This window comes from Euphorbia lathyris, chromosome 2 (genome assembly GCF_963576675.1).
Source record: "Euphorbia lathyris chromosome 2, ddEupLath1.1, whole genome shotgun sequence".
In the NCBI taxonomy this organism is placed as follows: domain Eukaryota; kingdom Viridiplantae; phylum Streptophyta; class Magnoliopsida; order Malpighiales; family Euphorbiaceae; genus Euphorbia; species Euphorbia lathyris.
The window spans coordinates 14,883,144-14,955,232 of NC_088911.1; the positions used below are offsets into that span (position 1 = coordinate 14,883,144).

At 33.8% G+C, this 72,089-nt stretch overlaps 4 protein-coding genes, 1 non-coding gene and 1 pseudogene across 7 annotated transcripts; 5 read left to right on the forward strand and 1 right to left on the reverse strand.

Annotated features, from left to right (window-relative positions):
- The first annotated feature begins 15,723 nt into the window (after positions 1-15,723).
- Positions 15,724-16,876, forward strand: LOC136220721 (flavonol sulfotransferase-like; annotated as a pseudogene).
- A 9,344-nt stretch (positions 16,877-26,220) lies between these two features.
- Positions 26,221-30,740, forward strand: LOC136216892 (proteasome subunit beta type-1-like). Its single transcript, XM_066003435.1, has 7 exons — positions 26,221-26,376; positions 26,459-26,566; positions 28,043-28,124; positions 29,413-29,542; positions 29,636-29,778; positions 29,887-29,973; positions 30,444-30,740. Exons 1-7 carry the CDS (start codon positions 26,330-26,332, stop codon positions 30,516-30,518), a joined length of 672 nt encoding a protein of 223 aa, XP_065859507.1. The 5' UTR covers positions 26,221-26,329; the 3' UTR covers positions 30,519-30,740.
- A 925-nt stretch (positions 30,741-31,665) lies between these two features.
- Positions 31,666-34,282, reverse strand: LOC136216798 (uncharacterized). Its single transcript, XM_066003355.1, has 7 exons — positions 34,038-34,282; positions 33,898-33,954; positions 33,683-33,808; positions 33,515-33,581; positions 32,737-32,829; positions 32,543-32,656; positions 31,666-32,195 (listed from the first exon to the last, which is right to left on the reverse strand). Exons 1-7 carry the CDS (start codon positions 34,190-34,192, stop codon positions 32,139-32,141), a joined length of 669 nt encoding a protein of 222 aa, XP_065859427.1. The 5' UTR covers positions 34,193-34,282; the 3' UTR covers positions 31,666-32,138.
- Positions 34,283-43,815: 9,533 nt separating this feature from the next.
- On the forward strand, positions 43,816-52,337 carry LOC136216799 (ATP-dependent DNA helicase 2 subunit KU80). Its single transcript, XM_066003356.1, has 12 exons — positions 43,816-43,948; positions 45,769-45,861; positions 46,086-46,137; positions 46,356-46,487; positions 47,035-47,438; positions 48,961-49,247; positions 49,362-49,557; positions 49,674-49,880; positions 50,360-50,527; positions 50,621-50,890; positions 51,796-51,926; positions 52,033-52,337. Exons 1-12 carry the CDS (start codon positions 43,934-43,936, stop codon positions 52,094-52,096), a joined length of 2,019 nt encoding a protein of 672 aa, XP_065859428.1. The 5' UTR covers positions 43,816-43,933; the 3' UTR covers positions 52,097-52,337.
- A 2,153-nt stretch (positions 52,338-54,490) lies between these two features.
- LOC136216800 (glutathione S-transferase 2-like) lies at positions 54,491-58,912 on the forward strand. Of its 3 annotated transcripts, none has more exons than XM_066003358.1 (10): positions 54,491-54,618; positions 54,726-54,819; positions 55,092-55,148; positions 55,295-55,380; positions 55,673-55,744; positions 56,034-56,087; positions 56,846-56,921; positions 57,093-57,154; positions 57,997-58,056; positions 58,511-58,912. In XM_066003358.1, exons 1-10 carry the CDS (start codon positions 54,601-54,603, stop codon positions 58,823-58,825), a joined length of 894 nt encoding a protein of 297 aa, XP_065859430.1. In that variant the 5' UTR covers positions 54,491-54,600; the 3' UTR covers positions 58,826-58,912. The 3 variants fall into 3 exon arrangements, with proteins under 3 accessions (XP_065859430.1, XP_065859429.1, XP_065859431.1); XM_066003357.1 differs by having other exon boundaries at positions 54,513-54,618; positions 54,723-54,819; XM_066003359.1 differs by having other exon boundaries at positions 54,513-54,618; positions 54,723-54,819; positions 58,604-58,912.
- Positions 58,913-60,285: 1,373 nt separating this feature from the next.
- Positions 60,286-60,358, forward strand: TRNAK-CUU (transfer RNA lysine (anticodon CUU)). Its single transcript has one exon. It is a non-coding gene; the product is annotated as a tRNA-Lys (tRNA).
- Positions 60,359-72,089: the final 11,731 nt, after the last annotated feature.

Genomic DNA, 72,089 nt, shown 5'->3' on the forward strand with positions numbered 1-72,089 from the left:
GTCTTTTATTATCGAAGCAATACCTTCCCTGTCACTAACTTCCACTCCAGCGTCGTTTGTCAGTGTTGTTATACGTTTTTTTGCTCTTCTGCTCCGAACACTCGAATGAAAAAAATTAGTGTTCCTATCTCCTGCCGTTAACCAAAAATGTTTCGCTCTCTACTTCCAAAACGTCTCTTCCACCTTCAACCAATGATCTAGATTACGCCGAGCAGCTTCGAATCTTCTTACCGATAACGCATCCTCCTTTGATCTCAGCTGCTGCATTAATTTTTCACATTTTCTGATCTATCCCATAAATCGATCCTTGAACCTCCTGCCCCAGTAATCCATAGATTACGTACATGCTGATAATTAGCTGTTTTGTGTAAATTTATTTAGTAAAAATTAGCTAATTATTAATAATTATTTGTATAAAATGGTAAATAATGACATTGATCATTTATAAGTGTTATTTTTTTCTTTTTTGATTCTAGATTAATGATAATTTAATTCTAGATTTACGATAATTTATTATAATTTTCTTTTCATCTTTCTTACTGGAACTTCTTTACTTACCATTAATGTTTCTTTATTCAATACTCTATTTATTTGAAAACAACAACCAAACTTATCTTAATATATTACAGTTTTATTTTCTCATAGGAACTCACATTATAGAATCCTCTTTCAGTTGAAATCTCTAAAAATCATCTCATCAAGACCATGAAATTGTGTATTCTTTAAAATTTTGGTAATCTGTTCCAACGTCTTTGGATAAATTGTTGTCTTTCTAATATCTGATTTATAAATGTGCCTTCAGTATAGGTTTGTTCATTGCATGCTTAATCTTAATTCAATATCGAATAACATATTTGAATTTTTTTCAAGTAAATTTGATAAATTTCTCAAATCCAGTTCTCTATTTTCGTTTTTCCTCACTCAGCAATCATCCTCGTTAAATAATTCTATCAAACCTTTATCAAGTCATCTTTATACACGTATTTGAAAATTTTTGTATAGCTCTTTTATTATCTATTTTTCGGATGCTGAATGTTTGAAGATAAAGTTACGTATCTGATTATATATCCATTTTTTGTTTTCTAATCTTAATTATTATTTGTTTTTGTATTGAAATCTGCTCATGATTTTAATTTTTTTTATGTTATTGTAATTTTTTTATTTTTTCTAAATTTTAGCATGCTTAACTCTTACAAATGACATTCCATTTATATTTATTGTCTCTTTGCTTTAGAGATTAAAACCAATATAAGGAGGAGAGAATGTATAAAGGTGAGAAAAATGAACAGCCATGAGAAGCACATGTGAAACTATACTGAGAAATGAAAGTTTCCAATCTTTTATGTACTATAAATGAGAAAAACAGATGAGAAAAAGCGGCAAATCATAAAGGATAAATGAATATTTTTTTATATTGTTGGACCTGAATATACGATATGCATCTACATAATATGCACAAATAATTGCATCGGTCACATACTTTTTTTCTAAATTATTGTATTTATTTTATATTTTATTATGTACTTCCTATTTTTAGAACATATAAAAGTGAAACTTACATTTTTATTTTTATTTTGGAAGAAAGATTACATTTTTGTTTTCCTTTCACAAATTTTAATTAGTAGAAATTATCTTTATTTAATGGTAGTCTTTCCAATTAATGAATTTTTTATTGAACTTTTTCATTTAAATGTCATTATGACCAAACTAAATGAAGTATTGGTGAGAAAAGAATAAATATAGTCAATTAGTTATTAATAAATTATAGATACTTTTAAAAACTTATTTGTGCATTATAAATTTGAGTCATAGAAAATTGAAAATAAACTTTCATTCTTAATAATTAGTCATATAAAATTAATAATATAAACAAAATAGTTATTAAACACAACTAAAATTGGATTTTGTTGTTAACAATAAAAACATATAAATTTTTAATATTCTCCCTGCACCATAGTTCCTAAAAAAGTCTTCAAAATCTCTTAGTTTATTATTCTAAAAATATTTATAAATATTAAGTACACCCGTGCAACGTGCGGGTATGCAACTCGTACAAACAATTTTATTGCAATAAATTAGTGTTTAATATGTTATATTCTTAATCACATCCTAAAAAAATGTTATGTATATATGTTATAGTTTATGTATTTATTAATACATATAAAAATATCTTTATCTGTATATCTATATAAAAGCATAATGTCGTACATCTTTCAACATGATGTCAAATCAGCAATTGATTACATGACAAGCCATATGTTTTCCCTATATTTTCACCACAATCAACCTCAATTATTGCATCAAGACTCCTCTAACCCCAACTCCACTCACATCACACTTTACCTCAAAGATTTTATCAAAATCTCGAAACGTAAGTACCGAAGCCATGCTCAACTTCTCTCTAATGAGCACAAAACTTCCCTCTTGTTCATCTTCCTATTTGAACCCTCTTATATTCTTCAAACACTTGGTTACAATGGTGCTGAAATTCTGGATGAACCTCCGATAAAATGTTGCCAACCCATGGAAGCTTCATATGTCTCCCACATTATAAGGCGTTTACCACTTTTGGATAGCCCGAGCCTTCTCTTCATCCACTCACATGCCTTCTCCACTACCATATACATAAGGAGCACCAAACTCTCCATCACGAAGCCACACTTCTTAGTGTTTGTTTGTATAGAGTTGATGCTTCCCCCAACAAGTCAAATACAACCCTCAAGTGCTCAATATGATCCTCTACTGTTTGACTATAAATGAGTATATCATCACAGTAAACAACCATAAACTTACCAATTACTGAGCGCAAAACTTGGTTCATCAACTGTATGAAGGTTCTTAGAGCGTTCATCATCCTGAATGGAATCGCTAACCACTCATACAATCCATATCAAGTCTTGAAGGTCGTCTTCCATTCACCCCTCGTCCTAATCCGATTTGATGGTACCCACTCCACAAATCAATCTTGGAGAACACATTTAAACCACTCAATCGGTGCGACATATCATCAAGTCGAGGGATAGGAAACTTATACCAGATGGTGATCTCATCGATAGCTCAACTATCAACACACATTCTCCACGAGCCATCTTTCTTTGGGGTAAGTAAAGTTGGAACTGCACACGAGCTCATGATCTCTCTCACATAACCCTTCTCCACTAGCTCCTCTACTTTCTCCTTCATAATCTCGCTCTCGTTGGGACTCATCCTATAGTGTGGAAGACTCAGAAAACTAGCTTCCATCACCAAATTAATACGATGTTGTATGTCCTTCAAAGGTGGTAACTGTGTGGAAGCTCTCCGTGAAACAAGTCATGGTACTCGTCAAGCATACAACTTACTTCATTGGGCATTTCCCACTCTTCTTCTCTTTTCACTCCCCCATTTTCCTTCACCACCACTACTTATACAAGTTGGCTCTCTTCACATTCACTAATGAAATACTTATGAGTTGGACACATAATTAGGGCCACCTTCTTCTTCATGCTAGACTCTCTCATTATAGGAGTGAGTATGCATTTCACCCCCTCCTTCACAAACTTTATGTGTTTTACCTTCCTGCATAGGTGGTGTCTTTATCATGCCTCCCTAAAAGTACATGGCATGTAGCCATGCCCACCATGTCACAATACACATCATCCTCATAGTCTACAATGGTAATAAGCACCTTACACCTTTGATTAACCTGAAGATCGCTGACATTATTGATCCACCCCACACTATATGGACTCAGTTGTGATTCCACAGTCAACCCAAACTTCTCCACGGTGGTATGACTGATGTTCTTTTGACTTCCGTTATTTATGATGATGTTACATTCCCCCCTTTCACTAAGCATCAGGTGTAGAATAATTGGTGGCACTGATCTTAATCAACTTGATTGGACATAACTAGCCTCCTCACTACGTGTATAACATGAGTCTCATCAAACCCTTCACCATCTTCATCCTTAATTGGTTCACAACACACCCCCTTATTATCATCATAATCCTCTTCATACCTCTCGACCGTACTAGTGCTTCTCCTCTTAGGGAACTCATTTAAGTGATGCCTCAGTCCATTGCATCTAAAACATTTGAAAGGTGCCGACTTTGCATAGGGGTTGTTGCCTCTAGGAGGCGGTGGTACTCCCCTCAACTGTTGGGTTTTATGTCATATAGACAAATGTTTTAGGATATATAAATACTTGTAAATGAATTGTTCCTTTGATCATTTGTTTTATAATATATAGTATGTTTAACTATATAAAGGCATTCATCTTTTATTAGAACTAATTAAGTTATATAAAAGGAAATTCCAACATTGATTTAAAGTGATTATAAAGTGTTCATACAAGCATGAAGTGAGACTGAACTTTATGATAATCCAATAAACTTAAAACCACTCCAAGTCAAGTAATATGTTTAAGGGGTTAACATAATGCTGTTGAGACTTGCATGTAATAGTGTCTTCTATTGTGAACATAGAGCTGATCTCACAAGCTTCAGATATGGAGATGTCTGGACAATTACATGGATCCGGTAAAGGAGTTCATTAGGATTGAGGACCCGACTTGAGATAATAGGATGGATGGATTTATCCTATGTCACTTGTTCGTCTCATTGGTATTAGTAGGTATAAGTAATCCTCTGACTCAAACAAATATTTAGTGATTCTGGATTATAGAATGTGATGCTTTGAGTCTGTTCAAACACGATCCATAACTGGAGAGTTCCTGGGTTGTGTGCGGGCAGGTGTTGGGTATCACATAAAATAATTACAGGATAATTAATATTAGATTGAGCATTCGTCACTCCTGATAAATGGGAGATATATCCATGACCGCTTGTGGAGAATTAACTTGACATCCTTGCAAGGTGATAGAGTTTAAAGTTGAAATGGAGATTTCACTTAACATATCTATTCAGAGTTAATTCTACCTGGACAAGTAAAACAAATGTCTCATTATATGTAACTTGACATAATCCATCGTTACAGATTCGTTTAAGGATATAGCTGATGAATGATCAAATTATACTGGATCTAATACGGAAAGGTAAACGATGGAATCAACTTGTCTTCTTATCACTCTGGGGGAATGTTTACGGTTCTGCTATTCACAGTCTGTGCACTTATTCCGTTATACAATCGGTTGAATATAATTTGGAAATTAATTTAATGACTGTATACGGCTAGTAGTGGTAAGAACCTAATGGATCATACATGGAACTTAAAACCAGAGGACGAAATGGTAATTATAGAATGGAGCATAAAAAAAATTAAAATTGAAATTAAAATATATCACTTTTATTTTTTGAACCTGAAGTGAAACTTAAATAGATGATGGATTCGCATCCATATAAATAGTGTTCACAAGCCATTCCGGCACAACAGTTGAAAAGAAATCGCTAGCATTGGAACAGGCAAGCCTAGCTACCAAATGAGCCGCACTGTTCGCTAAACGACGAATAAAACCTAATTTAAAAGATGGGATGGATCTTAGAAGGACTCGACAATCTTCTAAAATCATACCAAATTCAGAAATATCCTGCTTGTCAGAATGAATAGCATCTACCACAGCCTTAGCATCAGATTCAAAAATAACAGCTGAAAACCCCATATTAGCAAGCCATAACAAGCTCGTACGGATTGCAAGAGCTTCAATGACCCGTGGCTCCTTGATACTTGGGATAAGACTGCTACTACAAAATAAAAATGCTCCCCTTTCGTCTCTAATAACCGCTCCCATGCCGTTGCTCTTTAATTCTTTGAAGATGGCCCCGTCAATATTGCATTTGACAAAGCCCGGGCTAGGCATGTTCCATCTCTGGATCGTTGTGGCACTGTTGTCTATCACTACGTGGTTATCGCACATCTGATCGCCCTGTGTGTGCGGGAGTAGCTGAACGGTCGTCGGCTGGTCCGCCTACCCGTGCGTTGCTTGCGTCCGTCGGGCTGCCCGAAGTTGACGCCTTTTGTTGATAGGCCTTCCAGTCCTGAACAACCTCCAAACTGATGCGCCAACTCCTGTCTGTCGGCCACCATCTCATGTGCCACAGGACTCTGTTTCTATGGTCCCAAATTGCTTTAAGTGCACAACAGATTCTGACTATTACATCCAGATTTGAGTCGCGCAAGGCTTGAAGAAGCCACTCGTCAAGGTGTCTATTGTCCACTCTCGGCGCAGGAACTCCTGCTACATGCCAAATGTCACCTGCGAAACAACAATCAACAAATAAATGGTTATCCGTCTCCTCTTGCTCCACACATACTGGGCATTCAGTTGAAATGGGAACTCTTCTCTGGGCCAACCGAGCTCTAGTGGGTAAACATTTTGAACACAAATGCCAAATAAACTGTTTAAGCTTAGAGGGAATCATCAACTTCCACAACCTCCTCCAACCTTCCTGGGCTCTGCTAGCTTCTACAAAACCCATACCAGCCAAGTAGCCTGAATGAACATTATAGTGTCCATCCCTTGACCAATGCCAGATTCTCATATCTTCCCCTGCATTGTATGGAAAAATAATATCACTAATGGCCTGCACTTCCACTTCACTAAAACAGTCGTGTAGTCTCTGCATATCCCACCCTCTCCCATTTTCAAGTAACAGGTCAACTACCATCAAATTCTCCATTCCAGGGACCAAAAAGGAATTTATGCAAAAACCCTCTAGATTAGGAACCCATGCATCCTCCCAAACTCTGATTGATCTACCATTTTCCACTCTCCATCTAGTTCCTGTTTTCAATATACTAATGCCTTCCCATATACTTCTCCAAACCATGCTAGGGTTATTGCCTAATTTGGAGAGAAGTAAGTCCTCCCTAGGGTAATATTTAGCTTTGAACATTCGACTTACTAAAGTATTTGGGAATTTTAGTAATTTCCATCCCTGTTTACCTAACATTGCTAGATTAAACATATGTAGATCCTTAAAACCCATCCCACCTGAATCTTTAGGTCTACACAATTTACCCCAATCAAACCAATGAATGTTTCTCCTCCCCTCAGGTTTCATACCCCACCAAAAGGAATTCATTAACTTTTGCAGCTCATCACAGATAGATAAGGGTAAAAGGAACGTACTCATACAAAAGGTTGGCAAGGCTTGAGCCACTGACTTAAGAAGCACCTCTTTCCTAGCCTGGGAAAGGAATTTAAGACCCCACGCTCCAAATTTCTTGCGTAGTCTATCCACCAGAAAAGAGAAAATCCTGCGTTTGGAACGCCCAATGAGTGACGGTAACCCCAGATACCTGCCTCTGTCTAGAGGAGTGCACACACCCAATATCGCTTTGATCTCTGTTCGCATTGGTTCAGATACATTAAGGCTGAAAAAAAACCCTAATTTGCTCAGGTTGACTGCCTGTCCCGATGCCACTTCATATTCTGACAAGATGTCCATGACCTTTCTAGAATCATCAACAGTTGCCCCAAAGAATAAAAAACTGTCATCAGCAAAGAAGAGGTGTGTTACCGCCGGTGCCCTGCTGCAGATCCTACATCCTGAAATAAGCCCTTCTTCTTCAGCTTTTCTAATAAGTTTAGATAAGACTTCAGCACACAGGATAAAAAGATAGGGTGATAGGGGATCCCCTTGTCTTAATCCTCTTCCAGGGACAACTTGATCAGAACACTCCCCATTTACTGCCACCTTGTATTTCACTGTTGTTATGCATAACATCATCTAGCCAATCCAGATTTCATGAAATCCCATTCTGCCCATAACTGCTTTTAGGAATTCCCAATCAACTCTATCATAGGCTTTGCTGATATCAATTTTTAAGGCAACCTGCCCATTCTTCCCTCTATTCAGCCTCTTCATAAAGTGTATACTTTCAAAGGACACCTGAACATTGTCAATTATAGACCTGCCTGGAACAAAAGCAGATTGGGTTTCACCAATAATCTTAGGGAGTACCCTTTTCAGGCGATTTGCTAAGGCCTTGGCAATTATCTTATAGATGACATTGCACAGGGCGATAGGGCGAAAATCCTTCAGCATTCTAGGCTTGTCTACCTTTGGTATCAGAACAATTATGGTGTCGTTTATCCCACTTGGAAATTCCCCCTCTCGAAGCCATTTTGCGCAGGCTGCTCCCACGTCTGCTCCCAATGTGTCCCAAAAGGCTTGATAAAAACCCGGATTTAGCCCATCAGGGCCAGGGGATTTGTTAGGGCTCATAGAAAATAGAGCTTGTTTAAATTCTTCCGGATCGAAAGGAGCAACAAGTGAATCGTTCATGGAGGGATCAATGCACGTGTCCATTACCTGCACAGTGTCAACCCTACTCAAATTCGAAGCAGAGAAAACATCCTGAAAATATCTCTGTGCAAGGCCCATTAATTCAGCTTGATTTTCAATCACTTCCCCATTTTCATCTGTCAAAGAGGCAATTGAATTCTGTTGACGTCTAGTTTTGACACTAGCATGGAAAAACTGTGTATTTCTGTCCCCTTCTGTCAGCCAGAAAACCTTAGCCCTCTGCCTCGAATAACTCTCTTCAGCTTCCAGGGTGTCATTAAGTTTTCTTTTGGCAAGGAAATAAGCGGCAATGGAATCCCTGTTTCTACTACCATGTAATCTTTCCATTTGGATCCTCCATTTCCTAATTTGGCTTTTGAACCGCATATTGAAGCCCTTTCCCCACACTGCCATTTTCTGAACACACTCCTCCAATTTCTCCTGAACTGGTTTGCACCTCTGACTTCTCCAGTGACCTCTAACCAAATTCTTGAACTCCTGTTCTTTAAGCCAAACCTCCTCAAAATGGAATCTCTTTCCTCTTCCTCTACTTCTCTCCCTTTCCAGATGAAGAGACAGCGGAAGGTGGTCTGAATACCCTGTCATGCAAGTTTTGAGGTGGTAATTGTCAAATCGATTCAGCCACTCAGCTGAAGCGAAACCCCTATCCAGTTTTTCTCTAACCCAGAGCTCAGAACCCCTACCTCTTTCCCAAGTATAAGGGTTACCATTCAGATTCAATTCGCTCAAACCACACTCCTCAATCGTTTTGGCAAACTCATGCATTAAGAGGTTAGGGTAAGCCGCTCCACCATCCTTTTCATCAGAGTTCAGAATACAATTAAAATCTCCAATCACAATCCACGGGATAGAAGAATCTCTAGCCAATCTCCTCAATAATTCCCACGACTCTCCATGCCTACTACGATCAGCAAAACCATAAAAACCCACAAATCTCCAATCACCCTGAGACGAATTAGTGATAATTGCCTCAATATGATGATCAGAGAAACTTTTGATCACCACCTGAGTCCCTGCTTTCCATAACAAAGCTAAACCTCCACTACGACCTCTTCTACTGACAGGGAATGCTCCCTCAAACTTCAACTGTTGTTTAATCAAACTTACTCTCTGGTCCTCTACTAGTGTTTCCATCAAAAATACAATATTAGGGCTTTGGGAAGAAACAAGCTCATTCAAGGAGCGAACTGCTCGGTGGTTTCCCAGGCCACGACAGTTCCAACTTAAACAACTCATTCCCCCCGACGGCCCTGTACTTTAGGGCTCGCCAAACCATTTTCTATAGAACTCCCCTTATCCTTTCCAAGAACAGAGACTTCCCCCTCCTGCCTATCCTCTCCTTCCACCTCCCTCCCCTTCCCTTTATCCTCCCTTCTTCTCTTTCTAACATCATTTAGTTCCATCTCAGTGTCTTCCCCCTTATCTCCCTCCTCCTCGCCCCCCATCTCTTTTCCCTCATCATTCGCTATAGGCTTAAAAAAAGGCCCTGTGAATGGACAGATCATGACTTCCCTCTCCTCCTCCCTCACTTGTTTGTTCGCCCCCCTCACTTCCCTCCCTCTCCCCGTATTAGTTATATCACTCATAGCTCCCAACCCTCCTCCCCTACCACCTCCGAACCCCTTTTGGCCCCCTCCCCCATTGCTATCTCTTAACCATTTTGCCCCACTATTGTCTCCACCTCTTCTTACTGGGGCTTTAAGCCATTCCCCCCACTCTCTCTGAATCTCACCCCCCTGCATATTGAAAACTCTCTCACAAAAACGTTCCGTATGACCCAGGCAACCACACACATAGCAAAAAATCCCTAAACGCTCATATTTGAAAGTTGCTAAAGCCCACACATTTCCAGTGCTCCTCAGTTTTTTAAACCTTTTCAACGGACATTCACTGTCTAGACTGACTCTGATACGCATAAACTGTCTATGGATACCAGAATTATTATTTATATCATACTCCTCAAAGGTCCCAAGGAAATTTCCTAGATGTTTGCCAACTAATTCAGACATAGTCCCCACAGGAAGTCCATAAAATTTGCACCCAAATAGAGTAATTCAATAAATTCACCTCATCTATATGAACACCCAAATTCCAGACATTCATAATCAATATATAATTGTCAAACGACCAAGGACCTCCAGCAATCACCCTATCTCTATCCATCGGATGAAAAAATTCAAAAGAGTAAAGGTTAGAGCTTACCTCTTGAATTTCAACCCCTCTCACTGGTCTCCATAGAACCGCCAGCCTGTTTCTCATGCTCAAGAAGTTGAGCGGTCTGTCCGCCACAAACCGTCCTAAGAAACGAAGTCCCTCATCAGTCACCACTTCTGGAGCAGGCGGTGTGAGCAAGTCAAGAAGCCCCCCTCATCTCCTTCAATTCTGAGCCTCTATGATTCCCCTTCCATTTCCGATATCACAACGAACTAGACCTGTCCCAATTGAACACAGTGCAAAGAAACCCCCGAAAGCTTGCTAAATCAGAAACCCCCAAATCGCATCCGAAACCCACAGCCACGGTGCCTAATCCACAGATTCACAACCGCCGCCCCCAGCCCGCAAGAGGACGGCCCCCTCACCTCCGCCGCGCTCTCCCTGCAATTCCTTCTCTCCCACCTGCGGCAAGAACCCCCTGCTCTGATTTAGGTTGAAAACGGAACCCGACCACAAAGCACCAAATAGACGAAAACAAAAAAACAATCAAACTCACTGATCAACAGGGACTACCTTTACCGGCGACGGAAAGGACACTCTCACCGGCAGCGACTCACGGCGACGGCACTGACCGGGTAGCACGGCGTCGACGGTCACGGGTATCGCGTTTTCGAGAGAGACGGGTATCGCAATATTATTCCTAAAATATATCACTTTTATTGTAAAAAGAATAGATAAAATTAACAATAAATTTACGAAATATGAACTGAATTGATATTCTCCCTACTTTATGTGGTAATTTGAATCTTCAATTCGTTAATTAAGGGCTATTTTCTTTTTTCATAAACGTAGGTCATATGCTTTGGAAATAAAAGCTTAATACATTATTGTTTGTCCACGAGCATACAAAAAATTTGATAGTTTTTTTATTCGAAAAAAAAATTGATAGTTTTTGAACTTTTAAAATATTCAATAACTTCATCAATTTGCATATCTAAATAGTGGTTTCGTTTTCAACTTGAATAAAAGTAGAAAAATTATAAAATTGGGTCAAATGGAAGACTTATTTACATATTTAACCTATTTACCCAACATACTACATATTTAGACTATTTTTGTGTGACTTTCCCAAAATACCCCAACCAACCTTTCATCTTCCCCCCTTCCCCTTCCTTGCAAGGTTTGTCTCCCCTTCCGAGACCTTTGATCTTCCTCTCTTCCTTTATATTGCGAAATCTGCACCATTTTCTTCATCACCATGCCTTTCTCTTCTTCCTCTCCTCATCTCTTGATTCTTCATCTTCCTATTGCTAGAAAACTAAGTCATGATTCTTCATCTTCCTGTTTCTTCTCGTTTCTTGGTTTCTTTCTTCTTGTGCAGATCGAAGAAATCGTTATTCGACGTTGTTTTCATTGTTTTTCTGTGTTTACCATATGGTTATTGGCGATTTTAATGGTAAAAGGCGGAAAAAATGTAAGTTTCTACTGTTTTCTCTTCATTTTTCCAGAAAATCACTTCGCGAAATTGGCTTTTGCGAAGGTCTACGAGGAAAAAGAGGCTGAAACGGACGATTTTACTTTGCGAAAACATATTACGCGAAGTAAGAGACGTGTTTTTAAGCAGTATTATCTTCGCATACTTCGCATATTGCGAAATATACGAAGTCAGACGGAATGGATAAAGAAGAAAGACTAAAAAATTTCTAAGTGTTATATATATATTAAGGTTATTTTGGGAAAGTCACATAAAAATAGTTTAAATATGTAGTAGATTGGGTAAATGAGTTAAATATGTAAAAGGGTCTCTCCCATTTGACCTAATTTTTGTAATTTTCCCTAAAAAGTAAGTTACATATAGAAAGTGCGTCGCACACGTCTTAAAAAAGTAAAATGACCAAAATCGAGGTATGAAGTTCTAATATTAGAGAAGATAAATTTTATAATTAAGCAAGTAAGAATTTTCTTTTTAATATTTTTTATCTACTAACATTTTAAGGCGCGTGCAACATATATTCCACACGCTGCTTACTTTTTTTACAAACGAGTGATTAATTGATTATATTAGCAAATTTAGGGAGCCATTAATATATTTTAAACTGTGGAGGCTATTAGAATACTTTAAAAGACTAATTAAGTTTTTTTTTTTTGGACAAGTTGAAGAGGGAATGATGTATTAAACAAAAAATATTTCTTAGAATAATTGCAATACTCTAACTTGAGTGACATAAATGGAAAAAGACATTACTATTTTTTTACTTAATATTAATTTATATTCATAATTGAGTATTTTAGTGTTAATGTTATATATAGGTATACTACTTTTTATTTGATTTTTGAAAATAAAGTATGTATTAAAAATTTTAGGGTAATTAATTTATTAGTCCCTATATTTTGACAAAACACACTGTTTAGTCCCTGTATTTTAAAAAACACATGATATAGTCCCTAACCTTTTTCTCGATGAACTGTTTAGTCCCTAACGTTTTTCTTGGTGAACTGTTTAGTCCTGCCGTTAGACTCTCATGAAGATTTTGTTAGTCAATTTGGATTTGCGTTCTTCTTTTCCTTTATTTTTCTTTCCTTTAAACTTTAATGCATCTGAAATCAACTTTGAGTGTTCTTTTTTTTTATTTTCTTCTTAATCGTTCAAATTCGTAAGCATTGGATCTGTGCTTTTTCTTGTTCTCTATACAAATAGCTTCTTCTTCTAAATTGGATTCATCTTTTAAAGTTTGAAGGTAAATAGTAAAGGGTAATTTAGTCATTTCCGAAGTTATAAATGGTAAAAAATCTAACAAACAGATGGAAGGACTAAACAGTTCACTGAGAAAAAGGTTAGAGACCTTACCATGTGTTTTTAAAAATACAGAGACTAAACAGTGTGTTTTGTCAAAATATAGGGACTAATAAATTAATTACCCAAAATTTTAAAATTCAAAATAAGAAGTTGGAAAGAAGTGGGGGCATGCTTTTTAATAGTGGGGATGGCAGGCAGAGGTCAAAATTGGTATTATTTAATGTTTATAAGCAGGGCGTGATCGAACCAACCTTGTCCTAAAGTAAATCTTTGACTAAGGTATATACATTTATGCTTACTTCTTTATGGGAACATAACCCTCATGCTCTACATATACATTTAATGTCTTTTTTCTAGATAACATTTTGATATTTTTTTTTTGGGTAATATAATTAATTAATTATTATATTTTTAAGGGGCTTTTCAGAAAAGCCTTTTACTAGCATATAGAGGAGTGAATTTGGGCTTTTCATGCCAATTCCTTGAATCGGACCAAACCAAAAAATGGCATCGTAGGAGAGTCTTCGGTTTTCTTGATTGGGAAGACAAACAAGAGCTCAGGAAATAAATTGAGTTCTACAAAAAGTACATCTCCAAAGCTTCAAGTCGAGTTCTGCAAAATCCTTGTGGAAACACTTGAAAATACACAATAATTATTTAGAAGTGTACAACAAAAAAAATTCTACATGAAGTTATTATTATTTCTATAAAAATGATATGAAATAAACATAAATAAAATACTAAAAGGCTATAAATTACGATGATGCCAACATATAAGAAAGTTATATGGTATCAAGATCACAAGTTAAGAGTAACTTGAGATATTTTGTCTTTCCAGACGGAAGTAGTCTCTATATGGTGTAGAATAAAGTTAGATGTTTTGCCACATCTGAACTGAAACTTCCATATGGTGTTATTAAGATTAACATGCTCTTCTTTCAAAAGGAAATGAAGGAACACCATAACACATGATTTTCATACCATGTGTGTTTTGTAACCACAAGATGAAAAAGGCATTGTATATGATGAATGTCAACTCGCATCATAAAATTATGGTTTCTCGAATTTATTCTAACCTCAACACCCTTAAATTAGTTTGGAAGTATGATCTGATTTGTCTTAACTTGGAATGAAAATATGAAGATCGTGAGATAACTAGGATAGTAAAAGAACCTTATCATTTACGCAAATTAAATCATGATGGAAGGAACATAGTAAGAGAGAAACATTTTCATTTTATCATATCTAAGTGTTTTTTATATTTCACAGCCATGACATTTACGCATGTGTGTATTGTATACTTGTGAAAATAGAAAATTTTAATGAGATCAATGTATTACATATGGTTGTGAGACGGAATTTGGGATAAAGTATACCACATGTAACGATACATGTTTAGTCAAAAGGTGATATATTTCCAATGAGTGTGTAGTTATAAATTTGATACATGTCCATCGAGCAACTATATATCTCAAACAAGTGTATAGTGTTAGAGCTCTCGAGTGTATGTTGGTTGTACAAACTATTTGCAAGTAAGAATGAGAAGAGTTAAGGAATGTGTGATGTTACGTGCGAGTAGGAAATGTTGGAAATATTTGATTTGATTCAAATATAATCTGCTCGTAAGGAAAATGGGTCGGATATAGGTTAAATGAGTAATTAGGTTTAAGGCCCAATTAGTGGCTATAAAAAGATAGATACACCCATAACCTAACCTTAATGCATAAGTTCAGAGATAGAGCTCTATAACCTTCTTTTCCCATATACCACGTGCCTCTCTCTCTCTCTCTCTTTCAATAATGCTCTTAGTTCGTGGATCTATTGTCTCTCTCCTTCCAACTAACCTCGGCGTAGTTGATTCCTACCCGTTAATACGAAGATCGTGGTTTCCGTTCTTCTGTTGTTGTTCTGCTTCAATCAACTCATCGGGTTGCTGCGCTACAAGATGTACACAATAACTTGTATTCGTATTCATTTATATATGTGTATAAACCCTTCATGAAAAAATAAATTTCAGGTATCAAAGTGTAAACATGTTAAAGTTTAGATACCAAAAATTATAATTTACATCTAATAAGTAAATAGTAATTTAGTAATTTGAATAGACAGAGGAACTAAACTGTTAAATAGAATAAAAATTAAGAATCTTATAATATATTATTAAAAATACAAGATCAAATAATGTATTAAATAATTAAGAACGTAATGACTAATAAATTATTTATCCAATCTCTTAGAAAAAAAATATAAAGGAAGTTTAATAAAGGTATATATTATTGGTATTCTCAAAATATTTAGGGTACTTTTAATGGGTTGAGAGACATATCAACATGTTTTCCATATTACAAGTCATTTTTGGGGTTAAATCATACTCCTATATAATTAAATGCATTATTAATTTACTAAGTTGAAGGAAATAATTCGACATATCATATCATGATCTTCCAACTTCATCTAATATTCTCTTTAAAAACCAAAATAAAGAAACCACAAGTACAATACTATTTAAGAATTTCACTTACTTTCACATCATTTTCACTTAATTTCACTTACTTCTGCATCATTTTCACTTGTTTTCGCATCATTTTCACTTACTTTCACATCATGGAAACTCCTTCATCGTTGAAAACCAATGGTGCTGAAGATAAAGAAATTGACATCATCTCAACCTTCCCTCAAGAATCAAAGCCATACTGGCGTCCTACTCAAATTCTACACAAATACCAAGGATTCTGGTGCTATACAGATTTTCTAAAAGGAGTATTATTGTTTCAGGAAAACTTCAAACCTCAACCCAATGATATTCTAATTTGCACCATTCCAAAATCAGGCTTTACTTGGCTTAAATCCCTCTGTGTTGCCATTTCAACTATATCATTAAGTTCATCTGAAAATCCTTTACTCACAACAATTCCACATGACATTGTACCTGTTCAGGAACTGCTGTATTCAGTAGGGCACGAAAGGGACACTTGAAACCCTTTGGTTTCATCACATGTTCCTTTCAATTCCTTGCCTAAATCCATCATCCTCAACTCGAACACGAAGATCATCTACGTGTGTCGAAATCCGAAGGATGTTCTTGTTTCATTGTGGCATTTTTCGCGTAATAAGAAAGCTATCACATTCCAGTAAGGGTATGAAAAGTTCTGCAATGGAGTTTCAACTTATGGACCCTATTGGGATCATGTGTTGGGATACTGGAAAGCAAGCTTGGAGTTTCTTGAGAGAGTTTTGTTTTTGAAATATGAAGATATGAAGAATGATACTTGTTTTTATGTGAAGAAAATTGATGATTTCATGGGGTGTGGTTTTTCTGAAGATGAACTAAAACAAGGTGTGCCTGAAAAGATTTCTCAATTTTGTAGTTTTGAGAGTTTGAGTAATTTAGAGGTGAATAATAGTAAAGATACTACTAAATATGTTCCTATTAAGATTGAAAACAATTCGTTTTTTTAGGAAAGGTGAAATTGGTGATTGGAAGAATTATCTAACACTTGAAATGGCAAAAAGGTTAGATCAGATTATTCAAGATAAGTTTAGAGGTTAATTGTCTGAAAAATGCCGACACTTTTCTTTTGATGCTTTATTGCATTGTCTATTTAACAAGAAATGCTACTATAGTCTGAGACCGTAGTAATTCCTTCATTCAGATGATACCATATCAGCAGTTGGAATGTCATGACATCATCCGATTGGAAGGACCATTATTGGCCTAGACCATAATAGAATTTTTGCTATTGAACTTGATTGTGTGTGGAAGTTTTTGTGTTTTGCTCTTATTTTAATTTTGAAGTGTTTAATTTGATATTCCAATAGTAAAATAAACTTGGCTCACAAGTTTATTCAGATGAATTAGCAAATTGAATTTTGGATTTAAAGTTAAATAAACGGAGATTGGGGTTTTTGTTTGCGATAGAAGATGACTGGGGTTTTTCGCATTACTAAAAACAAAGACTTCAACATTAAAATGAGGTTTGACAACCTCAAAATTGGAAAAGTCCATAGACTTGATGATATTCTAAACAACTTTAATTTAATTCTTTAACTTTGTAATTTTAAAGTCATTTACGTGTTGTTTGGTGAGGAGACGAAATTTTTAGAGGAAGAAAGCTTCGAAAATGATGATTGAAAAATAAAAAAAATTGGTTTCATAGTAAATGTGGTACTAAACAACTTTAATTTTTAAAAAATTTCACTTTGATATCGTTAACAGTCATTTTGATAGTGTTAAACTAAACTATCATTGTTTTTAGCAAAATGAGAACATCATTTCCCATTTAGATAAAAAGAAATCCATGTATCAGTTTGACAAAATGTGAAAGAATATGAAATTTTTTTTTCACTTTACCCGTTATTTTATTAAAAGAGAATATAAATACAACAGGAAAACGATGAATAAAACCTCACGTAAATAAATAGAAGTTAAAGTTAGTAAAAGATCCCCTTGGAATATTTGTACCTTCAATATACTTATCTTATTTTTAGTGGATTGCTATTCGTCGCCCCTATTTTCCTTACCGTCGCCTCCTTTTTGACATTTTTGCCCTTTTCATTTTTCATTCAAAAAAATTAAATTCTCTCAACCCCGAAGAACAAAACGAAGAAAAATCATGCCTCCAAAACAATGAAAAATACTTGAACATCTAAGTTTCGTATTAACCAATAATCTGAAATTTAACAAATTTAACTTGAAACGAACTTTTTTTTTCCGTTGAATTTACTCTAAACAGGTAGCCCATACGGTCTGGTCCATGGACCGTATGAACTACCAGTTTTGCCTAGGCAAAATCGGGTAGCCTACCCCTTTTTACCTAGGCAAAACTGGTAGGCTACCCGTTTTCCTTTAGAAAAACGGATTTATTTTTTTTTAATTATAATAAATATTAATTATAGATAAATTATGTATTGATTTGATAGAAAAAACGTATAGATAAATTATTGATTGGAAATAAAAAATACGGTATTGAAGTGTCCAATTAATTTTTATTTGGTCAATTATATTTATTTACCTTTTAGAACGTAAATTTAATTATACGTAAATTATGTATTGACTGGATAGAAAAAACGTATATATAAATTATTGATTGGAAATAAAAAAAATACGTAATAACGCGTGCAATTAATTTTTATTTGTTAATTTTTATTTATTTATCTTTTAGAACGTAAATTCAATTATTGATAAATTATGTATTGATTGGATAGAAAAACGTATAGATAAATTGAAAATAAAAAATACGTATTGAGGCGTCCAATTAATTTTTAATATTTATTATAATTAAAAAAAATCTGTTTTTCTAAAGGAAAACGGGTAGCCTACCAGTTTTGCCTAGGCAAAATCGGGTAGCCTACCCCTTTTTACCTAGGCAAAACGGGTAGGCTAGCAAAATCGGGTAGCCTACCCATTTTGCCTAGGTAAAAAGGGGTAGGCTACCCGATTTTGCCTAGGCAAAACTGGTAGTTCATACGGTCGGTCCATGGACCGGACCGTATGGGCTACCGGTTTAGAGTAAATTCAACGAAAAAAAAAGTTTGTTTCAAGTTAAATTCGTTAAATTTCAGATTATTGGTTAATACGAAACTTAGATGTTCAAGTATTTTTCATTGTTTTGGAGGCATGATTTTTCTTCGTTTTGTTCTTCGGGGTTGAGAGAATTTCATTTTTTTGAATGAAAAATGAAAAGGGCAAAAATGTCAAACAGGAGGCGACGGTAAGGAAAATAGGAGCGACGAATAGCAAAACCCTATTTTTATTTACTCATCTTTAATTTCCATATCATTTTCTCCTTCTATACTTATGTTGTTTGATTCATAAAATATAGCACTTTTATAATATATATATATATAGAGAGAGTGAGAGAGAAGAGATCCAGTGTGACAATTTTTTTATGGTGTGACAATGATCAATTTTGTAATTAAATAGGAGAAGGTGACAAATTTGTAAATAAAAGGAAAGAGAAAATTGTTTTATTTTTTTTTCTTTAAAATGCATTTTTCTGACTTTTCCAACCTTGTTTTTCAAAAAAATTTATACCATTGGACTCGTCTTAATTAGACGGTCATTTTAAGATCCCAGAATCTTAGGTAAAAAAATTTCCAGTGAACGAAATCCGGCAATATGTTTTTCTGTGAGAAAAGAATGTCCAGAAAATTTTCAAAAATTCAAATGTAAAACATCATTCTGAGAAACTTTAATTCTTGACTCAAAGTGAGAGTCCTTACGGTTTAGTCCCAAATTAACGGAATCCGGCGGTTAGATGAGCGTTTTCCGGTGAGAAACCCAAAAGTGTCCAGAAAATTCTCAAAAAATTCTAGAAAATTTAAAACATTATTCGGAAAAACTTTAATTCTTGAGTCAAAGTATGATTTCTTACGGTTTAGTCCCAATAAAACTTTATCCTTAATTTTATCCATTTTACATGCTTCAACAATTTATTGGGTCAAAACCATAAAGAATCTCATTTTGAGCCAAGAATTAAAGTTTCTTAAAATGATATTTTACATGTTTTAAAATTTTTTAATAATTTTTCTGGATACTTTTTGATCCTACCTTTCAACACTATGGGATGAAATATTTTGTTGGAACAATATAAGTATTCTGTTGGAACAATTGGTACACAAATTTATTCTGTTGGAATAATATAAGAATTATAATTATTTTCTAAATAATATAACTAATATAAATTTGAAGATACAATATTAAATACTAAAAAACAAAAATGAAATTAAAGACGATAGATAATAAAATTGATTTGGAACAATTGTTAAACTGATTTATTATGTTGGAACAATATAAGTATTATACTAGAATAATATAGCTATTTTATTGGAAAAATTGGTACGTTGATTTATTCTGTTGGAACAATATAAGTATTATATTAGAACAAATGGTACACTGATTTGGAATAATTTCGTACACTGTCGGAACAATGTAAGTAAGATAAAAAAAAATGTGTTTATAAAATTATCAAAAAATTCTAAAACATGTAAAAATCATTTTAAGAAACTTTAATTCTTGGCTCAAAGCGATATTCCTTACAGTTTTGACCCAACAAATTGTTGAAGCATGTAAAATAGATAAAATTGAGGAAAAAATTTTATTGGGACTAAACTGTAAGAAATCTCTCTTCGACTCAAGAATTAAAGTTTATCAGAATAATATTTTACATTTTCTAGAATTGTTTGAGAATTTTCTGGGAACTTTTTTCTCGACGGAAAACACCCGCCCGGATTCCGCTCACCGGAATGTTTTTTTACCTGACCTTTAGGGATCTCAAAATGACCGTCTAATTTAGACGAGTCTAACAATATAAAATTTTTCAAAAAACGAGGTTAGAAAGGTCGGAAAAATATATTTTAAAGAAAATAAATAAAATAATTTTCTATATCCTCTATTTTCTTTTATTTACAAATTTGTCACCCTGTCATTTTCAATTATCATCAAAACTACGTAGTTTTGTTATGTCACACAATAAGCTCCTTGCCACACCTAAACCTCTTGTCGCACTAGATCTCACCTATATATATATATATATATAGGAGAGATCGGGTGTGACACATTTCTTATGGTGTGACAAGTCTTATTGTGTGATAAGGACCATTTTTTAATTAACCAGGGGAAGATCGCAAATTTATAAATAAAAAGAAAGAGAAAGTTGTTTTATTTCTTTTCTTTAAAATGCATTTTCCCGACTTTTCCAACCTCGTTTTTCAAAAACTTTTATACCGTTGGACTCGTCTTAATTAGACGGTCATTTTAAGATCCCAGAAGCTCAGATAAAAAAAATTCCGGTGAATAGAATCCAGCGATTTGTTTTTCTATGAAAAAAATGCCCAGAAAAATTTCAAAAAATTCCAAAAAATATAAAAAATTATTCTGAAAAACTTTAATTCTTGACTCAAAGTGATATTCCTTACGTTTTAGTCCCAAATCAACGGAATTCGGCGATTAGGTGGGCTTTTTCCGGCGAGAAAACAGAAAGTACCCAGAAAATTCTCAAAACATTCTAGAAAATATAAAACATTATTTTGAGAAACTTTAATTCTTGGGTCGAATTAGGATTTCTTACGGTTTAGTCCCAATAAAACAATTTCCTTAATTTTATCCATTTTACATGCTTCAACAATTTATTGGGTCAAAACCTTAAGAAATCTCGTTTTGAGCCAAGAATTAAAGTTTATTAAAATGATGTTTTACATATTTTAGAATTTTTTGATAATTTTTTTGGCACTTTTTGGTCTTACCTTTCAGCACTATGTGTTGCAATATTTTGTAGGAACAATATAACAATTCTGTTGGAACAATATAAGTATTCTGTTGGAACAATATAACTATTCTGTTGGAAGAATATAAGAATTAGAATTATTTTCTGAATAATATAAATAATATAAATTTGAAGATACTAAGAAACAAAAATGAAATTTAAGACATAGATAATAAAATTGATTTCGAAAAATTGGTAAACTGATTTATTATGTTGGAACAATATAAGTATTATGCTAGAATAATAGAACTATTTTATTAAAAAAATTGGTACGCTGATTTATTCTGTTGGAACAATATAAGTATTATGTTGGAACAAATGGTACACTGATTTGGAACAATTTCGTATACTGCCGGAACAATGTAAGTAGGACAAAAAAACGTACCCAAAAAATTATTAAAAAATTTCAAAACATGTAAAACATCATTTTAAGAAACTTTAATTCTTGGCTCAAAATGAGATTCCTTACGGTTATGACCCAACAAATTGTTGAAGCATGTAAAATGGATAAAATTAAGGAACAAATTTTATTGGGACTAAACCGTAAGAAATCTCACTTCGTCCCAAGAATTAAAGTTTCTTAGAATAATGTTTTACATTTTCTGAAATTTTTTAAGAATTTTCTGGGCATTTTTTTTCGCCAGAAAACGACCACCCGGATTCCGTTCACCGGAATTTTTTTACTTGAGCTTCAGGGATCTTAAAATGACCATCTAATTTAGACGAGTCTAATAGTATAAAATTTTTTGAAAAACGAGGTTACAAATCTCGGGAAAATGTATTTTAAAGAAAAGAAATAAAACAATTTTCTATATCATCTCTTTCTTTTTATTTACAAATTTGCCACCTTGCCCTTTTCAATTATCATCAAATCTACGTAGTTTTGTTATGTCACGCAATAAGCTCATTGTCACACCCTAACCCCTTGTCACACTGGATCTCACTCATATATATATATATATATATATAAGGGTGAGATCCAGCGTGACAAGGGTTTAAGTTGTGACAAGGAGCTTATTGTGTGACATAACAAAATTACGTAGTTTTGATGATAATTAAAGAGGACAATGTGACAAATTGGTAAATAAAATGAAAGAGATGATAGAGAAAATTGTTTTATTTCTTTTCTTTAAAATACATTTTCCCGACATCTCTAACATCGTTTTTCGAAAATTTTTATACTATTAGACTCGTCTAAATTAGACGGTCATTTTAAGATCCCTGAAGCTCAAGTAAAAAAATTTCCGGTGAACGGAATCCGGGTGGGCGTTTTCTGGTGAGAAAAAAAGTGCCCAGAAAATTCTCAAAAAATTTCAAAAAATGTAAAACATTATTCTAAGAGACTTTAATTCTTGGGTCGAAATAGGATTTATTACGGTTTAGTCCCAATAAAACGTTTTCCTTAATTTTATCCATTTTACATGCTTCAACAATTTGTTGGGACTATACCATAAGAAATCACGCTTCGACCCAAGAATTAAAGTTTCTTAGAATAATGTTTTACATTTTCTGGAATGTTTTGAGAATTTTCTGGGAACTTTGTTTCTCGCCAGAAAACGCCCACCCGGATTCCGTTCACCGGAATTTTTTTTACTTAAACTTCAGGGATCTCTCCTCTATATATATATTCTTAATTCGAATTTATTTAATTCTATATTTTTAGAATTTCTATTATTATTATTTTGATTTTTAGTATTATTTATATTATATAATAATATATCTATATTTCTATAATTCTATTAATAAAAAAATAATTATATATATATATAGCACTAATATAATAGTTATTTCTATAACTGTTATTTTTCCAAAATTATCCGTCCGTCAAATTTTTCAAATCCTGTATGTTTCAACAAATCCCTATTTTATATCCTTAAAACAAAAAAAATGTAAAAACACAAAAATATGTGAAAGCACGTAAACAGTAAAATGTGGAAAATAGTAACCAGAAAAACATGTAAAGCGGTAAAAACTCAAAAAATGTGAAAACGTGAAAAACGGTAAAAAATAGAAAAACGTGAAAACGAACAAAAACATAAAAAATGGACTAAACAGTAAAAACGTGAAAATGGAAAAAATAGAAAAAAAAAGTATAAAATGGGAAAAATGGGAAAAACGTGAAAAATAAAAAAAAAGGAAAAACGAGAAGCATAAAAACGTGAAAAATAGAAAATTTCAAATAATAGAAAAACGTGAAAACATGAAAAATACTAAAAACATGAAAAATGAAGAAAACGGTAAAAATGGTAAAAATATGAAAAAGCAAAAAAAAATGTGGAAAATGTGAAATTCGCGTTAGTTTGTTCTTCGAGATTATGGAACAATGTTTGTTTTTTCTTTTTTTTAATGGGTATTTTTTTATTGTTTGAAAAACAAATAAACATCATAAGCTAAGTAGTTCGGTCCTTTATACCCCTTATTTAATAGCAACATGCATGTTTGTACCTACTTGACATGTTATTGATAGAACTTTTTTTTAAACATACTAAATGATAATATTGGAAATAGTATCAGTACATGTGTCACCATCATAGGCAGCTAGGAACGTCCGAAGTATTGGAAACTGTCATATTCACTAAACAATGATATCATCTTTCCTCCGACACATGGGTAGGAAGATCTCAAGTCCAATTCGGACTACATTTCGCCACATTCGTCTAAAATTAAGGAAATACAGAATGAGTAGGGTACGACTTGCATAAATCACGTCCAGTTGTCTTCTGAGGAATCTAAGGATAGTGATTCCGTATAAATACGTCTAGAATATATATATATATATATATATATATATATATATATAATGTAATTACTCTCAATTGCTTAATACTTCATCATGTATCTAACTTAAGCATCAGAATGAGATCGTTAGTCAATTTCCTCCTCCTGACCATCTTTCTGTCTTTTCCCAGCCACCGAAAAAGTTCATTCAAAATATTAGTAAATACCATTTTCAAATTGCAACAACTTAGATAAAATTTACTTACTATTTGCTCTTTCTTATCTATACTAACGTATTTTCTAAGTCAACTTAAAATCGAATTAATATTAATAATAGAGGAATTCTCTAAGTTTTTTTGTCATTTTGTTTTGTTTCGTTTCAGGGTTTATTCTTCTCTTTTTTTTTACCTCTTATAAGAATTTAGTATCAAAAATAAATTGGTCTATTTTTTTTGCAAGTTTTTTAGAAACCTGGTTTTGATTTTTTTTTTTTTTTTGGTAATATTTTTTTTTGGTAATCGGAGGAGGGTGAAAACCCAAACAAAACAAGGAAAAGAAACTAATTAACGGCTTATTTTATGTGAGTGTCGGTCAAGTCGATCCTCATAAAGAATAGCCTGACTACAGGAGGTACATCACACTCGTGATGACCCAAAGGAAATGACCCTGCGAAGTTCGCCATCTAGTCGCAGCCTGATTACCTTCACGAAACGTATGAATCAGACTCGACTCCCAATCTCGACTTCTGTACTCCCGGCATCTCATCAACAACCATGCTAATCGGTGGTGCCTGCCAGTCTCCCCATGTATCATTGCCAGGACAGTCTGTGAATCAAAATCCACTTGGACCCTTCTGTAACCTCTATCCCAAGCCCAAAATAGAGACCCTAGATCTCGGCTAATACTGTCGTACAAACGCCGAGATTAACACATTTCTAGTGTCCTTGCTCATCCCTGACTAAGCCCCCAACAGATGCTTGGCTTGGATTCCTTTTACTGGCACCATCAGTATTTACCTTAATCCAAGATAGGTTCAGAGGGTACCATCAAATCTAAATATCTCTACTTTTAGCACATGCAGCATTAAATATCTCTACTTAGATATATTTTCTAAGTAAACTTAGAATCGAATTAATATAAATAAATAGAGGAATCTCTAAGTTCTTTTTCTCATTCTGTTTTGTTTTGTTTCGTTTTGGGGTCTTTTTTTTTTTTTTGTACCTCGAATAAGAATTTAGTATCAAAATAAATTGGTCTATTTATTTACAAGAAACTTGGTTTTGATATTTCTATTTTTGGGTAATATAATTAATTATACATTATTTTATGGAAAAATTACATAAAAGTTTTGTGATATGACTTAATTGTAATTTTATACTTAGTTATGATATGGGAAATTTACATATAAATTCACATTTGAAAAACTATCTACAATTATGTTAAATTCTAATTTTAATTTATGCCAAACTAATAAAATCCTTACTTTTAATCTATTTTAAGAATTGGAGTTTATAAATTATGGGTTTAGGATATATTGTTTAGGGTTTAGGATTTATGAATTAGAGTTTAGAATTTTTAAATTATGATATAAAAGCATACTTTATTTTTTATATATGGAAAATAATGACATATTCAAAATTAAGTTTACGGTGTCCGCTATGGTTACTTTGCTTTTTACAAAGTACCGTTACTTGGTGTGGTTTTCACCATTGGATTAATTTTCTGCTCCATCATCCAATGGTGAAAACCACACCAAGTAACGGTACTTTGTAAAAAGCAAAGTAATTATAGCGGGCACCGTAAGTTTACTAATCTGATTTAGTTGTAATTTTATAGTTAATTATGATATTCATGTAACTAACCTTGTGATATTCATGTATTTGACCCTTATTTTATATTTTTTTTTAAGGGGCTTTTCAGAATAGCCTTTTACTAGCATATAGAGTAGTGAATTTGGGCTTTTCATGCCAATTTCTTGAATAGGCCCAAACCAAGAAACGGCGTCGTAGGAGGGTCTTCGGTTTTCTTGATTGGGAAGACAAAAAATTGAGTTCTGCAATAACATCTTCAAAGCTTCAAATTGAGTTCTGCAAAATCGTTAGCACTACTTTCGTGGCTGATTCTTTCTCTGTTCTCCAACATACACCATGACTAAGCAACATGCTAACTGGTCTCCATACGATAACAATGGAGGGTGCGGATTCTTATTTATATTTATTTTTCATTTTTTTTCTGTTTATGCTCATTTTTTTAATGTTAATTTCAATTATTCTCAGATCTTGTGTTGCGATTGCGGGCGCCAATTACTGCGTTATCGCAGCTGATACTCGGATGTCCACAGGCTATAGTATTCTCACTCGTGAATACTCGAAAATCAGTAAACTGTACGTTTTTCCAGCTTCTATTTTTTTTTTTGTATTTTTAGCATTTGTGCTTAGATTGTTCGATTGGTTGTTTTACTTTTGATATTTCCGTTGGTCTTCTCATGGTGCATTGTGATAATTAGGGGAGATATAGTTTTTGAGGGTTTTGAAGGAAAATCAGTGAACTGTACGTGTTTTTCAATCTCATCTGATCTTCGTCTTTTCTATCTCCGATCGACGTCAACCTCATTGAGAAAGCTGATTATGATAGGAATTTAAAATTGACATTAATTTGAGGAATTAAGAACTGTCAAATATCTCATAAAGCTCTATTAAGACATACTAAAACTGTTTTAGCAATTTGATAATATGCCTATTTCATATTTTCTGCTGGTATGCCTCTGTACTAGATGCAACACATTCATGCTGATCAAACTTTAAAACTGTTCAGAATGGATTCCAATTGTCAAGGCTGAAAAAAGAGAGAATAAAAAGGAATTATGAGACAGTTAATGAACAAACTGGTAATGAAATTTTATTGATTTTTCCATCACAAAATACACCTAGCAATTTGGTAAAATTGAAGGCAAAAGCAAAATACAAATTATTGAAACTAAAAAAGGAAAAAAAAAAAAAAAATTGTATTGTAGCAATTTGCTTTGTCTTTCAGATGCTTGAATTAACAATTTAACCCTGTGTATTGTAGCAACAAGCATTGGAGAGAAAATAAAGTTTAATTTATTGATGATTATTCCTTTACTAGGTTCACCTTCCCTTTCCTAGTTGTAAACCCGACGCAGCAGCTACATATATGGAGCAGGAAGATAAACATGAACCTGAATCAAAGAAAATTAAAATTTAGAGGTGATTCAGACATTGTAGTTACTGATTCCAAGCTCTGAACTTAGTTTCATTTTGGAATTTAGGATGATTCTAACAATATTGCAGGTATTGACAATAATCTAAAATACCTGGTCTCAAGCTTTGAAATTAATTTCAATTTTATATTCCTATCGTAATCAGCTTTCTCAATGAGGTTGGCGATAATCGGAGACAGAGAAAGACGATGATCTGAGACAAAGAAAGACGATGTACATAGAAAGAGAAAAATGTGAAATCTCAAGGAAATTAACAGAGTTGGGATTAGAGTTAAATCCTAATTAGGATTACGTTGATACGTGTAATAAAATAAATGGGAGACAGGGAAGGGGAGACCCAAACTGGGACAGCAGATTTTAGTCCCTATTATTATTATGTTGTCCAATGATGTTCCATAGCTTCTCATTTACTTGTTACTTATGAATTTTGAATCTTTACTTGTGCACAAACAAAATAATGCTCTCGCAAGTTGAGTTTACAGGAAATTATTATAGTTAATTAGTTATTGTAGCAATAACGTTATAACGACAGCAAAGAATAGGCATTAGCTATTTAACTCAATATTTTCTCTTTCTTTGCTTAAGAGACACTGACTGTATCATCTCTTCTGGTCCTCAGAGCTGATAAATCTGTAATGGCATCATCTGGATTTCAAGCTGATGTGAAAGCCCTGCAAAAGCATTTGACAGCTAGGCACTTGGTAAGACATCACAAAAAAATACATAGATTTGCTGCTTCTTATTTATATGTGCAATATTATCAGTAATAGATTGTGGTTTTGATTGAATGGATATGACTCTTTGATTCATTATCTTTTGTTCTGTCCGAATGCATTATTTTCTACATCAAATGTATCTGTGTATAAAACTTGAGGTTTGAGTAGACATGTATGCAATAGAGATTAATGGTTTCTGTACAAGTTTTCCTGTTGTGAGATTCTCTTGAGAGAAACATGCTCTTTAATCCTTCAGTCTGTGTGGCAAGCTAACTTGTACTCATAGTTGTTAAAGGCGCACTAAGGCGCTAAGGGGTCCTGGAGCCTAGGCTCAAGGCGCAACGCAAGGCACGCGCCTGAGGAACACAAGGCGCAGAAAATTTAGAAAAAAAAAACACTCCTTTACTATTTAAAGCATAAACCAAAAAAACACACTTATGACCACAAACACACTTATGACCACACAAACAAAACAAAACCACATAATACTAAATCATAAATGTCAAAAACACCAAGTTAAGTTCATAATTCATAGAGACATTAACATGTACTTAACGTCTTAATCTTAGTACTTAACTAATGCTACTAAACTAATAACCATTCATTGTCACTTGATATTCTTCTATGTGTATGTCACAGTTTCTGTTTGATTGGAGTGGAGGAGACACTTCTTCACGTGACTGCTCTTAATCCCTCTCTAATCTTTTTATATTTAGTTGTGTCTTGATATTCTTATTTAAATCAAGGGTTAAGATTAATCTTATTTCAATTAGATTAGTAGTTGAGATTAGTCAAACATTTATTTTACACAAAACATTCAAAAAGAAAAAGAAGAAAACCCTAGTGAAAACACAGAGGCGTGCCTTGATTGAGCCTCACTTTCTGCAATCAAGGCTCACTACCTTGAGCCTTGAGTGAGGCGTGCCTTTAACAACTATGCCTGTACTGTAGCTGAATTATAGCAGTCTTGATTTACAAACAGTGGATCTTGATGAGGTGATAGATTAGCCTAATTCGCATATACACTATTTGACAGGCAATTTACTACTATTTTTATATTTTGTCATCTTTTTAGTTCCTTGTAACTGTGTTCATTTTAATTGTTCAATCTTCGTGTATATGGGGCATGACATTATTTTAATTTTAGAACAATGAAGCAATAACTTGTGTGGCTCCATCACTATATGTCCTCGCATTTGTCATTTGCAATTATATGGTTTCACTAAAGCTGTTTCTTTCACTGATTCTTTTGTTTTTTTGCTTATAAATTCAGATCTATCAACATCAACACAACAAGCAAATGAGCTGTCCTGCCATGGCTCAATTGCTCTCCAACACTCTTTACTACAAACGTTTCTTCCCTTATTATGCTTTTAATGTGCTAGGTGGGCTTGATAGTGAAGGTAAAACAACATGAACTGCTGCTAGAGACGTTTTCTGCTTCTTGTTGATATAAGTTGACTAATGGCTACAGTTGCCATGTTTCCGGATTGTAGGAATGGGCTGTGTTTACACTTATGATGCTGTTGGTTCCTATGAAAGGGTTGGATATAGTGCCCAGGGTTCTGGGTCTACTCTTATCATGCCTTTTCTTGATAACCAACTCAAGTCTCCCAGTCCTCTCTTATTACCTGCTCAGGTATTTACTCTTGGGACAGTGTTTCTAGATTCATATTTTAATCTTTCAATCTTGAAAATATTATATCATTTCTTATTTTTCTACTTGTGAATTCTATGACCTATGCAGGATGCCGTTACTCCACTTTCTGAATCAGAAGCCATTGATTTGGTGAAAACTGTCTTTGTATCTGCAACAGAGAGAGATATATACACTGTAAGTTTTTGTGTTTTCTATGTAGTGAGAGAGAGATGGACTGATTTTTTTGTTAATTAATGTTTTTTTAGAAGAGTTTAATGATCCCTTCAACTTTGAAGACGACCAATTAGCTTCTTGAAGTTGTTTAAAGTGGCATGATTAACCCTCCTATTCCTACATAGCATAGCAAAGTAGAGATTTGGACAAAGTTGAAGTGCTTATCACTTTAAGCAAGCAAGTTCAGGAAGTTAATAGGTCACTTCAAGCAAGTTCAAAAAGTCAATAGGCCACTTTAAACAAGTTTGAAAGAATTAATCGGTCATTTTTTAAACTCGGGCTTACAATTGGTTTCTATAGCCAACTTGGAGAGCCTCTGTATGTATTTGGCCTTTAATTATTTGTCATCTTCTTTTGAAAGTCTTTGTACACGTATTAGTTAGTTCACTTTTTCTTTTTGGCTGTTCGTGACACTCAATTATATTTTGCAGGGGGACAAACTTGAAATTGTGGTGTTAAATGCTGATGGTATTCGTCAGGAGTTTATGGAACTCAGGAAAGATTGATTTGTTTGAATGTTAACTAACAGCGCATCATGCATTTTCATCATGTTGTTCAGTTCAGTGCAAGCTTATATCTTGAATCCATCTTCAAGAAGTGCATTTCCTTGGTATAGATGTTCTGCAATGACGATGCACTTTGTGTTTTGGATATATAAATTAGATATACTGTGGAAGATTTTGTTGGATAATTAATGATTTATGAATGAAGTCCTCGTATTTGCTCCATATATTTGTTCGACATGGCGATTAATGGATTAATTACATTGATAGTCATTGACGGTTACTTAACTTTATTTTGTTTCAATAAAGTTATTTCGGCTGGTTTAGATTGAAAAAATCATCTGAATAGTGACATGATAACCATTTTGAAAAAGATTGATTTTTTTAGGTAAAAAATAAAAGTTATATGTATTGTTTATTTTATTTTATTTTTTTTGAATGAAAAATGTCTTTCATATATCAATTAAACATCAGTCATAAGGCTTACAATAGATGGAGGAATAATATCCATTGTGACAAAAGACGAAACTAACAACCCGAGTTTGGCTAATCCATCTGCTACCCTATTAGCGTTTCTTCTGGTAAAACAAAACGAACAACTAGCAATCAAAGCTTGTATGGCTCTGCAATCTTCAATAATCATACCAAAACTCGAATGATCTTCCTCGTCCTCCTGACACAGCGCCTTAATTACCACTTGAACATCGCCCTCCACACTAACCTCTTCGTCACCTCTCTCCTTGATCCAACTGAGCGCCTCCCTACATGAAATTGCTTCCGCTAAGCCTGGCGATAACGCATCTTGAACAGAACCGTAGCTTGCTGCAATGAATTCACCTCGGACATTTCTTATAACCACACCAATATGTATTGTTTATTTAATTCAACTACTTAAACTTGTTACGTGATAACAAAAAAAAATTATATTTTTTTTATGTCATGTAAAATATGATTTTATTAATTTATTGAAAAAAAATGTAAAGTTTAATGATTATATTGAAAGAAAATGAAATTCTGTGTACAATAGACTACATTTTCCTCAAATTGGGAGAAAACTTATCAGAAGGCAGTTTCTATTTGGATTATTTTCCATTGTTTTTCAGTTAAAACTTAAATTTGCTTAGTTTTGTCATTTTAGTTTCGCCTGCAATCAATCAAATTCAAGTTTGCTTGAAGCTTGACAATATGCTTAATACAATTTAACTATTACCATTAACATTCAAACACCAAAAGACCTTCCAAATTTTGAATATGATTTTTCTACCACGACCTTTCATCATTGCTTGAAACACTTTAACCTCCTTAAAACAATCTTTAACCCATCTCAATATGCTTAAACTCCATTTGACTGGTGCGCGCACCATATCGACATGTTGTACGAGTGGATCAAAACAGTTCATGCAATTTGAGGCTAACGTTGGAAGGGCTGAATATGTATTAAGCTATTGACAATAACCCTTTTTTTCTTTTCACTTGTAAAGGTGTGCAATCAGCTAATCCAAGGATGACTTTGTAACTATTCTTTTGTAGCAAAAAACTTTCATAATATGCCGAGACAAAGAAGCTATTCTTGGACTGGCCCTTGTGTAGCCCTTCTTCTTCTTCGTCTTCTTATTATTATCTTCAGAAACTATCTGCAGCAGAAGACCATCCTTTTTTCTCCAATTCAAGTCGTAATGTCTGTAAAGAATGCCCAGAGGTCAAATGGTAAGCAAATGTTTATTTCATTTCTGAAAAGTTGGAAGAACATGGAATTGAGGATCAAAATGACCCCTGAAGTTGGCAACAAGATCATTTTAGTCCAAATCGAAGTTTAAGCATCAACTCGGTCATGAAGTTGGCAACATTTGACAACATTCAATGTCTAAAAATTTGCCAAATTTCAGCTAATTTGTCAAATATTCTCAACTTCATGACTGGTTTGATTAAACTTCCATTTGGACTAAACATCTGTCTGCGAACTTCAGGAGACATTTTAACCCTTCATTCGAAGAATATGAGTGTAATTAACCCCTAAAAGTCTTCACCTTGATTCTCTTTCTATTGTAATCGAAATCAAAGTTCCCAAACCGTGATGCAGATCGATACTCCACAATGGAGTCATTACCGGGTCGAAACCAGAACTCCATATCATCCACTAACTGTTTCAATTGATATCATCAGGATTGTCTATTATATAGGAACTCAAATGCTCATCAATCTAATAAGAGCTGAAACTTACCCCCAAAATGGGACTCTGATATTCCACATGCAAGTAATCCTCTTTCTTTTCTGCAATCCTAGGCGTGAATTTATCTGGTTTTGTTGCCTGTATCTGCAAAACATTTAAACAAACACCATGTGCTAAATCTATGCTGTTGTTTCATCTTCTCCTCTCTTACTCTGAATTAAGAAATAAGGTGGGATCATTTATCCAAAATTGAATTTTAAGCATCAATTAAATTTTTCGTCAAAAAAAAAAAGCATCAATTAAATTCAGTTTTGAAGTTGGTAATACTTGACAAATTACTACTTGGTCCAAAAAATTGATTGACCCCTGAACTTTGGACATGTCTCGTTAGCCCCCTCAATCCACTTACTTAAAGTAACCTATTGACTTCTTGAACTTACTTAAAGTGACCTACCAACCATGAACTTGCTTAACATGACATATTTCAATTTGGCCTGCTAAACTTAGTTAAAGGGATACAAGCTTCGACTTGTCCAAATCGCTTCTTACTCTATCAAGTAGTACTAGGGGATTAATCATGTCAAATTAAGCAAGTTTAGAAAGCTAATAAGAAATCTTTAAATTTCAGGAGGCCAATCGGCTTTCTGAACTAAGCTAAGAAGGTCGTGATGTACTCACAGTCTAAGAATTTTTGTTATTTTAAGTATCTAACTCAATCCAGAAATTTGAACAATATTTGACAAATTGATGCAGAGTTTATAAATTCTAGGTATTTAAAATGGTTATATTTGATTAATTTATCAAAGAATGAAATGCCATAAGTTGTTACCACTTCAAGTAGCTCTTCCATTGCCTCTTCTCTATTCACAGGCCTCTTTCTACCCCCATTATAGTTCCTACAAAGAATAAACCAAACCAAGAACAATAGAGTCCAATTCAATTCCTTCAAAATTTCAAACAAGACTTCTGGTTTTTCCAATTACAAATACTGCCTTACCATGGAGGGACATAATGAGTAAGATCATTGATATTTTCAGCTGTTGAGATACAGTTCTTAGTAGCTGGGCAAAGAGCTAGAGTTTGTTGGTTCTTCTGCACACCTAAGTATTCAGGCTTTTTCCCGCTGCAATCAGATAAGCAATTTGACAATAATGACGAATTCAATTTTAAATATGCTTAGGTATTTAAGAAAATTCGGATTATAATACTTGCCCGAAATTGAAAATGGCCCCAACTACTGCTAATTCGCTGCTCCTCAGAATAATTTCCCTTCAGATTTGAAACAGATTTTCTCGTAATTAAATTGAAGATTTACATGAATATAAATACAACAGCGATAGACTGAAGAGTACCTCCGGGGAATTTGATCGGCTGGTTGGTCGGTGTCTTTGGCGTTTCGCTGCTGGCAAAGGAAGATGCGGCGATTGGACGAAACAGTGAGGCGTTGGCTTTGAATCTTGTAGTGAAGGCCACGAAAGGCGCTTGTTGGTGCCGCCATTGAAGCCATTTTCAGAAGCTCTGGGGTGCTGGTTTTTTTTTCCCTTTGGTCTCGGCGTCTCTTTCAGTCTTCTCCCGACGCATAACCAGTCCCACCCAGTCTAAGTAGTTACAAAAAAAAAAAAAAACAAATTATATTTTCCATCACAAATTCAACACGTGAAAAATAAAATAATATTAAGGCCCCGTTTGTTTGGGGAACATATTGTGTTCTGGAAAATTTTATGCAGGGAAAATATTGTGCTGGAAAATAAAATATTTTCCTGTGTTTGGCAACAACACTGGAAAATATTTTCCGGTGTTTGGCTACAACATTGGAAAACACCGAAAAATATTTTCCAACCACTAAATATAGATTTTTTGTATTTTTTTATTTTCAATTGTATATATAAAGAACAAAAAATATGTAGAGACGTGGAAAACTGTGAAAACGTAAAAAATAGAAAAAAAAATGTAAAAAAACCCATGAAACTAAGAAAATGTAAAAAAAACACGAAACATAAAAAAACTTGAAAAGATGTGGAAAACAGAAAAACGTGAAAAAACACACAAAAAATATAAAAATTTATTAAAAACACAAAAAGTGGAAAAATACGAAAATTACGAAAAGTAAAAAAATATTCAAAACATGGAAAAAAAGTTGAAAAACACAAAAATATGAAAAAATAAATATAAAAACACGAAAACATTTTTTCACATTTTCGGCATTTTTTGTACGTTTTCAACGCTATTATATTTTTTTTGCACTTTTTCTTCTTTTTTGTGTTTTCACGTTTAGCTTTTCGGTTTTCAGTTTTTCCCTTTTTCACGTTTTCTTTTTTTCGCGTTTTTTATTTTTCGCATTTTGCTACTTTTTCGTGTTATTCGCGTTTTTTTCATGTTTTTCGTATTTTTCACGTTTTTGTGTTTTTTATGTTTTCGTGTTTTGTTTGCATTTTTCATCTTTTCATGTTTATCGCGTTTTTCACGTATTGTCACGTTTTTGTGTTTTAGCATTTTTTGCGTTTTTGTGTTTTTTGTATTTTTCATGTTTTTATATATTTCGTGTTTTGTCACTTTTTCGTGTTCATGTTTTGTGCTTTTTCAAATGTTTTTTTTTTGTTTTTGTATTTTTCGCATTTGTTCACATTTTCATATTTTTTGCGAGTTTTTTTTTTTGTCATATTCTCGTGTTTTGTAACGTTTTCATATTATTTATATCACTGTTATTAGACTCGTACGAGTCGCGAGTCGACTCGTACGAGTCGATACGAGTCAAGTGGATTTCGAGACGACTCTATGGTCTGACTCGAAATCCACCTGAATCGGCCACGACTCGGCCGAATCGCCGGTGACTCGGCCGTATCGGCCGAGTCGGCCGAGTCATGGCAATGGCTGGAAAAAAAAAAAAAAAACTAAATCGGAAATGTCAAAGGTCATTTTGTATCTGATTCATGTATCTTTGGGGAGAGGAATTAATAAATGCATTTATGATTGTTTTTGTACATTTAATAAATGGGAAAACGTACAGGTCTAATAACAGTACAATGCATTCATTTAATGTATTACAAATTGTTACAAATTACAATTTGTGAATTGAAAAAAACGTATACACCAGGTTTAAATTTTTTTTTTTTTAACTGTTAAAAGAAAATCAAAGGACTCTTCAAATAATTAATTAAGAGTCTTTAATTAACTAAAAGATGACTCTTCAAATAATTAGGACTCTTTAAATTTTTTGACTCTTCTATTTATTTGTTATTAACTTAATTTTTTCTCTCTATTCTTTCAATTTTCTACTTTTTTTTTTTTTTTTTTGTCTCTCTTTTGTTTTGATTTTCCATTACCAAAAATCCTCTACTCTATTTGGATATTAATATTTGAATATTTCATTTTTAGACTCATATTTAAAGTTAAATATGGTTAATATTTTATTTTTTTATAATATTTTAAAATTGATCCGTATCTTACGATTCACGAGTCTCGATTCACAAAATGAGATTTCGAGTCACGAGTCGTATCTCGATTTAACAACTATGATTTATATTTTTCATGTTTCATATTTTTACATTTTTTAACGTTTTCCCAATTTTTCTCTGAACGCGTATGTTTTGGGGAAAATGTTTTACCCTTTTGAAAAGGGTAAAACATTTTCCCTTATTTCTTCCTTGTTTTTCCATTGACTTGCAACTTATTTTTCTTTGACGGCCTTGTTTGATAAAGCACTTAATTACTTAAATTAAAATGTTAAGCACTTATTTAATTTAAGTGCTTTTGATAACAGTTGTTTTTTCACCACTTAAATTAGTTAATTAAGTTAAAAACCACTTATTTTGATAAGTCAAAATATTTAACTTATAATTTTAAGTTAAACATTATCAACTGATACTTTTTTAAAAATTAAATCATTCAATATTTTCAGCACTTAAAATTCAGTACTTATTTTTTCAGCACTTAATTTTCAGTTTTATCAAACAGCTTTCCTGCCCAAACAAACACTGGAAAATTGGAAAAATATTTTCCTGCTGAATATTTTCCCCCAAACAAACGAGGCCTAAAAGTCAAATTTGGCACAAAGTTTTTTAACATTAATTATCGTTTAATATATTGAATTTGTTATTAATATAGTTATAAATTTTTTATTAAGATACTAACAATTAAGTCTGCATATCTTTTAAATAATAAATAGCAATACGAACTCTTATTATGTTGACATGTTTTTGACCTATTATGTTTTATCAATACTAATTTATTCTCGCTTGAATCTCTGTATCATACAAAATCTCGTTTTCTTTTTTTTAATCAACTATGGCATCTACTAATAGGAAAAGTATAGAACAATCCTATGCAAATCTAAGTTTGGAAGATGAGGAAGGAGGCGGTATCACAGTGGGAGAAGAAGATCTGCACTTTGACCAGATGGATCTGCGGTGGTACTTGGTGGGCCGATTCCTGAGAGATAAACCAGTAGATTTTCACGCCATGAGAGACCTCTTAGCTGCGATCTGGAAACTAGGCAAACGAGTTTATATCAAATCTATAAATTCCAATATTTTCCTATTTCAATTCTTTCGCGAAGTGGATGTGAGAAGGATCTACGGGAACGGAGCATGGTCGTTTGACAACAAACTTCTTCTCCTTAAAAGATTGGCTCAAGATGATATTCCAACCGGAGCACCCTTGTTTCATTTAGATATCTAGGTACAAGTATACAGTTTGCTAAACGAATTTATGTTTGAAAGGGTAGTGATTGCGATTGGGAATTATTTGGGTTCTTTCATAAGTTCTGATCCTAATAATTTTCAAGGCATCTGGAGAGAATGTATGAGATTGAGAGATTCCTTAGATGTTCACAACCCTTTGAAGAGAAAGATGATGTTGAAGAAAGGCACAGATGCAGGTTTCTAGGTTAATTTTAAATATGAACGCACCAAACATTTTTGTTTTGTTTGCGGTTATCTCGATCACACTGAAATTTCTTATCCTAAAGTTTGGGATGTGATTGATGGTGTAGTGTCATGACCCTATAGATCGTTCATGTTGGCTCAACCTGGGCGATGAGTTTCCAACAGAGGAGCACGGTGACTGGTGATAGACGCTAGTTTCAAAATAGATGGCGATTCAGCTTCGGCAGGGGCAATACAAGAAAACCTCATAGGACAGCCACAAATGGAAAATGAGGGGTCAACAGTCAAACAAGCTACAAATCATGGAGTGATTTTAGGAATTAATGATATTTGTTGATATCAAATACAATATCGACATATATCGACCGAAGTTATAGTCTTCAATGTCGATATTTGTCGATATCAACATAAATCGACCGAAGTTATAGTCTCAAATATCTACATCCATTGATATGTTTCGATAGCTTTCTTTAAGTTACAAATAATATATAGTTCATTGTTTATGAAATGCAAAAATATGTCCACCCCGAATACTTGTTTGTATATGCTTTCTTGGGATGGAGAATGGAAAAAAGAGGGGGCCCATGGACACAATGATATACGTTAAGAGAGAGAATTTACGCTTCATTGAATGTTGATGCAACCTCACATGACATACATATGGCAATGCACACAACATATGATTTAACATTTGGAACATACAATTTATTGTCACATATTTATTTTTTTCTATGTAAGAAGGTGGAACATAAATATTTTCTTATGTGGTACACTATCTTGATGATTTCATTTTTTTTGTTTTTTTATTTTTACAGATTTTACTTACAAAAGTACTATAATGATGATGTTCTGAAATTTATCGTGTATGTTCCAAATAAATATATTTTGTGTTCCAAATAATATATCTTGGTTCTAAACCATAAGATTCAAATTGATAATAATATTTTTTATATTAATAAAAAAAACAACACAAAACAAAAAAAGTATATAAATATAAAAAAACTAAAATACATAAATTAAAAAAAAAACCTACAAATACGTATTATCAGGATCCAATATTGCATCAGCAAAGTCCTTCTTAACTTTCTCCAACAGCCTTTTGAGAGACTTCACTTCTTTCTTCAATCTTCTCTTTTCATCCTCAGCTGGCTCAAGATAGTCAGTTATTGATTCACAGACAAAAGACATGGTCTTTGCCATGCCTTTCATGAATCTAATAATTTCTTCCGTGTCACCATCACGGAAGGAACCATGAAAATCATAAATGAGTTTATCAAACTCAGGAAGAAGAACTGGTGGTGGAGGTGGTGAAGAAGGTGGTGCTTGAGATGCAGAAGTTGATCCTCTATCCATCTTAAATTCTAAAGGGAAAAATGAAAGTTACTAGAATGAAGAATTATGAATAGACAAATCGTATATTTATAGAAGAAAACACCGAAATGTTCATGGGGAATCTCCACGTCCAACACAAAACTTTAATGATAGATTGATATTCGAAAAAGACTATTGAACTTTTATTCAAAGTCATCATTAAATAACTGCACTTAAAAACGTCTCTTGCTCTTCTATGAAATATAGTGGACAATTAGGTTGTCGATATTTATGTGATATCAACAATTAGGTTCTCGATATATATGTGATATCGACAATTAGGTTGTCGGTATCACATAGATATCGAGAACCTAATTATCAATATCACATAGATATCGACAATTAGGTTCTCGATATCTATGTGATATCGACACATATCGACTAAACATTTATCAATTACAAATAGGATATCGATTGATATCGACAAATATATGCATGAAAATAGAAAATAAACAAACAAGGAATGTAGGGTTTGTCGATATCACGTTGATATCGGCAACTGCAAACCGAGATGAACCCTAACACCAGAAGAAACAAGCAAAACGAAATATTCCTTCTCAAACCCAGCAAATGTACATACAATACAAGAACCCAACAAATATACATACAATACAAGAACCCATAAGTAAAATCAAGTTATTTACCCTCTTTTTCGTCATTCCTTCTGAATCCGTTCTCTGAGCTTCGCATTCTTGCCATGTCCACTCGAAGTTAGAGAGATTCGCCGGAGGAAATCGTCGGATTTCGCCGGATTCGCGCAATGAAACGCCGGTAAGTTAGAGAGAGAGAGAGAGAGCGAAGTGTTAGAGAGATGAAGTTCATTCATTAATGACGATGGCAAAGTTGGGAGAATTTGTTGAAATATGTTAGTTTTGGATTTTTTTTTGAAATGAGCTAGAAATGTAAACTAACCCCCTAAAAGGGGCTAGTTTGGTAATTCTCTGATAAAGACGGGTCCCAATGTCCCGTAGCTAACGGTTATTGTCTTGTAGGTTTAATAGATTTATTTCATTGGGCCAGATGTGATGTATTAGGGATAAATGGTGCCATTTGTGAAATGATGTAATAATTTTATATTTCAGTATTTATTTATTGCTTTTGAACGTTAAAACGATATTAAACTGAATATGGAATAGAAATATTATGGTATTTTAATAAAAACAAGTCTACGTGTTTATTAATCAAACCCATAACCCGTTTAAGTCACGAAGCTAACTCTGAAGAGATGGCATATTGTGGGCATGTGTGCCATCTAAAATTTTGACATGTTCCTGAGCATTAAAATTCAGGTGGCGACTATGAAATAAATAAAGTAATCTTAAAACATGATAAAAAAGGTTAGAAAATAGTCAAAAGAACGCATACACCGGAAGGGACACGCTAAACGTCGTCCTTATAAACGGTAAGTGACAGTGATATGTAAAAACAAAATTCTATTTGTCGAAACCCCTCTCTCGGGAGAGAGTAGGATAATCGGGTTCCGTGACCGCTCACAACAATATTCAAATACACAAGTCATTGTTCTTATTTGTGTTCGTCCAAAAGAAATATTTAGATCTTCATTGTGTTTTGCATAAGAATTTCTTTTTGTCATAATAGGCTAGAGGGCGAACCAGTATAAATCTATTGAGTAACGATTTTCTAACTCTAACCTACTGCTTCTGATTATTTATGCTATGACTCTGATTCTTTATATCTATATGTTGCTTTTGCTTGACCTATTTTGTTAAACGCCCCACACACACACACACACACACATATATATATATATATATATATATATATATATATATATATATATATATATATTCTTTGTCATCAAAGGCTTTGTCTGAATCAAAAGGCAACCACCAACGAAAATCAGAACCATACTCAATAGACAACACTTTGTGCTTATCTGAATCTGCTTCTAATATTAAATATTTGCCTCTGTGTTATATAAATCAAAGCACGCCAAGTGAATAATTTTATAAAAAGTAAAAACTAGCTAATAGTTTCATTCATTCCATTTGGAATTAATATCACCTCACATGGGACCAACAGTTACCTCTTATACACCTATAACTCAATATTTGATATTGTTAGAAGTATGACATGGTGTCTAGATGTAGATAAGTTAACGATATCAACATATGATATGCCAATTTCTATTAGTGATGTACTATTTGATAAATGTTGAGACTGAACTTACATTATCTAAACGAGAAGGCTAAATTAACTATTTCCTAGAATCTTAACACTATTTCGATACCTTATCCGTGGTTGTATAATTATTTACTCTAATAAAATTCAACTCAACTATCAATTAATGTTAATTTGAATGGTTAATGATAGAGATAACAATATATACTCTGTGCAGGTACCTAATACTACCTGATTCTAATAATATCACCCATGCCCTTAGAGTACTTGTTACATGTACCTATCATATATTTGAGTTTCATCAATTGACTTTAAATTTGAGTTTCATCCATTGACTTTAACTATTATAGCCAAACTTTTTTATTCATTAAGATTGATTTAAAAATTTTGAATTTAAAATATTTATTAAACTTGTAGATGAATTATTTACGAATGGTTTATTAAATTTATCTTTTATAAAATATTTTTTCTTTTACTTATACTTATTGATTCTTAACGAGTAAGGGTACTCGCGATTTAAATACGATGTGTATGAGATTCATTTGGCATACCCGTTAGGATAATAAGACAGCAGGGCCGGCGCTGGGCTATAAAATGAGGGGTGCCCGCCCAAAGCCCATAATATTAAGGGGCCCAAAAAAATATTTTATATTATACATATATAAAACCGAGATGCATAAATAATATAAAAATCATTTGGTTTAGTTGGTTTAAGTAAGTGTCTTGTGATTCAAATTAAGTTTGTGGTTGGAGGTTCAAACCTCTTTTTCCTTATTTTTTTATCATATCAAATATTTTTTCCCTTCCCACCCCATTTTATCACTATCATTTTTTTTTTGTTTTTTTAAATCAAAATTATCAATTATCAAATATTTTTTCCTTTCTCACCCCATTTTATCACTATTATTTTTTTATTTTGTTAAATCAAAATTATCAATATTTAATAAGAAAAATAACCATTTAATCTTTTCTTAAAAAATTATTATCTCATTTTATTTTTTTCTTAAATATAATTGTCAATATACATATTCAATATGAAAAATAATATATTTATAGCAAAAAACATAATTAAACTCTGAACTTTGATTGTTTTAAGCTTCTGACCATTTATTTTTCCACATTGAATTTTTTATCATTGATTCTATTATGGAGTAGACCCTTATTTAACTTTAGAATCGTCAAATCGATCTTCTCATCTACTAAACTCGACGGAAAAGTTAAACAAGAGTCAAATCCATAACAAAATCAATGATAAAGGGCTCAATGTGAAAAAATAATCGATCAGGAGCTTGAGCCTTGAAACAGGTAAAGTTAAGGGACTTAATTATGCTTTCTGTCTATATTTATTTACTTCTAGTTAGTATACTCGTTATTACTGCACTACCAATTTTACATGACATAGATACTTGTTATTTTAGTATATAAATAATTCTAGTTAGTATACTCGCTACTACTGCATTACCAATTTAGCTTTTATGTAGAAAATATTGCAATTTTAAACAACCTTTACGATATGGTGCAATTTCAAGTCTAGTTGATTAAAAATGAGTTCTTTTCATTAACATGAAATGTGCAACTTCAAACCATATATATTGAGTGGCCAGACCAGAAGAGTGGATGTTGGAGCGAGGATAGAACAATAAATTACATATAAAAAAACCTCATTTTTGTCAATTAAGCTCGAAACTGTACCAATTGATAAACATTAGGTTTAAAATTGCATTATTTTATGCATGAATGATGGTTGCTCTCTCCTAATAACCATATGACTAAATTTGTACCGTATCCTTTGTAATAATAATAAAAAACCATCTAACCTACAACTAAAAAAAAAGTAGAATGTATATATGGGGGGACCAAATTATCATCTCGTCCTGGGCCTCTAAAAGGTCAAGAACGGTCCTGTAAGACAAGTACTAGTAATGTAACAATAAACGTGTAAGGATTTGAGATTGACACTAATCACACGGATATCCGACCCGTTACCATCTCTAATGAATGGTTGAAGCCATTTAAACTAATGATGTCGTTTTCTAGTCTTAATATGCACAATAAATTTAAGGGTAAATTTCAAATAAAACCCTGTAGTTTCACTAATTTTCAGATAAAGGATTGTGATTTACTTTTTGTCAAAACGAGGATTGAGGTTTCACACTTTGATTAATGCTATTAAAACTATCTTTAACGACCTTAAAATGAAAATTTTCAAGAATTAAAGTTGTTCAATGTCATATTTTCTATAGAACTACATTTTCGATTTTCGAAAATCATCTTTTTTGGAACTTTCTCTCTCTAAACATTAACTTTCTCTCTCTTTACCAAACTTTATCTAAATGATCTCAAAATAAAAAAGTTGAAGAATTAAAGTTGCTTAGAATATTAATAGTTCTTTAAAATATGTTATTTTTGAAGTTGTCAAGGGTGATTTTAATAGTATCAATCGAAGAAGTCCTTATTTTGCGAAAACCTCAATCATCGTTTTGATAAAAAGTAAACCACAGTCCTTTATCTGAAAATTAGTGAAACTACATGGGGTTTATTTGAAATTTACCCTAAATTTAATTGAAAAATAATCGTAGAAGGTGACTAACTAAAACAAATTACTTGAATGAAATAAAGAAATTATAGTTTTGTACTAATATTTATAAATATATATATATAGGTTTTTTTTTTTTTTTTTTATCTGAATATATATATAGGTCTAAGTTAGAAATTCTGGGGCCTTTCTGTAAATTGTCAGACTGAGTTACCCGAGGCGGGAAGAAGAAAAAAAGAGCAGTTTAAGCGGCATCAATCCATTCTCTTCTCCATTTCCAGCTTCTCCAGCAAGCTTTGCTCTTCTTGTCTCTGGAATGGCTCGAAACAGGGTAAAGACTTTTTCTCTAGTTGTTTATTTTATCGCTACTTGTTCCTTTTCCATCGTTTGATTCATTGATTTACAAATCATTGTCCACTTTCCAGTCTAAGTCTTGGAGTTTAGGTAAATAGACAGAGGATCACTTTAAGGTAATAAGATGATACTTCACACTAAGCCAATCAACGATAGATCTATCATCATAGGTAAGAAAACTAAGTTCTTGCTGGGGAGAAGGCTTATTCGCTGACTGAACTGATAAGCTTTTCGGATTAGGACTTAGGTGGGGGTGCGCCTTAGCTTAAGGGGAGTTCCTCCCTGAGAAAGATGGAATGATGCGAAATCTAATAGCTAATGTAGTAATATTCGTTAGGTGATAGAACGAATTGAAGGCTTAGCAGTTGAATCTTCTGCCTCTGTGGAGGAAGGAAGCCAGGGAGTAGCACTAGGGCAAGTAAGTAACTTATTTCACTAGTCTCAGGGGACAGCCAAAGGCACTAGTTTCATATGTTAATATCGATGCACAGATTCCTCAAGGCATTGGCAAGCTAAGCTTAGTTCATCAGTTCAGTGGAGTGGAAAGCTCGGCTTAGTGATGCACCAACCAAGGTAAAGGATTGATGTAACTAATGGCTCGGCTCACCGGTAGGCGAACCATAGAAGGAAATCCAGCAAAGCTAAAATCCCACTGTTAGAACATCTAAGAAAGAGGAGAGCCTAGCAATTGCTCTTGTACACTAACTCATGAGTCACCCTAGGAAAAGAACAGGTTTACAGCCTTTAATTCCTCAAGTCAGGAAGTGGGAATAGCAGGCAATTGATGACTGAAATGACTTTTTTAGAAAGATTGTGTAACACTAGATCTCTTCAGGGTTCCATCTCACTCTCTTTGGACCTGAAGCCGACAGGAAGCAATGCTTCAAGTCGCTGAGGTAAGTTCGGAGAGAACGAGGCTCCGGGTATTCCTACCATGTATTCTGATATGATAGGTTACTCTTTGAACTCCTCCTTCGTCTTACCTAATTCCAGATATGGATTAACTGCAATAGCTATAGGGTGTCCGCGATTCATCCGTTTTTAGCATTAATTAGTGTCTTTGAACTCTTAACTAAAGAACTGGAAGGGTATCACTATCGTCTTTCTAAAGAACGGGGATTTACGTGCATTGCTTATGTCTGATTTGCTGACGATAGCTTGACTTAACTCACTTCAGAGACGGAAAAATAATAAGGGGCGTAGCAACCAGAAAGAAATACCCTCTTCCGCTTAAGGCACCTATCCCACAGCTGATTCAATATCAATCGTCTTTCAATAGCAGTTGATTCAAGGGAAATTCTTTCTAGAGCAGTAAGGGCCTATTATGTCCTGCTTTCTGATTCAATTCCCTCAAACCAACCTCAAAAGAGCTGTATTAAGAGGTGCTGCAGGGTCTAATAAGACTGCTGCAATTAGCTCCTTTAGCCTGGTATCATATTCATATCTATCTACTCTCAGAAATCCAAGCTGGAGTGAGAGAAGTGATGGCATTATTACTGGCTACCTAGAACAGCCAAAGCTGGGACCCATTAACTTCAATTTTATGCAAAGTTCATTTTCTGTTGATAATTCTCAAATAGATATATTCTGCAGCTTGTCATACCTCGTACAGGGTTTAGGGTTTTCCACCGAAATGCTTGAGTTTGACTTGTTATGTTTACGAGTTACGCTCAGTGCTGATTTTGAATGCATTTTGTTACTTGTTCTTCAAAAGTTTTTTTAACAGGATGTTTGTTTATCTTCGTTTTTATTTTCTTCTTGATTCGTAAATTGAAAGATTTATTTTTGTTGTAACAGGAAGGGTTGATACTGTTACTTGATGTTGGTCCATCTATGCACAATGTTCTTCCTGAGATCTCAAGAGTCTGTTCCATGCTTGTACAGAAAAAGGTTCCACTCTATGCTTTGTTATTTCATACGTGTTTTTGGCCGGAAAGGATGAACGTGCACATGCTTGTCTTGTTAAGATGCTTGATGGGATTTTTGAAATTTAATTTTACAGCTCTGCATTTTCTTCAGTGTTCTTTTATTGTAGTTATTTATCATCAATTACTCCCATCTTATGAGTATGAGCTTTAACATGCACCAATTATTTGTTTCCTTTATATATGCAGCTGGTTTACAACAAATATGATGAAGTTGGAGTTGTCGTATTTGGAACTGAAGGTATGTTCTTGCCCTACTTATTAGAATATCAGACGTGACATAGAGGTTGGTGGTTAGCTTGAGTGATAGCTGTCTTCTTGGCCGACTACGTATTTTGGCTTTGCCTGTGATTGCTTCATTTTCACGTTCTATAAAGAACATAAATACATTCTTTTTTAGGTTAAATTTATTGCTTATTATTGAATTGTTGGTTGATTTTGTTCTCTTAAAATCTTCAGAAACTGAAAATGATCTGACAGTAGAAGTGGGTGGATATGAGCATGTTAAGGTTTTACGTAACATCAAGGTAGTCGATGGGGATGCTGTTGAAACATTACAAGAACTTCCACGGGGAACTATTGCTGGTGATTGTATCCACTAATTTACAATGCTTGTTGTTGGATTTGTTTCTCTTCATGAGTGCATCACATTGGTGTTACTGAAGCACACTTCTGGTTAATATAATCACTCCCCAGGCTCATTTTCACCATCTTTTTACTTTATGATCACAGATCTAGAAAAATAAACACCAGTTACACATTTCTACATGACCAAATTATTAGCAACGTATGTGTTCCTGACATTGCAGTCTTCCAGTGAAACTCTTGTATATGCATGCAACGATGCAATTATGTTGATAGATTCAAATGAAGTTAAACAGTATATGCACCATTTCAGAAAAAACAAACCTGTTTTCTATTTCAATTGCTGAGTCTTAATGTTAAATTAATAGTTCATCATATTACTTGTTTTTCTTCATTAATTTGATAAGTTTTGTTGGTTCTCTTATTAAGCTATAGTTCTCTGAATCTCTACATAAACAAACCTATTGGATTTCAGGAATAAATCATTGTTGGTTATCAACAGCGTGGAATTTGCTTAATTGATTTCTTTGTTTGATGCCCTGACTTCTGTTAGATCTTGATGCTATTGTTGTTGGTATGGATATGCTGATAAAAAAGTATCAGCAGACAAACAAAGGAAAAAAGCGGCTCTGTCTGATAACAGATGGAAGAAATTCGATCAAAGATCCATATGAAGGAACCAAAGAAGACCAAGTAGCTACTATAGCTGTACAAATGGGCGCACATGGGATGAGAATGGAGACTATTGTCGTGAGGGAGAGATTGTGTGATGATGCAGATCAACGAGTAGTGGATGAGAATGATCGTCTGTTGCGTTTATTTTCAGAGAAAACATCTGCAAAGATCGTGTATGTCGAGAGTCCAACTTCATTGTTGGGTGCACTTAAAACTCGAAATATATCCCCTGTAACAGTTTTCAGGGGTGACCTTGAAATCAGTCCACTAATGAAGATTAAGGTGAGATTCTTAGTTTTGGTTGAAATATATGGAATTAAATGGTGTTGATATTTGAGCCTTGGCGCAACGGTAAACGTTGTTGTCGTGTGACCAAGAGGTCACGGGTTTGAGTCTTAGGAGCGGCCTCTTGCCAAATAAATTGGCAGGGGAAGGCTTGCCCCCAGTACACCCTTGTGGTGGGACCCCTCCCCGGACCCTCGCTCAGCGGGGACGCGTAGTGCGACCGGGCCGCCCTTTATTGCTTTTTTTCCCCCAACAGCCTTTAATAGTTTGTAGGACCAAGAGGTCCGCTTTTGGAATAGGTCCATGTATCACATTGCCCTTGGTTGCATTTCTTAGCTGTGTATGAGGGCACTTTTGTGAGTGATCCTTTTGCCCAATTATGATCTTGGAATCTGTCATGGAACCGATTGAACTAAAAGCTCGAACTGATAGTTAAGGCCCAATCATATATCTTATATTAATCTCCGACACACCCCCACACGCAAATGCCCCTTGGGCTTGCAGCGTGCACAACACAGGCCCATCCCGCATGTGTTTTAATTCCACAAATTAATGAGGTTGCCGGGACTCGAACCCTCGACCGTTTGGTCCTATAGGCTCTGATACCATGTCACAGAACCGATTGAACTAAAAGCTTGAACTGATAGTTAAGGCCCAATCATATATCTTATATTAATCTCCGAAAGAATCTGATGGTTGCTTATATTCATTGGGCCAATGGACCACACTGCCATTCTAAAAGATGGCTTTTGCATTACCAATTTAGCTTGTATGAACTAATTTGTCTGTGACCAGCTCTGTAACTTGCAAACCTAGAAGATCATATATGGCAGCTGCATTACCACTAAGAACTTCTGTAGCACAATTATGCAATAGCCTGAAGACAGAGATGTGTTGCAAGTTATTCGTACTGTTGACATGCAATGCTATTTAAGTCATATTAAGGTGGCATTTACCTTTACTTTTTGTCTACAACCACCAAGCTTTTATATAGCTCTAAGGGCCTTGATTCTGACAGACATGTCGAGTTTAAGGCACAATAGCATGATTTGTATTGCCACGGTTTTAAATTTTACTGAAACATTAACACATTAATAAAATATCTAAAATAATGCCTAGTTTTTAATTCCATTATCTTGGGCGTGGAGGGTATTACCACTGCACTTCACATGAGAATGTATCTGGCTTTCTGTTTAAAATAGAAAATGAGGCACTATATGATTTTACACCTTTATTATGATGTCTGTAAGTTCTAACCAATTCAAATAATAATCATGATGTCATACATATCTATGTTGCTTTAGTTGGATTTATAACTTGTCATTCTTATTCTCATCGTGCTGTGACTGTTTTTAGGCAAACAACACTCTTTTCCTGAGGCTTTTTTATTCTGTTTTTTTTAAAAGTATTTTTACATATATATAATTTTGGCGCTGTTTTATGTTAGTAATGTAATTTATATTTATAAAATGTAGAATTTACATGCTTACTTTTTCTCTTGTATATTATCTACGAGTAGGTATGGGTCTACAAAAAAACTTCAGAGGAGAAGCTTCCTAGTCTCAAAAAATATTCAGACAATGCACCTCCAACTGATAAATATGCCACACATGAAGTCAAAGTAGAATATGAGTATAAAAGTACTGAAGATTCTAGTAAGGTTGTTCCTCCTGACCAAAGAATTAAGGGTTATAGGTATGGACCGCAAGTGGTTCCTATATCATCTACCGAATGGGATGCTGTTAAGTTCAAACCAGAAAAGAGCGTGAAGGTTCTTGGTTTTACTGATGCTTCAAACATATTTAGGTAAAGTTCTTGTGTTTTGACAGCACATACAAATGCATTCTCTACTAATGTGGATTGCAAAGATTACTGATTTCACATTCTTTTTTTATCCTGACCTTCATGTTAACCTTCAAGACACCATTATATGAAAGATGTTTATGTCTTTATTCCTGAACCACGCAATACGAAAGCTACAGTAGCTGTTTCTGCCTTAGCAAGAGCAATGAAGGAAACAAATAGGGTTGCAATTCTGCGCTGTGTCTGGAGACAAGGGCAGACAGGTGTTGTTGTAGGGGTTTTGACTCCCAACATATCTGAGAAAGACAAGACTGTAGGTTTTGACCCAAAATACTTGTCCCTTTGAATAAATTATTTTCGTCTTTGCATTTTGCCACCTCTTTTTTTTAGTTACCCTAATTAAGACCAGTTACTGGTTTTTTTGTGCAGGCTGATTCATTTTTCTTTAATGTGCTTCCTTTTGCGGAGGATATTCGAGAATTTCAGTTCCCTTCTCTTAACAATTCTCCTGCCTCATGGCAGCCAAATGAGAAGCAGCAAGAGGCAGCTGATAACCTAGTATTGATGCTTGACCTTGCACCACCTGGTAAAGAGGAAGCTCTTCTGCCTGAATTCACACCAAACCCCATTTTGGAGGTATGCATCAATTGCTTTTTGTGCACGGATTTGAGATCATTTACAGGAGGAAACCATTGACTTTGTTTTAATGCGGAAACATACATAGATCCTCGCATGAAGTTGTTCTCTAATGCGCAAGGTGTTCATCTTATAACATTGGCCGTTTTTCTTCTAGACAGTTTATTGAATTTATATTATTCTCGTATAGAACATGTAGATGCACATAACAGTTGTCTCAGAACTTCTATTATTGCTTATGATGAACAAATATAGGCTGTTTACTTGCATGCGTTATTGATAAGTTTAGAGACAACAAATACCTCTATTTTGTTAGATACAATGCCTTGCCCATGGGTATTGAATTACTTAAGATAGCATTGGATATTGCGGAAGGGGAGGTGCTCCTTCATTTGTATATATTGACATGCAATCCGCACTGCCAAATGAGCATCCTTGCGGTTTTCTAACTGAAAACTTCCGCGGTTTATGTTTTTCAGCGTTTTTATCATTGTCTTGAGTTGAAATCAAAGCAACCAGATGCAGCTGTTCCTCCACTAGACAGAACTCTGAAGAAGATAACTGAACCTGATCCACAACTTCTTCGGGAGAATAACCGTGTTATTGATATGTTTCTGAAAAACTTTGAAGTCAAAGAGAATCCAAGGGTGATTACTTTTTAAGCCCTTTCCTAGTAAAGAAAAATTGTATTTATGCTGCCTAATTCGTTGAGGCATTTATAAATGTGATTCGACATGCAGTTAAAGAAATCAACCCGGCGATTTTTACCGGAGAAGCCATCTGGCTCAGACGACGAAAAGGATTATGGACCGGGGATTGGTGATTCAACTCCTGTCCAAGATTTTGAAGCTATGATGTCCCGCCGAGATGACCCAGATTGGATAGGAAAAGCAATTGAGGGTATGAAAAATAAAATATACAACATGGTGGAGAATAGCTACCAAGGGGATACTTATCCTAAAGCATTGGAATGTTTGGTCGCCCTTCGCAAAGGTTGCGTCTGTGAGCAGGTATTTCCCTGTTTATTTGTTGGATTTACAGTTTACTCCTAACTTCACTTCAATTCCCCTGCAATTAATTTGAGTGTGTCCAACATTACATGGAAATGAAAATGGATACCTGAAATGGAAATTGACACCACAAATTTTATAAATATAGAAAACAGAAATGTGAGAAAATGTGTATATAATAAAAATAAAAAGATGTATATCTGATTTATATATATATATATACACACATTAAAAAGTTACATATGTAGAATATGTTAAGGATTTACTGACATGCTATTAGTATTGATCTACTTTTGAAAACACATTATAAGGAAACGAGTTGCCAAATTCTAACAAACGAGCTTCCAATTTTCTTAGGTTACGGAAACTTGACTCGAAATGTTTTATACAAGTTTATGAGAATTTTGGTTTCCGAAATATGAAACTCTTAAAATGAAAGTTTTCTCTGCAATGTAGAGTATGCCGTTTGAGAACTTTGATGTGAGGGGTTGTATTGGTATTGACACGCTAAATTAAAGTCTGCCTTCGGTTTAATATTCTTTGATGAATCCAAAATGTATTTTAACTGGGGTAAAAATACATTCATGGCCCTTGAACTATAACACTATTAATTTATGGCTCCTAAACTTCATTTTGTTAGATTTTTAAAGTCAAAATCAAAGAAAATCTGTTAAAAAAATTAAATAATGACCATAATTTATGGTGATATATGGATAAAAAAAGCCAATAATGTAGTTAAATTTGTCAAAGTGCAAGTAATCCTTTTTGTGATTTTAAAGAGACTCTGTTGATTTGGACTTTAACGTTAGTAGCATTATAGTTTAGTAGTTTTATTTTATCCTTCTGGAAAGGCTAGTTATTCTGACAACTAATAGTCAAATTCTTGAAATTTCTTGCTTTGGCAGGAACCGAAACAGTTCAACGATTTCCTTCGGTATCTTATCAAATACTGCCAGGAGAACAAGCTAGGTAGTTTCTGTGAATTCCTTACATCAAAGGGGCTCACTTTGATTTCCAAATCAGAAGCCATAGACAGGTTTGTCTTCCTACCTAAGCTCTTACCTTTCCAACTTAAATTGAACTTTTAATATCGAGTCTAGTACGAGGTCTTAATCCCCGTTCTGTTCCGTTTGATCAAGCAGTGAGGTTTCAGATGATGAAGCTAAAAGCTTTTTGATTAAAAACGAGCCGCAAGTGGAGGCGTAGAGCGGCTAGACAAGAATCCTGTGTACATAGTAATGTAAATTCAGTTATTCGGACAGGGGAGGGATGGATGAACACTCACTCAGTTCTGGATGTCTTAAAGATATCGAAGCTATCATGAAAATCAATACCAAATTTTTGTAGTAGCTCCTTGTCACACTAGCCTATCTTTGTATCTGCTAACAGTCATGAGCATACTTAACTATTGTATATCCATTTGGCAAGTCAACTAACTTTCATGTTTTATTCAGTTTTAAAGCATCAATCTCTTGTTGCATTTTGGATCAGATTTAGCTTCGTTGTATGTTCTACATTAACCACAAAAAAAAAAAAAAAAAAAAAAAATCGTTTTCAAACTATTAAAATTGAGCATTGCTTTTTTAATTGAATTTTATGTTCATAATTAGCTTTTCTATTTATGGACTTGACTTGTGTGATTATAATTAAGTAAGTGCTCAATGTGTCAGATTGAGGATTATAAACTTAATCAATGAAGATTAAAAATATCATAAGTTTCGGATGCTTTTTTCTAATTTTAACTTTTAAATATCTTGAAATTTCAAAATTTATAACAATTAAATTGCATCATAAAATATAGGGATAAGATACCAAAATAGGTTTATGGGTTTTGGGGAAATATCAATTTAGGGTTCACGTACAAAATAGCACCAATATAGGTTTAACGTTTAAAAAAGAGTATGAATTTAGGCATCGGTAACGGATTGGACATGTCATTTCTATTACCTCGTTAGCTCTGATTTCTCCCTCCACGTACAATTGACATAACTTAACGGAGTAATATCATTGACGTGTCTCGTTTCGTTATCGAGGTCTAAATTTGTACCACTTTTTAAATGTTATTTTGTATGTTTTTCCAAAAACCATAAGCCTATTCCCTAAAATATATAAAGTAACCTGCATTACATTATAATTGGAGCACATTTTTTTATATATATAAAAATACCATATATCATTCCATTAAATCACAAAGTACAAATACAGCACGATAAAAGCTCCCCACCCATACAGGCTACAGCCAGTATAAGATCCACAAAGGGAAGAAAATAGAATACAAAGAGTAATAAAAAGACTACAACGAGCAATAAGAACCATAAAATGTACAACTACAACAAAAATAGAAATGATATACTCATCGTAAGTCGAATCCTATTGAAAAATGACCGTAATCCATTCTTCATCATTTAGCTTCTTTCGGACATTCTGTGGACAAGATGAACATTTTCCGCTCTTGCTCAAACCGAAAAAAGAATAAAAGATAAAAGTATAGCTAACAGGTGTAGATGTGACAGAAAAGAAATTCGAAAAAGTATATAGACTTCAAATTAACAAAAAAAATGGTAAATCTCGAGCTAAAAAAAATAAAGACTAAAACATAAATGAGAGGAGAAAGAATAAGGGAACATGAATAGAAAGCAAGAACTAAGAAAATGACTTTAACGATGGCGGTAATGACAGAAAGCTCAAAAAGGAACCAAGAAGAAGAAGAAAGTGTAGAGATCTATCTTTGGAGCACATTATTGATCATGAGACTTTTAAAGGTGCAAATATTATGTTTTCATCATAATGATCATTTAAAGGTTCAATTTGAAAAAAAAAGAGTAGTTATACATGAGATAATTATATTTTGCATCAAATCAAAGATAATTGAATGCATGAAATATATGTTATTGAACTTTTTATTAATTTTTTTTTTTTTACCTTATCCATTTCAATAATGAAATTATAACTTTAATAATGTATTTGCATAAATAAATAAATAATTAATAAAATCGGCTGCTATTATTAAAAAAGAAAGGGTAATTAATTTATTAGTCTCTATATTTTGACAAAACACACGGTTTAGTCCTTGTATTTATAAAAACACATGGTAAGGTCCCCAACCTTTTTCTTAATGAATTGTTTAGTCTTTTCGTTTGTTTGTTAGATTTTTTACCGTTTATGACTTCGAAATGACTAAATTACCCTTTACTATTTACCTTCAAACTTTAGAAGAGGAAATCCAATTTAAAAGAAGAAGCTATTTGTATGGAGAACAAGAAAAAGAAAAGACCCAATGCTTACGAATTTGAACGATTAAGAAGAAAATCAAGAAAAAGAACACTCAAAGTTGATTTCAGATATATATTAGAGTTTAAAGGAAAGGAAAAGAAGAACGTAAATCCAAATTGACTAACAAAATATTCATAAGAGTCTAACGACAGGTACTAAACAGTTTATTGAGAAAAACGTTAAGGACTAAACAGTTCATCGAGAAAAAGGTTAGGAATTTTATGATGTGTTTTTTAAAATACAAGGACTAAACAGTATGTTTTGTCAAAATATAGGTACTAATAAATTAATTACCCAAAAAGAAAAAGAAAAAGAGAAGAAGCGCATTTCGCGGGTCCAAGTCCAAGAAACGAACTTCTTTCTTAAATTTGAACTTGGATTGGAAGTGCTCTGTAATTTACTGCATTTCCTGCTTCAGCTCCTCACTCCTACCGATAATGGAAGCTGCCAACCAGGTTACCTGTTCTCTTCGTATTTCGCTATACACAGAATATATATTTCTTTTCTTATACTTCGTTTTTAGTTTCAATTCTGAATCTTATATTTTCAATTTGTTTAGCAGAGAAATCCGGGAAATTCATCGACAAAGCTTATTCTGTATTCTTACTGGCAGAGTTCATGTTCATGGCGTATCCGCTTTGCTTTAAACCTCAAAGGTATTTCTAATACTCAACACCATTCTACTTTTTTTGTCTAAGCATGTATGTTTTTACAGCTGAATTTCAAAATTGATTTCAAATTGTCTGTTTTAGATTCGTTTTTTGTGAGTGAATCAAGATCTAGGTATAGATATGCTCATGTGAATTTATTTATTTATTTATTTGATTGTTTCTCTTGATCTATAATGCTCCTTCTGCTTGAAGATGAGACTCTTATGGATTGGGTTTTATTTGATTGTTTTTCTTTCTGAATGTGAATGAACTCTCAGGGCTTTCCTACGAATATAGAGCAGTTGACCTTTTAAAAGGCGAGCAGTTTTCTCCAGGTGAGCATCAATTTGTGTTACCTGCTGCTGAATAAAGTTTAGGAAAAGTTTAGCCTTCATTATCAAATGAATTAAGCAGGTTAATTAGTCTATACTTCTGTTATTGGAATCTTATATGATTAGTGAGTGTTATGCATGAATCTCAGAGTTCGAACGATTAAATCCTCTCCATTATGTTCCGGTGTTGGTTGATGGTGATGTGGTGGTCTCAGACTCTTATGCAATATTTCTGGTTAGTTTTCTTTAGGCCTAATATATTCCTAGCCCCTCAAACTTGTTCAGAAAAATCTAATGACCTCTCTAACTTTAAACATGAACTAATAATTCTTTGAAGTTACTTAAATTGACACAATCAACCCCCCTAAATCCTATGTGGAAGATAGGTCTCTTTAAGCAAGTTCAGGAGACCAACAAGTCACTTTAAGCAAGTTTATGGGGTTAATAGGTTGATTTGATTGTATGGATTCAAAGTTTTGCTAGTATTCTTCACTTCACAAAGGAATTCGTGTTACTTATTTTGCTAGTATTTGGAAGAAAAGTATCCTCAGAAGCCATTATTACCAGATGATCTTCAGTTGAGAGCTATAAATCTGCAGGTAAGATGTTGGCTTAACTCTTCCTTATGTAAAGGTGATTTGTGAAGTATAAATCTATAGATGAATACGTTGTGCAGATTTTGTGCTATGGTTTAGATAAAGCTAAAGCTAAATGACTTGGTTTAGAAAATCGAAATCAAAATAGCATGAGACGATGAAATTCAAATTTCATTTTCCTATTATTATTACAAAGATGAAGAATATGCTTAGATATTCATTTGAAAGTTTGTGCTGCTTTACAAAGTTATCCTTCTTGTGCAACCTTGATAATCATTATGTAATGTTGCAGGCAGCCAGTGTAGTTAACTCTAGCTTACAGCCTCTTACTACGTTGTCATTACTGGTATACTATTTTTCTTTTCCATAAATTATTAGGAAAATGCATATTTAAGCCGTGATGAATTCAATTTTCACCGATTAAGCCGTGTTCTTTTAAATAGATACATTTAGTCCTTGATCAATTATTTTTTAATGCATTAAGCGTTGATCTTTTAATGGATACATTAAGCCATTGATCATTATTTTTTAACACATAAAACCTCTATTGGATGGCTCAGTTATGTGTATAATTCAAACTCCGTTTAGCATGTGTGAAACTGCAAGCATGTCACTGTCCGCATGGAACTTGTTGTAACACGTCACCTGACACACAGATCACCATGTCAACTACTTTTTTTTCTAACAACATGTCATGTAAACCCCTAGAATAGCCTTATCACATCAACCCCCCAAACTAACTTTACCCCAACTCCTAAAATTAAACAATCAAAGTTAGTTTAATTGTTTTACTTTAGGCGAAAAAAGACGTGCTAGCAGGTCCATGCACGCTAAAGGGAGTTTGAATCATACACATAATCCAGGCATCTAAGTGGGGCTTAATGTGTCAAAAAATAACTGGTAAAGGGCTTAATGTATATATTTGAAAGATCAAAAGCTTAATGTGTTAAAATTAATTGATCAATGACTTAATGTATCCATTTAACCAATAAAAATTGAATCGATTAGAGGCTCAAATATGCATTTTGCCTAAATTATTTGCATTTTTCTCTCTTTAATTTCATACATGGATAGACTCTCCTTGACATCTTTTTATTTACATAGAGAAATCTTGAAGTGAAAATTGGTCCTGAAGAGACATTCTTGTGGGCTCAGTCTGTCATAGAAAAAGGTTTCCTTGGTAAGTCACAATGTATTTCTTTCTTTGCATGTGTTTTCTGAAGAATGGATTATTCTGTTATACTCTTAAACTAGAGCTTTCCTTTGTGATTATTTAATTGTACATTCATGCAAAATTATGGTATCTTGCTGATGCCTTCTTCTGATGTAACGTTTTATGCTTTTTCTACAGCCCTTGAGAAGTTGCTGAAAGTTTTTTCTGGAAAGTATGCTACTGGAGAAGCTGTATACATGGTCTCTTTCCTTTCTTAAATCTTTTATTGGACAGACTAAATTTCATAAGAACCTCAATGCTTCTTCCTGCTTTTGAATATGTTCTTCATCAACATTTTAAATGCTAGAAAAGGGTAAAAACATCCATGGCCCCTGACCTAAACTTGTTTTCTTGATGTGAAAATCCTTGATCGCAACATTGTGAAACATTAAAGTTCAAATAAGCAAAAATCCGTATGACTACATCATTGACTCTTTTTTATACATGTCAGAGAAAATTATGTCAAATACCTATTTTGTGTTATCATTTGTCGGAATATAAGATATATGATTGGGCCTTAACTATCAGTTCGAGCTTTTAGTTCAATCGGTTCCATGACATGGTATCAGAGCATCTAGGACCAAACGGTCGAGGGTTCGAGTCCCGCAACCTCATTAATTTGTGGAATTAAATACACATGGCGGGACGGGCCTGTGTTGTGCACCTTGCAAGCCCAAGGGGCATTTGCGTATAGGGGTGTGTCGGAGATTAATATAAGATCTATGATTAGGCGTTAACTATCAGTTCGAGCTTGTAGTTCAATCGGTTCCATGATATCATTTCGTTATTTTCTTAGCAATTATTGTTTTAATTTGGACTATAACATTACAGAATGTAAAATTTTAAGGATTTTTATACCAAGAAATGAAGTTTAGGGGCGATAATGTTAGTAACACTAAAATTCAGAGGCTATGAATGTAATTTACCCGGTAAGAAATTGATATATAGTTCTTGAAATCTAACAGAAAACTAGCAATGCTTTGCTAAAAGGGTATTTTAGTAGCTGCTAGAAAAATAATTACTGAATATCTTTTGTTTCCAGTCCGATGTGTTTCTAGCGCCACAAATAGCCGTTGCTATGATGAGGTTCAAAATGGATATGGTAATACATTTTCCTTCAATTGTTTCTTTTCTTGAAGCATCTCCAAGAGACTTAGCGCACTCTAAAAATAATATAAACAATTGACTCTTAGTGATTTAAGAGTTTCTAAGACATATTATCTCTAACAATACTCCTTGTATTCACTCCTTATTCATTATTTTATCATTAAAATTATTAATTGTTGCTATATTTACCAATAGCGGGAGGAGAGAAACTCCTTAATAATAAATTATTAATAAAAAAATTGAATTAAGGAGCCATTAAGAGGTGGAGAGAGACTCTCTATTAATAGAGGATAGAGAGACTTTTAGTGATTTGAAGAGCCACTAAGAGGCTGTTGGAGCTGATTTTTCATTCTCTCTCCTGAAATTTTAACTTAAGAGCCAATTTAAATGTGTGTTACAGATGCTCTTGACTATTTATACTTACTACTAGTCATGTTTTGTTCATACAGACCAAGTTCCCAACTTTGAGTAGGATATATGAATCATACAAGTCCTTGCCTGAGTTTGAAGCTTCATTCCCCACTAACAACCTGATGCTGCAGGAATATTCACATGGTCATCAAGGTCCATGTGATCAAAACCGCCTGATGCTATGCATTGATCAGTGTTCAATAACAAGGCGGTCTGGATCGTATAAGTCTCGTTTAGGCGCTCAAATTAAGAATTTGTTCCAATTTTTTCTGCCTAAACACCCTAACTGTTTTTTGGCTGTGTGGACGGCGATCAAAATAAAAAAAATGTTTTTTTTTTCATTATTATTTTGAGTTTTTGCTTTATTATAATTTACTTTTGAACATTATCGCGTGATTTTGGTGAATTAATGATTATTATTTTTGGATATTTTTGTTTAACTGAGTTCTCCATGATATGGTAGACTATAAGGATATTATTTTATAGTTTTTGGTTAATTATATTACTTATTTTTTACTTAGCTTTAGTTGTTTCAATATAGTGTTATTGAAATGTTTTGTACACTTTTTTTAAGGATATATGTTACAAATATACATATATTCCTATATTATGTTATTTTACACTATTACTTTTAGGATTAGGCTATGCTTACTTTTAGATAGTACAATATATATTTTAATTGTATTTATATAACAAAAAAAAAAAAACGCAAATCCGATAAATTCCCATAGTCCGATTAGTGCCTATTTTTACAACCTTGGCATTGATAGCACTATCATAAAGGTATGGAAACTTTGATTTTAAAGCTGTTGGAAATTGAAACTCTCGAAAACTTGTATTTAATGTTTCAGCCACGTTTCTGTTATTTAAAAATAATTGGAAACTCATTCTAAGAATTTGAAAAGTTATTTACTGGGATGTTATATATATTTTTGGAAGTAGATTAATGCTAATTATATGTTCTCTAAATTCCAAATATTTTCCAAATCATATTACAAGTTTTCAAAATAAAAAAAGAAAACTCTTTTTGCGTTTTATTTATGACATGAGCCAAACTTAAAAATATACTTAAAAATCAAAATTTAGTATATAAAAATATAAATTTAATTAGCAATATCAATAGGATATGTTAGGTGGGCTATCCTATTTCTATAAATCCCAAAACATGTCCTCAAAATAGGCAGGTTTTGGTAGGTATAGACATTGTTGAGTCGGACGTGTACCCGTGCCCTCAAACATGTCTACTTGTATGTAATTTTTTAATGTATATATATAATGAGCCTACATCCTTATACTTTTAAAGTTTTATAAATATACTTTTGTATTTTTATTCTTTACATATTTCTTCCATGATTCCGTTTTTTTTATATTCTTTAAAACATAATTTCTCGATATCTGTTTCTGTTTTCATGTAACATAGTTTTTCTAAATTTCTTTTCCACTTTCTAGTATTCTTCTCCCACTTTTTTCTCTGACGTGTGGATAATGTTTATGTTGATCTAGGTTCAATTCAAAGACTGAAAAGGTCTTTAGTAACTTTTAATTATATTTTATAGTTATTTTTGTTATTTTAGTAGTAGATATAAATTGTTTGATTAAAGTCGAAACAAAAATACCTCAACCAAACAAATTTGAAGTGTTATATTTTACTTCTCTAGACTAGAAAATGAGTATTGTTAATTAGCATTAGCTTTGTTGTTGTGACATTCTTTACTATAGTATAAATACTATGGACATCTCAACTAGAAACCTAAAAAGATGTTTTTGTAGTGTTTATTAATAAAATATTAGTGCACGTCGATAGTAATCATAGGCCCGTCTAGCTCAGTTGGTAGAGCGCAAGGCTCTTAACCTTGTGGTCGTGGGTTCAAGCCCCACGGTGGGCGAATTTTGAGTGCGTTTTTTTTTACTACTCTTCTGTTGCCTATTTTTCTTTTATCTGTATATAAAACTGTTAAATATAGTCGTGGGTTCGAGCCCAACAGTGGGCGAATTGTCTTTTTTTTTTTTTTTTTTTTTTTATTGCTATTTTGCATAAAAATATATTAGTTATATAAATTTTATAAGTATCTCGCCAACTCTCTGAACTTGTTTATTCCGTAACAACTAAATACAAAAACATATTAAATCTAAATTCTAAAAATACATCTTAATCTATTAGAGAGGTAATTTTTTTCTCTTCTCCTACCCTTCAAAATATTGTAAGAGTTAATTTTGCAGGTTTGACAGATCGAATGGATAAGAATATAGAGTTAGAATCATGGTTTTTGTATTTAGTTGTTACAGAATAAGCAAGTTTAGAGAGTTGGTCAGATACTTATAAAATTCAGGAAGCTAATCTACTTTTATGGACAAGTTCAGAAGTTTGCGATATGAAATAATCAAGTTTAAGGAGCTGGTGAGACACTTGTAACAACTAAATACGAAAATATATTAAACCTAAATTCTAAAAATACATCTTCATCTATTCGAGAAGTAATTTTTTCTCTTCCTCTACCCTTCAACCTATTATAAGAGTTAATGTTGCAAGTTTGACAGATCGAATTGATAAGAATTAAGAGTTAGTATTATGGTTTTTGTATTTAGTTGTTACGAAATAAGCAAGTTTAGGGAGTTGGTGAGACACTTATAAAGTTCAGGGAGCCAATCTACTTTTATGTGCAAGTTCAGAAAGTTTGCGATACGAAATAATCAAGTTTAAGGAGCTGGTGAGACACTTATAAAGTTTAGGGAGCCAATCTACTTTTATGGATAAGTTCAGGGAGCTGGTGATGTATTATGCCTTATATATATATTTTGAACTATCCGTTGCATAGTTTTAAATTTGGGATAAGGCGCAAAAATACTTTTAACGTTTTCCGTGAGAAGTATTTTCCCCTAAGATCTAAAATGGTACAATTTTACCCTAAAGTTAACAATTTTGGTCAATTTGATAAATAATTCATGAAACTGTCTTCTCGGTCATGAACTTTGTTATCTCTACTTCACACGTGCGTCATTTTATCACTCATTAGTAACAGACCACAAACATATGATTAGACGTGAAAAAAATAAAATAAAATAAATATACTATTTTTTTTGTATGAGTTGGATAACAAAATTCAAATATTTTGCCGAACTTATAAATATTAATCTCCAATTTTATTATTAAAATACAAAAAATATTTTGCTCGTGAGTGTAAACATTAGGGATATCTTTACACTTTATCCCTTTAAATTCCATTCCTGTTTCCCGTTTATCTTAACGGATACATAATTCTTATCTCATTTCCATTCTACGTAATTAACGGATACCCTTGAGGACCATTACCCTTAGATAGTATTGACCCACGAAGTTCATCCTAAAAAAATTGAAGTCGAGAACAGAAAAAAGAAAAACCATTTTACTTCCGAAGACGATAGATAATTGAAGATCATATTTTAATTGCTCCATAATCTTCTCCCGTTTAGAAAATATATTGGCAATGAAGAACGTCAATATCCAATGAATGAAGTGTTTAAATAAATAATGTGATTTATCTTTTTGAAATTCGTAACGAGTATATTTTTAAAATTTTAAAAAGTAATGTATAACGGGGTGTTTGTTAGAAATGATATAGAAGGTGGGATAGGGATAAAAAAATGCGAGATAAGTTATCCGGTGTTTGTTTGGCAGATAGAAAAGTGAGACAGATGAGGGATAAACCTCTTATTCCTCAAATCCTGTACCTAGGAGGGGTTGGTATAAGGAGGTGGGATAAGCTTCTGCGATTTTAATAGGATGAAAAAGTCAATATTATCCCTCAAATTAATGTTATGTAGTTTAAATAAGGTTAAAATAGTAAAATGTATTATTTTATCCATATCCCTATCTCTATCCCACATACCAAACATTGAATAATAATTCTCGAGTATCATATTTTTATCTTTATCCCAATCATTTATCCGTGTCCCTATTCCAACCTTTATCCTGATCCCTATCCCAATAGAATACCAAACGCCCCGTTACTATAAAAATTAAAGTCGACCCTAGATATACAAAGCTTACAAAGGAACGGATTAAGCAATGAATGTGTTTGTGATCAATTTTAAAAAGGTTATTTAACTTCTTTTTGTTTTAATAAAGTGAAATGTGTTGGAAAGAACTCCGCCACCTGATAACTATCTTTATACCATGGACAGTTAAAAAGATATATTGTTTTTACTGTCACGTGATAGTTTCAAACAATTGAATTAAATAAATAATAAATATATTTTTTTTTGTTTCTATCAGACTTCCATGTTCTACGTAAAAGTTAATAATTTTCCATATGACTGTCATGTTACTATTCAAATGGTTTTTTTATCTAAAAATGATCAGAATGATTTTATTGAAATAAAAATGACCGTCCCACCCAAAATTCAGCACTTTGCGTGGAAACTTGTCGCCGAGGCCTTACCATGCGCAAAAACGCTGCGAAGCCGTGGAGTTCCTACGGAACTGTACTGCCTGATCTGTCGAATTGGAATTGAGGATCTAAATCATGTCTTTGTGTCTTGCCTTGCTGTTACAGAAATTTGGGAGGCTGCTGCACTTCCGGTTCGATGGGATAAAGTCCAAGCTACAGATTGTCGGTCTTGGCTGACCAACTATTGCTAGCTCTCAGGTGTCGACGACAGCAGATGGGGAATTATAATTTTGTGATGGATCTGGTTCAGACGCAATGTTATGGTACATAAGGGTGAATTGATTAATGCCGACACAGTGATAACTAAAGCCCGAAGCTTCCTCAATGATTGGAACAACACGGACGCGCCACAACCCTCGATTATCCGCAATTGTCCTCTTGATGCTTACAAGGTTTAGTGTCCTCCTCCCGAAGGGGTCATAAAAATTAATTGTGATGCCGCATGGGGGATAATGGCCTTTCCACAAGTGTCGGGGTGATTGCCCGTGATGCGCAGGGCCGGGTTCTGGTATCGGCTGGGATTCCTGCACCGCCGTGCATCTCAGCGGAAGCCGCAGAACTCATCGCGATTCTTGAAAGCTTGAGGCTGGCACGTGACAGACAATTCTCACAAATTCTTGTGGAATCGGATGCTAAAACAGTAATCTCTGCCCTATCAGACGGACCGATACCAGTCTCCTCACTGCACTTTCTTTATTTGGATATTCTAGATTTTGTTTCTTCATTTTCAGCTTGCAATTTCACTTTCATTCGTCGGGAGGGAAATAATGTGGCTCATTGTTTAGCTAAATGGGCACAAAATATCCCTTCTATAATAATTACCTTAGGTGTTGTCCCGATTCACATCCGACATACCCTGTGTAAGGATTCTATTTTGATTTAATATATGTGATTCTTTCCCTAAAAAAAATAAAAAGAAAATGAAAGTTGAACTGTATTGAAATTAAATATAAATTAGTGTCATTTTTTAAATTAACTTCAAACTTTAATAACATGATGTATTTAATCCGATTTTTTTTTTTTTTTAAGATCAAATTCGTTGACTATGGGGGTTCAGTTTGGACATAGTTAATCTAGACGTACGCATATGCTTGCACATATTTACTTACATTTAGTGACGAATACATTATTACTCAGTTGGGGGGCCGATTTTACATGTGCGTTCAGGAGTTTTTTTTTTTTTTTTTTGCTAAATCGAACTTGCTTAATCTTTTTTTTTTGTATATATGCGTGTTATAATTTGAATGGTCAAGAACCAATTTTAAGTATTAATATACAATTTCTCAAAATTAAGCTAGATTTCGTTTAATAGTCCTAACAGTAAAAAAAATTGGATTTAGGGAGGACTGAACATGTAAAAAAATTAAAAAAATTTGATTTCAGATGGCCTATCAGGCAAAAAAAAATTAATAATTTGGATTTAAGGAGGCTAAGAGACAAAAAAAAAAAAAAGAAATTTAGATTTAGAAAGACCTAACAGGCAAAAAAAAAAATTAAAAATTTGGATTTTGAGAAACCTAACAGACCTAAAAAAATTAGAAATTTGGATTTATGGAGTACCTAATAGGTCCAAAATATTGAAAGTTTGAATTTTGGACAAGCTTAACACGCAATGGGATTTTTTTTATTAGTTCAATGTTAGTTTCTAGAAAAAATTATAACATTTTTAGTTTTAAAATTTTAATTTAGAAATTCAATTGTTTGAGTCTCAAAGTAAATAAACACATAAATTGAGGGGGAATTGAACCTAGGACATTTTAAAATAAAACAAGTGGTTTTAACCATCTCATCTACCTTTAAACAATGAAATATTAGTACATAGAGTTTATATAGACTATTACTAGTATTAGAAGGGGCCGAAACTACTCGTAACTAGACCTGTCCACGGGTCCGGGTACCCGTCCGGCCCGCCCAGGCTCGTGTCCCTTGGGCCGGGCTTGAACAATAAAATTTACTCTTAGGCCCAGCCAGGCCCAGACCCGCTAAAGCCCAAATATTTTATGGACGGGCTTGGGACATATGAAAATTTCATGGTCGGCCCAGCCCGGTCCGCCTTATTAATATTAATTAAGAAATTTACATATTTATAATTAAATGTTTATTTTAAGTATAAATTTGATTTTTTATAATTAAAAATTATGTATATTTTTTAGGTGGGCTTATATGGGTTGGGCTTGGGATTTGATTTTTAAACCCGAACCCAGCCCGGTCGAGCCCGCCTAAATTAATACTGGGCTGGGCTGGGCTTGGGACGAGCACTTTTACACAAAACCCCGTCAGGACCGAACCCGGCCCAGTCCGGCCCTTGGACAGATCTACTCGTAACCATGGAAGTTCCGGCGGCCGGAAGGGCCAGACCCCCCGGCCCTGTGTCTCTGCCCCTGCATTTGATCTAGATGCTTGCACATAAAATGCGAATTTATCTTGAAAACTTGAATGTAGTAAATTCCGTCATGGCTTCCTTTAAAAACAAAGTAAGATTAGTTTGTTTTTCTAAACCAATAATACAAAGACAAATCCCATTGTTTTAGAATTTATACGTTCTACCTGCTAATGTTTGTACTAGTCATTCCCAATTTCTCATTTTCTTCTCTCAATTGTTGATGTACGCTTCTGTTTTTCTTTTTGCGTCTCTCTGGTCGGGTTTCTCTTTCTTCTTCTCTCTATACATCCGTCTTCGAACCTCAACACACTTAAACCTCCATCTTTTACAACTAGATTTCATCCCCAATTTCAGTAATTATCAAGTTTGGGCACTAGTTTGAAGGCTTGAAAGAAGAAGAGGATGGGGTTTATCTTTCTTCTTCTCGTCCGCACATCCATCTTCTACTTCAACACCTAAACCCCCAATCTTTTACAATTAGATTCCATTGCCAATTTAAGCAATTCTCAAGTTACCAGTTAAGGCTTGAAGGAAGAAGAGAGAAAAGAAGGGTTGCATTCATGATTTCAACAATGGAGGTGTAAATAGAAGTTTCAGCGAGAAAAAGCCCCTTCGATCATCCTGTACTCCAAAAAAGGTGAGAAATTTGAGCAATTAGTCTTTAATTTGTTGGGAGAACAGACTTAGTAGGTTCTATAGGGCTTCATTTAGATTGAAATTGAAATTGAAATTGAAGGTTCAGTAGGTTCAATAGGGGCTTCAAATAATGTGGATGCATCCTTGATATTAAATTGCTCCATTTCCAGAACTTGGTATAGAAGAAATTTTGATCATTTTCATCAAATAAAAGCTTTCATACTCCTAGTTATTGCTCTGCTGTTTCTGGCCCGTCCTCTAGGAACCTTTGGAAGGCATGAAGGTCAAACTCTATTTGTCTTTTTTTTCTTTGAGTAAAGTTAAGTTGTGATTCTGCTTTCACTAAGAAAAAGTAGGAATGAATTCACTTCGGGTTACTTCCATCTTATCAAATCCCTCTTTAATGCAGAAGCGTACCAGAATTAGTGATTTCATCAAAATGATACCTTTCATTGCAATCTCTTTTCGTTGTCTCAATTCACAAACTCATGTCTATTCTTTGGGAAAGAATTCCTTCTGCAGATCAGTAAAGGTAAAGCCAAAGATGGCCTCGGAGATCATCTGCTTCCAACCCGTCTTTGTATGTTAATAGGTTTTGTACTTATGCATGTTGGGAATGATAATAGAATTAATAGACAGAGTATAATGAGAAAATAGGTTGAAAATCTCTTGCTTACACTCTTTTTGGCTAGGAATAGACGCTCTATCTATGTTATCAAGGGAAGTGCTTGGGGCGGATCTATCCTCTTATGCCTCGACCATTAGAGGTAGTCCCTGGCTGGTTGTTAGGGACTTTCATGCTATCAGAAGACATGATGAGAGAGAGTAGAGGGCTCAAATGAGTGGCTAAGATGGATGGACTCTCTGGATGAATGCATCAACTAGACAGATTTTTATGATTTAGGATTTTGAGGTCAATTCTTTTCTTGGTCTAACAGAAGGGAGGAAGGCCCGATTCTCAGGTAGCTAGACAGACTAAGGAAAAGGCATTTGATGGGATGACTCTATCTATAGGCTGCTTGGAGTGAAAGATTCATTACCTCAAGCTTGGTTTTTAGTAGTACCTGCCAACCTGCCAGCCATATCATCTCTTCTTGTGAGAAAAACAAACCAATTCCTGGGCCCTTCTTTCTCTTTTCCTGCTAAATGTGAGCTAAGCTAAGATGTATGGCTTTAAAGCTTCCCAGCCATATCATATGGATTTGTAAACTCCGATCAAACCAGAAGGACTGGACTTGAATACTTCTTTCGTCTCAAAGGCCCTTGACATTGATATAATCCTTCCTTTTTGTATGCCACATGAGGAATTGCATTCACGACACTTTAACCGACTCAATTTGACATTCTGGATGGGCAACTTCTTATCCATAGAAGTATGGTTGGCCCCGCAAAGAGTTTATGAATTCTTGTCCCGAAGTTAATAGACTCGTGTAATTTAATACACAATTGCCAATTTATTTGGCAAGAGCCCGCTCTTAAGATTGTGTTGGGAATATTAAAAACAAGATTAATACACAATTCAACAAAATTAAGAAATCCACATATATATAATTGCAAAACCAACACAAAGTTGAGTTAAACATCAGATGGAGAGTTCATATACAATTCAACAACACATATTATTCTATGCTATGACTCAGAGGAAATGCTATAAATCATCTCATTCGGATTGTATTGACATTAAAGCCTTAGTTTTGGTTCTCAAGTGCTTTCAATTCTTTTTTGTCCAATCATTTTGTATATTTAGAATGCTATAAATCATACTTGTCTCTGCTCTGGTAAAGATTGTTGTGTTGTAATTGATCTTACTCGGATTGTACTGACATTAAAGCCCTAGCTTTGGTTCTCAAGTGCTTTCAATTCTTTTTCGTCCAATTCATTTTGTATATTTAGAATGTTATTTTGTGCCTTAGTTTAGAATTGTTTCTTCCAATTCTTTCAATTAGAAAACATTTTTGAGAATTTTTTTGTTTTTCCATGAATCAGTCCCATTATCTGTAAAATTCAAAACAAAATTTACAAGAGCAAAGAATGGCATCTATTATATTATATGCAAAATCTAAAATAATATATATTGGTCGCCTTTCTCGTTCCCTTTCCCTTTCATTAAACTGTGTAGGGTTTTTGCAATGCTTGGACAACAATGGCAGCTCTTCCCCAAGATGTGATAGAAGATATACTTTCAAGACTTACTGTGAAATCACTTATCAGATTCAAAACCGTTTCCAAGAAGTGGTACTCTTTCATTTCTGAAAATCATAAATTTCATATGAAACAATCATCATCTTCTTCATCTAAGTATCTTATTTTCTACAAATTGAGTACTCTGGAGGAAGAAGCTATATTTCAATATTCGGATGTCGATAGTTATGCATGGCGCATAATGAATTTTCCGGTTGAAATTGAAAATCCATTTCGAATCATAGGGTCAGCCAATAGATTGGTTTGTGTAGCCCCCTTGTATACAGGGGACTTCTTCTTTATATGGAATCCATGTACTAGTGAGTGTAAAAGAATATTTGTACACATTCCAAACCATAAAGCGGCTGGTGTTAGGCTATTTGGCTTCGGTTATGATTCAATTTCTGATGATTACAAAGTTCTCGGAGATTGGGATTCCCATCTTCGAATTTTTTCGTTGAAAAGAAAATCATGGAAGATACTTGAATACTCTATCGAATTTGCATCGGCAGTGAATGCTTTGCCTTCAAATGGAGCTCTCCACTGGTGTGTTGGTCCACAGATCAACTGCTTTTGATTTAGCAAATGAGAAAATTTCGTTTCTAGATCTGCCTGAAGGAATTAAGTTTGTTCGCGAAGGCTATACTTCTTCTTGGGTTCCGATGTTCCAAGACTACCAAGGCTCGTTATGTGCATACAGGCACAAGTATATTTGGGTGATGAAAGAATACGGCAACTCAAAATCTTGGGCTAAATTCAGTGCATCTTTGCCTCACGAATATGCAAAACCAGTCGGCATTTCTAGGCTTGGGGAAGTAGTGTTTCGCACGCATACTGGATTCGGATTTGTAAAATCCGATACCCGAGGTAGAATGTCTGATGATAAGAAGGCACAAATGGTCAATTATGGAGATATATTTGTATACAAAGAGACCCTAATTTCACCCGGAATGTTTCGATCGAGAAACATGATAAATTGAGTAAGTTTGAATTGAGATTGTTAATGTTGTTTTGTTGAACTTACAAAGAAGTGTTGAACTTGTTTGAGTACTCAAACTTGCTAATAGTTTGGCTGTTAGATAGTAATATTAGTTCTATGTTTAATTGTTACACAAATGTTCAACAAGCTGCGACTTTGTTGTATTGCTCCGTAGTTTTCGTATATGGTTTGCTCTATCTCTTTTGTATTTTCTGTCTGAAATAGTTTGAAGTGAATTTTTGTTGTAATGTTCAACAAGCAGCGACGTTGGACGATCAGTTTCGAGACATGTCCATTGTTGACGATGGCTTTGAATTCCCTTCCCTTCCTGATTCGGAACAGATAATAGCTTTTGAAAATTGTTTAGTGGGCACGCTATTAACATTGTGATGAAGCAAAGACTTGCGGAAATTTGGTAGCCAAGGCAGGGATGGACTATCGCGGAGTTAGGGCAAAAACTAATCCTTGTTGGAGGGAGTCCTGGGCAAAACTTTGGGCTCTCGCAACTTCTTCCTATATGCCATGGACGGTTATAGGGGACTTCAATTATCTCTTATCCAACGCAGACAAGCAGGAATTACTGGAGCATCCCGCTTGGTGCATAAACGGTTTTCGAGGTACATTTGTAGAGTGTGGGGTTGTTGATCTGCCAATGACTGGGTACCTGTTTACGTGGATGCATCATCACGGGAAAGCTAACGAAGTTCAAGAGAAATTAGACTGAGTTTTAGTTTCGGAGGCTTGGTTGGCTAAGTTCCCTTACAACACTTCTACTCCGACGTCGGACCATTCCCCCATTTTACTCCGACAACAGAGATAGTAAATAAGAGCTTCGCCAAAACGCTTTATGTTCGAAAGCTGGGCTGACACGCAACAGATGCGACTGGTAGATCGGTTACGGGTACTGGCAGATGCGATGTATCACTGGGGGCAGAATCTGAACCTTGATTTCCACACAGCAGTGGAGTGGCTGTCTATAACAAGCATATTACACAGTTGTGGGGCTGCTTGCTGGAAAGTGGTGGTCGAGTTTGAAGGAGAAAAACGACTTGTTAACTTACTGGTGCAGGAGGAAGATCACTGGAGAAAAGCAAATTTACATTGGTGATTTAATAAAAGAATTTGAGAAATGTTTGTGTTTTTTTTACAACTCGTGTAAAGTATAGTATAATTTTTTTAATTTTTTTTTGAAAAAAAAATTTCACGTCTATTTATATTGTTGTGATATGTTAATACGTGATAAAATGACGTAAATGTGAAGTGTAGATGACATTATGCATGGATGAAAACAGTTTAATGAATTATTTCTCAAATTGATCCAACTTGTCAATGTCCGGGATAAATTTGCTTTTTGCAAACGTTATAAGTAAAATTGCACCATTTTAGACGGTAAGGGTAAAACTCCAAAAGTATTTTTTTCACATTCTCCCTTTAAAAAAATCACGGGCAAAACTAACTTAATAAATGAAAAAAAAAAATTTCTTAGCAACTAAAAAACAAAATTAAAAAGAAACTAAAATAAAGAAAAGTTACACAACCCTAAATAAATGAAAATCTAAACTCTTTCCATCGTTCCTAGGGGTACAACCGAGCAGAACAGGCTCGGTTTGGCTCGAGAAGCTCGAAGCTCGCCGAGCTTGGAATTTTGGAGCTTGGCTCCAGTTCGATATAGGCTCGGCTCGAGCTCGAAGCTCGACGAGCGGTTCGTTTTGATTTTTTTAAACAGTTTTAAATATACTTAATTGTACCTGATTAACATTTTATTATCTAAAACAAATTTCTAATGAAAGAATACCAAATTTAAACTTAAAAAAACAAATATAACATACAATCTACAAAAAAAAAAATTAAATAAAGTAATAAGATTAAACAAACATAGAATCTAACAAATTGGAGTTTAACATGTAGTCTACAATAGTATAGTTTCAAATTGAGTTTTGGGCAAACATTATCTGTGGTACAAAGTTTCTAATTAAAAAATTACAAAACTAAAATGTATTTAAATTAACAAACAAAAAATAATATATATATAATATTATTAAAAAAACACTCGAGCATGCTCACGAGCTTTCAAGCCGAATCCAATGACTCAGACTCGGACTCGTTAATGCTCGAGCCGATCTCGAACTCGAGCTAGCCCAATCCATCCGAACTTTGACCGAACCGAACTCAAACAGTTTGCGAATTAGGCAGACTCGTTTGCACCCCTAATCGTCCCCTTCTTCTTCTTCGACCCCGCCCTCCCTTCTTCAGAATCAGAGTTAATTTCATAGGAAATGCTATAAAGCATACTTGTCTCTACTCTGGTAAAGATTGCTGGGTTGTAACTGATCTTATTCGGATTGTATTGACATTAAAGCCTTAGTTTTGGTTTTCAAGTGCTTTCAATTCTTTTTCGCCCAATCATTTTGTATATTTAGAATCTTATTCTGTGCCTTTAGTTAGAATTGTTTCTTTCAATTCTTTCAATTAGAAAACATTTTTGAGATCAATTCTATTTTCCATGTGAAAGCAACAAACCAATTAAAAACCAATGAATCAGTCCCATTATTATATGCAAATTTTTAAGATCAATTTATCTGTAAACTTCTAAACAAAATTTGCAGACATCTATTATATTATATGCAAAATCTAAAATAAAAGCTGCTAAAAGTGGTAGACCAGCTTACTTGTAAATGACATGTTTAAGAGATAAGGTATCTCGTGTTTGTTTGGAAGATAGAAGAGTCAGACAAGAGAGGAACAAACCTCTTATCCCACTAAAGTTATATCTAGAGGGGGTGATATATGATACGAGGACACGAGGATAACTTATTTAGATGGAAAAGTCTAATTTGTTCCTCAAATTTTATTATTTATTCCATTCGTTGTGATTGAAAATTTAGCAAGTGTTCCATGTGTTTATCAAGTTAATTTTTAATCTTTGAATTTTTAAAAATCTAAGTTTATCTATATATTATTGCAGTATTAATGTCGAATAAAATTAATTAAATTTAATCTATCATCTTAAA

Coding starts and splice junctions, on each gene's coding strand:
- LOC136216892 (XM_066003435.1), top strand. CDS start 26,330: ATGACTAAGCAACATGCTAACTGGTCTCCATACGATAACAATGGAGG. Junction 28,125..29,412: donor ATTTGACAGCTAGGCACTTG/GTAAGACATCAC, acceptor TTATAAATTCAG/ATCTATCAACATCAACACAA. Junction 29,779..29,886: donor CTCTCTTATTACCTGCTCAG/GTATTTACTCTT, acceptor TGACCTATGCAG/GATGCCGTTACTCCACTTTC.
- LOC136216798 (XM_066003355.1), bottom strand. CDS start 34,192: ATGGCTTCAATGGCGGCACCAACAAGCGCCTTTCGTGGCCTTCACTAC. Junction 33,955..34,037: donor GCCGATCAAATTCCCCGGAG/GTACTCTTCAGT, acceptor TCAAATCTGAAG/GGAAATTATTCTGAGGAGCA. Junction 32,830..33,514: donor TGGAAGAGCTACTTGAAGTG/GTAACAACTTAT, acceptor AATGTTTTGCAG/ATACAGGCAACAAAACCAGA.
- LOC136216799 (XM_066003356.1), top strand. Junction 49,558..49,673: donor TATCTGAGAAAGACAAGACT/GTAGGTTTTGAC, acceptor TTTTTTGTGCAG/GCTGATTCATTTTTCTTTAA. Junction 50,528..50,620: donor AAGTCAAAGAGAATCCAAGG/GTGATTACTTTT, acceptor TTCGACATGCAG/TTAAAGAAATCAACCCGGCG.
- LOC136216800 (XM_066003357.1), top strand. Junction 56,922..57,092: donor CATAGAAAAAGGTTTCCTTG/GTAAGTCACAAT, acceptor CTTTTTCTACAG/CCCTTGAGAAGTTGCTGAAA. Junction 58,057..58,510: donor TGAGGTTCAAAATGGATATG/GTAATACATTTT, acceptor TTGTTCATACAG/ACCAAGTTCCCAACTTTGAG.